General features: G+C 39.6%; 1 protein-coding gene across 1 annotated transcript; it reads right to left on the reverse strand.

Moving 5' to 3' along the window:
* Nucleotides 1–9795: 9795 nt before the first annotated feature.
* LOC139689559 (thyrotropin-releasing hormone receptor-like) lies at nt 9796–59216 on the reverse strand (the record flags this gene model as incomplete). Its single annotated transcript, XM_071586714.1, has 4 exons — nt 58970–59216; nt 47900–48085; nt 42996–43248; nt 9796–10135 (listed from the first exon to the last, which is right to left on the reverse strand). Coding segments are annotated over exons 1-4 (1026 nt in total), but the record flags the coding sequence as incomplete, so codon positions are not given.
* Nucleotides 59217–67434: the final 8218 nt, after the last annotated feature.

The raw sequence follows: 67434 nt of genomic DNA on the forward strand, positions 1-67434 counted from the left end.
TGAGACTACGCCCTTCCTGAAAACAACCGCGAGTCACCCACCCTTCTGATTGCACCAAAAGTTAACGGTTAGCTTTACGTTTTGGTATGGAGCAAACCGCAGGTGGGAAGAGGCGCGTAGAGAGGAAAATAGTCCTCTTACACCCTCACACTAAGGAGTTTTGGTTGGCCTATTGGGTGGTCCTCAAAATGACAATTGCAAGCACCGATGAAGGGCATGAATAAAGAAATCGAAGATAAATCTGAAAATTAGAAGGATAACTTCGCAAATGAAAGATGTTTTATTTGACCAATAATCTCCTGAGGAAAAATTCTACTTTTCTCCAGGGGCCTGGAATCACTTAATACTTGCTACAAAAATAAAAAATTACAAAACGCATTAAGGAGCTTGTACACTAATTCACCCCGCAAAATTGTAGCTAACTCTAATGAATCATTCAAAATATATTCCACACTTAAATTATTGTGCCTCTACCTGTTTTAACTCACAGTTGTCATTTTCAAGAGGTTTTTACACTCTTCTCATTGGGAGATAAAAAACCATAAACACAGTAATCAACCCGTAGGTCGGTTTGGTAGGTGATGGTAGAGCTCACCCAGTACTAAGTCCTATACGGCGTGTGAAAATTCACACATCAGGGTAGGGGGGCCAGTTCCTTTCCCTGTGCCGGTTATAGTTTCCCAGGAAGACCTGGTATCCGAAAAATCACATAGCTTTGGTGGAGCTGCAGGTACCCAGAGACTTGCCCGGTAATCGAATTCGGGATCCTCCGGTCAGTAGGCCAACGCTCTACCCCCTGGACTACTACGACCCCATCGGGAGATAACTTTAGTAAATATGGTTATAAGTAATTCACCTTGATCGGGATTTGAACCCAGATCCCTTGATGTACAGCTGAGTGCTTAAAAATACACCACTTAAAATGATTGTACGTTGAAGGTAATGGAGGTCCAGCAATAAACTTTAAAAGGTATGCATTCTCTTGTAAATACCCCTCATCTTTCGAATCCTATTACAACACTTCTATCATGCCAGGCTATTATGTAAAGGGTTTTCCCACTTTTGTTTTATTAAGTACGAGTAGTTTTTACGGAAGTCGACCGACAGCCAAGGTCATTTGCGCCATTAGGGATGGACAGGAAAGAATGACGGGTGGAGGGAAACCCGGCGTCTGCATTAGCCTACTACTTACGAAAGGCTCCAAGGGGTCTGCAGCTTAACGTCCCATCCAACGGACGGTGTACTCACTCAAGGTGCCCTCCACAAAGTACCTCAAGTAGGGATCAGGATAACACTGAAAAATATCTGTCGTCGCCGGGATTCGAACCCGGGCCCTCCTGGTGGGAAGCCAGTACGTTAGCTACTGCACCATCCCAATCCCCCTTAATTAGAAATATTTTGCTTTCACACCAAATCGCACCAGGGATACGTTCACGGATAGTTGTCTGTGATTTCTCTCTATCGCTACTCAGAATGCGATTTTCCTCTTCGGCACCGCTCACTATTACACATTCCGCTCATGAAGCCAGCTCCAGTACGGAGTGATAGCGGATCACGTTGGCTCCCGTGGCCTGGCATTTTCCTCTTCTTCTCTAAGTTACGTCCGTACTCCTTCGGCTCATCAGGCGGGCGCGATACACAGCCTGAATTATCCGGATGATCCCGTATTGAAATATTCGTCATGCCACGCGTTGACACCAAATACGCGCGTGCAATATGAAGATCGCGTACATGCATAATCGCAAATGGAATGCTGCAGCGCGATCATATCCTGAATGAAATCGTGTGTTTAATCAAATATCATCGTTTGAGAATTTAACTTATTATTACCTATGACAAACTCCTAAAAATTGAAACCTTCTCCTTTAACTTTTATTAAATTTCTGATCGTAATTTAATTTCTTCCTTAGTGAAAATATCCATTCTAAATATTATTATACCGATTTTTATCAAATTTATTCACAAATGCACAGTAAACTTAGTGTTCTAACACCCTATTCCACATATCCTCGTGGCATTTCCCGGGATATGATGTATCCGATGATCCGTTTAATGATCCCTTTAAAAGTCTTAATTATAATATGATATTCAAAAGCAGTATTACTTTTGAAGTACCTCTAATTATCAAGAATTAATTTCTAATCCGTAAATAATGGGGTAACTGCTACATTATTTCAGGCAAATAGTTGAAACTGCGTTCCCTATAAATGTTATACAATATAACTAAAAATGAGCGAGATTCATCATAGAATTTTCTCGCAGAAATGTGCGTGGGTATCGAGCGTAGTTAGGAAATCGAGCGTAGGTAGGCATTACTTTGAATCTCACACTCATCTACTATTCAAACGTTATTCTGAACCATTCTAACCATATCATTAGTATCATGAATTAGGGATATTGTGTTGTTTTGTTCTCAACAGCTTTCATAATAAATAATAGACATATTAAAGAGTCGTATTTAACTCGTCCCGTTATTTAATAACCCAATGTAAAGACAAATTTGGCCGTTCGTGGGTCAATTTTAAAATAATTAAACTTGCGAGAGGGCTCGGAAATTTTACTTCCGAGTGAGCTTTAACTCTCTCTCTCTCAGCCCCTTTCCCTTTACAACGTTTCCAGAAAACGGTCGATGCCAATAGGACGCAATGATATCAATGCATGATTCTAATGACGTAGTTAGGGATGTGCAAAACGAAACTGTTAATTAACTGAATAATTCGTTGCATTCGAAATTCATGTAATAACCTAGGTCATGTCTGAGGGGACTCACCCGACAGTAGAGATCACGCTCTTCACGGGGTTTTACTCTCATTAAAATACCAGTACCACACTCTGAAATATTAAATTTCGGTTATCGACCGGATATTATTTCAGAAAGCCGAGGATAACCTCAGGTGATTTTAGCAATATATCGCGAGTAGCTACTACAACACATAAAATAATTATATTAAGAAGGAAAAAACTAATTACTTATTACCAGATACTCCAGGAGTATTTTTATGAAAAGTTTTGCCCCAACACACATTACGCCAATTAAAAAGACAATAAAACATTTGGCAGTTCAGGTCATTGAAACTACGCACAGGAATTTCTTTACCTCAGTGTTTAAAGTTCGATATGCTAAGGTTACGTGTAGTCAACCATGTTCACATCTCTTTTCGAAATTAAAAAGAGATCCTGAAGAGTTTTTTCAGTTGATCCGTTTTAAACACGCTCGAGCTGCTCCAATCCCTTTCCATTCAATCACGAGACATTGAGAAAAAGTTTTATTTTTTTAAATTTTTATTTTGAGCACTCGGCCTCAAGCATCTCTTCTCCTCAACCCTATCTAATCACTCATCCCTTCCCACCCTCCCGGGAACCTCATCGACTGGGTACGTGTTCTCGTCGCATACTTCTCCTATTGATACGGTGAAGAGGGAGGGATAGAGAGAAAGAGAGGGAGAGCATCTTGCAATATATTAATCTATCATTGAGCCACTGGGGAAATAAAATGAAATCCACGGGAAGCATATAAAAATAGCACTCCCCATTTTGTGGAAAAATAGATAAGTTAAAAGCTTGAAATAATTCCTGCGAAAATGAAACCTTTCCCTAGGAGCAGGAGAGATTAACTGTAGCTTAGGGGATCACCAGCTGCGCGAAGAAGAGCGGGATGGACGGAGGGAGAGTGGAGCAGAGAGGGAGGGAGGGGAGGACCACGCAGGATTTGAAAACTCGGCTACGAAGGACTTCGTGGCCTCCAAAGGAGGTTAAACGATTTTTCACTCACTTGCCAAGGGAAAGAAGTAATTCCCCAGGAGCAGGATCGCTGGTGGAGAATCTCGCGACTCTAAAGAGAATAAACGGGAGCTAAAGAAGAGATTCATGACGAGCTTGAGCTCATCTATGTCCTCAGAGTTCCCTGCAAACCTCACTTCGGGTGTATGGCAGGAGATGATTCCAGGAATACACCCCCTAATTTTCGTTTTAGTGATAAAAGGCCAAAGACTAAAAGATAAACAATTGAAACGACATAAATAAATGAAATAAGACCTTACATTCACTGCAGTACTTAAGCTCTACTCACTGCGCAACGCATATGTATAACGCTAAGAGTTGTTGATAGTGTTTACAATACGATTAGAAATAGAACCATGGACACATAAACCAGTCTACGTATCCTTGAAAATTAAACTTTTTATGGTCTCGCCGTGAAATCAATAATTAATACTTCAATCTTCATATTCTTCTGTAATGCGCATTGTACTGAAAGCAATCACATTCCATTTTACCCACGATGACTGGGTTGCTTGGTTACAGCCGGTGCAATACTTCTTTGTTACGGCTCAGTGTTGTACACCGCGGAGAATTAAAGCTGTGCATGATGTATATATGGAGACAAACGAGTAAAAGTTCGTAATACATCTAATATGACCACATTCAACGATTAAAATCCCCAAAACGATATTAAAAAATCAGCCCAAGGTTAAGATCATAGCTAGGGGTTGTACCTTGCTACATATTCCAGTGTTCCATCTTCAATTTAATCGTTTAATGAAGAAAATTCTTTTGTGCAAACATGGAGGACGCGAGGAAAAGGCTGAAATGGGAATACCTTTAGGGATTTATAAAACATATATTAGCCATTCAAATTCTATGGTACCTTTTTCCAAATCACCATACCCGTCCAATGATCACTCTACCTCCATATTTTAAATTTCCAATCAAAAATACAGATTTTCTGTCCGTTTAAATAAGTAAGCCCGCAAGTTTAATATAATTTGAATGATCATTTGTCTATTTTTTCACTTCGCGAAAAAAATCAAGTGAATTATTCCGGGAGGTAAAAAAATGGGTGAATGATTATTCTTCTCAATTCTCCGGTGGGCGTTATTCCGAAATGCAGCAAAATTTTGATGAGGTTTGTTTGAACAATTGTAGAGATTGCTCGAAAATTGTCTCCAGAGGTTTCGACGTGTCCCCATTTTGCTTCCCAAACCTGAAAAATCACGCATGAGGTAACCTCTCAGCCACCCGTCATCGCCACTCGGTTTAAATGATGCGTGAAATGGAACCCGATTTTTACTATGAGGGGAAGTGGAAAGTTCAAATTCAACGCCAAAAGGGATTTTTTTTATGCATGCTTTTTTTTCTGCTCAATGAGTGAAAATTCCCAAACGTGAATTTTTTTCCTCATTTCTCATCCATCTTTATAGAGTAATTTTATTTTTTTCGAACCTTTGATTCACTTATATGTATCAGCACCATTGGGGATAACTGATATTTTGAATATTAATAACTATTTGATGAAAAAGTGCGATTTTCTAATGCTTGCAAAGCACCCTATGCATTCATCTATTAGCGTAATTAAAATGTACATCCAACCATTCACTTCGTTTAAATAAAAATTGTAATACGCTTTCAATTGCTAGAGTAATTTTTTAGTGAATGTAGTAACCAAAGTATTGACAATAAACGTAGAGGAGATAGAGTAAACCTCCTACACATATGTCAAAGTGGGTATTGCGTCAGTCTGTAGCGCCACATTGATTTCACTGCAGGTAAGGCAACGCAAAATATTTAATCGGCAATTGTACTGTGATGGCAACGGATAATAAAATCCGTTAATTAGTCATCCAATTAAAAATCACCACAATTTCTTTCTTTTGCTGCTTTAATAATAGAGAGTAGCGAACAGTATCGTAAAAAGTACTCTGGAGGTAAACTAGTCTCCACGCTTATATTCGGGCGGAGGCTTATATTTGTCCTCATCATTCAAGTGTGCAAATCGGTAATTTAGGATTTTCACCAGGAATTTCACATCACTTATTTTTAAATGTAACAGAATTGAGTTGCGCGACGGGACGATTTTTTTCCCAACGACCAACTCTTCAAGGAAACCGCTAAATCCAGAGCGGGTAGTTGAATAACACACGGCGCTAGTTTCCCTCCAAAGTTAAACTACTCCATTCAAACAAAATTTCATAACGATAATCAATATCTACTACCGTCAGGTAAAAAGGCCGTTCCGTGGGTGCAGCCCCTCATGTGCTAATCTTTACTTGAGAAGAATTCCCTCGAAGGAATGGGTGCAGAGAGAGACCTATGGAGGAAACTAGCAAGAGGGAAAGATAAAAACGAATTGTAAGCTTACTTAAGACGCGATAGTTTACTAAAGGCCGTCCGTAATGGAAGGAAAAATCGCAGCAAATGATCCCAGAAGACGGCCGAGAGTAAATTACTAAAAGCGGGTGATGGAAAAGGCCAGTGGAAGGATTTATGAGGGAATGAAGAGATTGACAGACCACAGGATGGTATGGGGAAGTACCGAAAACCAATCCTTTGATTGATAACCGGTAGTGATGATGAAAAAAATAGAATATTGGCTCAGGATGGATCAAGTGGAGGATATTTCTCTCCTCAGATTGATTTGAATGGGCCCAGATGGCAGATTGGGATAACGCCCACGAGATATCTGGAGACACTTGATATGGTTCATAGGACGGCGTGTTTTGGTCAGCAATGCCTCTCTAGGGGCCAAAGGAAGAGGTAGGGAGGCATTATATATATTTACATAAAAGAAATCCCCAAGAAGGATAAAGTAGAAGAAAGGGGGGCCCGCCTCCCCACCACCCAAAATGGCTTCTCACGGGGGATAAAGAGAGAAAGGTGGGGTGAGTGACAAACGGCCCCCTTCCTCTCCCCATCTTTCAAAAAGCTTATCGCGGCATTCGGTAAGGGTTGAAAGAGGTCACCCTTGCGCAGAGTAAAATTGCACACCCCGGGATAACGTACATCCGGGCCATGCCTTTCCCGAGCAGTTGAGTTGGCAATGGTCGGCCATTTATCGGCACCAGGTATTTGTCTCGTTATTCACTTCGCTGTTCGTACGTAGGTGTTGGGGAAAAATATGTCCACTGTCTGGACTCCAGGAAGCGCCACCGGAAAGCTCTCCGACTCCCCGCGAAATCCACCTCCCCCTTTCCCACGGCCATCCTTTCCTCCCCTTCCCGCCACCATATCTCCGCCTCCACCCCCGCGACTCAAACTCCCTCCGCCCACCCCCACCAACCGTCCATACATCATCGTGACAGCGTATTGATAAAAACGCCCGTGAAATAAAGTCGTATCGATGTCCCGACGTAAAAATGGTACAAGATATACTACCAAAACGACAGAGGAATGCAATGGGAGCGTTTGAGATGTATATATTTATTTGGTAGTAAATCATGAAGCTGGCGGAGAAACGATTTAGGTGGTAGCGGACACGGGAAAGGAAAATGAAAATGGTATTGGCCACCTTTGCAGCGTGGTCAATTAAAGGCGAAAACATATGTGGAAAATCATTCACACTTCGAGAATCAGGTACCTAAATTCGCTGTTGCCGACTCGGCATTCGTGTTGATTCAGAATTAAGGTACTAGAAGAAAAGTTGGTAGATTACAAGAGCACTGGATGGCAGAATACATCTTCCAATCCAATAACTCACCATTGAGGGAGGAATCTTAAATCTCGAGACCATGAGGAGGTGGACTCCGAATGTCAGGGTGGTAATCCAATCTAAATGCCAATAAGGCGTCCATCTCTCCGTTTCTCTTTAGAACTTTCTTTATTTTAATTTCCCCCCACCCTTTTGATAGATTGGAATAATCATTAAACCAGCTGTTATCTTGATTATATGTAGGTGAAACAAAAATTAATTAAAATCACGATTTAAAAATAAAAAATTCAAAAATTCATCTTAATTAATGACTTTGGAAATGGCAAGTGCAACGTGATAATGATTTAAGAGAGAAATGGAAAATGAGCGATTGCAGTCGAGAATGTCAATTTTCAGAAAATGTTGGCTGTATCAAACAACGTCGAAGGACCCCTCTCATGCGTCAAACTCCTATCAGGCATTAAATGACGTGCGCTGCAATTAACCTCAGAATCTTAGATGGTTACCATATTTCTTTAGACTGGAATTGGTTTTGTAAGCATTTTATTTTGAAGAATTTAACTTTTATACTATTTCCCTACCAGCTGAAAGTGTCACCATATTTTACAGGCTGGTTTCTACAATGAATAGAAGGTGATCAATTTAACATTGGCCGAGTTTACTTTTAAATACACGATATTTGATCATTTGGAAATAAAATATAATTCCATAGTTGCTGTTTACAACTAGAAAATACTATCTTTCAAAGAAACTAAACATACCACGAGTGGAGCTGAAATCAAGTTACACTCACTCTCGAACGCTGTGGTAGGCTCTAATTTATGGAAATTCATTTTAAATAAATTGCTTATGTTTGCATTTTCCCTTTTATGTACGTTAATTACTAATTACAATGTGTAGACATAGGTACACCATCTTCGGATACATACCTTTATTCATGCTTTTACGTTGCGAATCATATCATGACGATTGAATATCCATTGGGTTCTACTGAATCAGTCGTGTCACATAATACCTTCAAGCTAAGAAAATATGTACACATTAAGCTATTATTACATTATTTTATTTTCATCTTTAAGAAGAGTGGTAAAATAGCTGGCATATTCACATTCACTTCATTAATACCTTAAGTGAAATATGAGACAAAATATGTTTTATTATAACATAACATAGTCTCAAAATAGGATACTTCGGTGAGGTTACTTTCGAAATTCACGTGCAGGTGTAATGCATATTTTCTCTGATTCCGCTTTCGCTCTGCCGCGAGCAACACCGCCCTCGTGTTTCTGCGATACACATAACCGCCGCCGGGGCAAAAAGATAGGGATTAAGAAAGAGAATTCCCTGCCACCGTTCGGAGAAATACATAGGTTTCCTGTTGGGATACTCTCCTCTCTACGTCGGAGGTTCTCGTCCCAAACGGCAAATCCCAAAGGTCTGCTCTCGGCAGCCCGAATGAAATACGCTGCATCAAGCTGAATTTTCGCGTACCCCGCCGACGACTCTTTCTCCAGAAACGAATCCACAGGCACCAGCTACCCATTTAGCCCGTTAGGGTAAAATTTCCTTAATCGTTTGAGAAGCGCCCGAGAAAATGCTCCCGTGGAATTTTCTGGAATTAAGGACTGTGACACCATTCATTTTTATAAAACGGGTAGAAAATTCAATGTAAGAGCCAACAAACAACGACCACTTTTCATCCAGTTCCCAAATATGCAAGTCCCATTTCACCGAACGCTTATCATAAAAAGAATATTTTAGAGATTGTGATCCCGTGACACTTAGAACAAAAGGGCATTTTGACGATTGGGAACAATTAAGAGATCATATTCCGTAATTTTAAATTAGACTAAGGCTAACTCTTTCCGAATCATTCCCCTTAGTTTAGCATTCCATGTTCAAAGAAACATCAAACCCCCTCCCCACCTCCCTGCTCCATCTTTATGGCGAAATATATATATATATATATATATATATATATATATATATATATATATATATATATATATATATATATATATTCACGAAAAATTTTCACAAAAGTAAATATACGGTCAGTCCCAAGCGTATCTCTAGTATGTAAAATTCATAAATACAAAATAAAGAAACGCTCGCAGTTTTGGTTTTTGAATATTTCCTAAATAAATAAACCTAAGAAAGAAGAGTTTCTTTCCTTCCGCTGAGAAAAGTGGGGTTGTGCCACCGACACATTTATAAACCGAAAATGCGACTGTCTCTTTAATTAGTGTTCCTAAAGTGCGCTTGGATTAGACCGCCCGATCAAAGCTTTTTTGAAACTGTTACTGGGCGAGTCGAGGGTGGGAGGGTGATTCTCACGGCGGTGTAGGATCACCTTGAAATGCGCCACCTACCTGTGCCCTGGCGTGGTTGGCGTTGGCCGTGGATTCGATGTGCAGCGGGGGAGACTTGAAGTTGGTGGGGACGTGGGTAGAGGCGGCCGGAGATGCCTGGAGGCCGGAGGAGGTGGACGCGCCGTTGGTGGAGGCGACGGCGGCAGCGGCGGCTGCAGCCTCGGAGCGGGTCTGTCGGAAGAGGCGCCGTCTCGCGAACAGGACCCTCGCGATCAGAATGTACAGGACGCAGGAGATGAGGAGCGGGATGACGTAGAAGACCACGAGGTCGGCGAAGAAGTACGCCAAGTATTCCTGGCGGGGTCTCTTGAAGTCGCAGTAGCTCACCTCCGGGTGGCCCCTTCGGAGGATAAAAACGAGAAATGAGACAAATGAAATAGAATTTCACTTCAGGTCTCATCGGTCTACGGCCTTGGAATTATGAAATAGCAATATTTTGCGAAAAAAAACCATGGCCGCTTAGATATGGCTCTTTGAGTGTCATATCCGGCAGAAAGTAGTTGACTATGCTTCTCTTTTAACTCGAGAGATTGGAAAAGCGAAAAGTTTAATGAAACATTCATCAAGGCCCAGGCTGACTATAACAGACACATCTTTAGGGAAATTTTACGCAGTGTTGGGGAAATTATGTCTTATTCACTGAGCTTGAGCCCTTGACCAAGGCGTGAGCGATCTGACCATCAAACTGGGTTTTCGTCCAAAACGTTGTTCTCGAATAGTTCTACATTTCAGATCCATGCTAAAGAATCAAGGCAAGGCTGGATAAGGGGAGGTTGGAGCGAGAAAGAATAATGAATCAAGGGAAGGTCCATGAAAGAGCTTTCTTATTAAAAAATGACGCAACCCGCTTGAATTATGATAATATCATGTAATTAGGAAATCAATATTGTAAGACTTTGAGTCTAAACCACACGGAATATTTTTGCATCTATTTTCACGATGAATTTCGGCTTCTGTACGGGGGGTTTGATAAGCCAAGGGTTGGATTCTCCATGATTTTGGATATCCCCAGCTGCATGCCCATGGCGCGTAATTGTTTTGGTACTAGATGCTCCAGGGAAGCTGAATTAATCGACGAGGAAAGGAACTGGCCACACAAAGCTGATGCAGTGATTATACACCGTTTAAGGCCTGAGTTGCGTCTCATATTCCAAAACAAACTTCGGGCTGATTGCCTCACAATGTCTCCAATCGGCTTAGCTGACCCATGAAAACCGTATGAAAAGTGCAACAATATACACATATGTGTAGCTCTAAGTAATATACGCGGTCTGTGCAATAAATGCGCGAACTGGTGCAATCTGGCGGCCATGACGTGGACTATAGCCCCGTCCACTTGCGGCGCTAGTTGCCTGAGACCCAATGAGCCGTCTGAGCTTGGCGGACCGTCGAGCTGTGCGTATGGTGCCAGTTATGTTAGTTTCTGCTGTCTTTGTTTTTACTGTTTGCCGAAAATGGAAATTGACGAAATCACGGAGCAACGAATCAACATTAAGTTTTTTGCAGGAGCGCGGTTAAAGTTATCAAGAAATTACTGAAATGTTGACAGCTGTTTACGGTGATAATGCTCTGAAGAAATCATCCCTTTTCAAGTGGATTAAGCGTTTTTAAGATTGCCGACAAGACGCCACGGATGATGCAAGGCCGGGACAACCTTCAGCCACCTGTGCTGACGACAACATTGATCGTTTGCGCTCCCTTGTCCTTACTGATCGTCGAAAAACTGTTCGGATGACAGCTGATGAACTGAATTTAGAAAAATCAACAGTGCATACTATTTTAACCAAACAGGATATATGGATCCTTCACCATGACAATGCACCTGCCCATTCAGCATTGATTGTTCGCCAGTTTCTGGCAAAAATTTCAATCACCATTCTTGATAACCTCCTTATTCGCCAGATCTCGCCCCCTGCGACTTTTACCTATTCCCAAAATGCAAAAATGTGATGATGGGACATTACTGGGAAGATGTGGATACCATAAAGCAAGAAACGACGAGAAAACTAAAAAGCCTAACTGCAGAGGAATTCCAATGGTGCTTTAAACAGTGGAAAAGAAGTTGGCATAAGAGCATAGCGACGAATGGAGAGGACTTTGAAGGGGACAAAATCGATGCAGACTAAATTTTGCGAAATACAGTTTGTACGGACTCAGTTCGCGTATTTATTGGACAAAGTAGTATGTCACTTTCTTACGTTAAATATGACAATTATTAAAAGCCATCTCTTTCTATCAGATTAATAAAGGATCTCATTGATTTGCATATGGTGAAGTTTGAGGGCTCATCTACTCTACAACCTGTATTGTATGTGCATAAAGAGAGATTAAAAAATATGGGGTACAAAAATATGCACAAATGATGGTTGTCTTGTGTTTCTTCATCCCGGACTCAATCCATGCGACTTTACTTGGACGCCTTGATTGAGTTCCCAAAACAATAGGTACCTAATCCAACGAAAGATCCCAGATAGGAAGGTATCCGACAGCTAGATAAAATCAGGAAACGTAATTACTTTACTCAACACAGAATTCAATAATACTAGGTGTATTTAGAACTAGGCCAGCAATTTTGAAACATTCTGCTCTGGCGATCCGACCAATTTCCCTCGCGTTACCAAACGGCTGAGTGGCGTGGTGAATTTTAACTTAAAGTATTTAAAATTTCAATCCAACATATTAAGACCAGCCATTGAATTCAGTCTATAAAGATTAACATAAAACAGTCATTTTCTGAATTGAACATCTTTCCAGGAAAAAAATCAACATTTTTGACGCACAAAATCGTTTATTTACTGAAGTTTTTGGTCGTGTGCCGATGTGTGGTATCTCACGGAATGGATTGACCACAGCCTTTGAGAGGCACTGGTAGAGAGTACGGACAACAGAACTACGAGGAAGTAAAACGAAATAGAGTAATAGTGAGAAAATAAAAAGAGTCGGCAATCGGTATTTATCGTAAAATAAATGGCATTCGAAACTATGCCCTCAACGGACTCAAGGATATGCCCTCCGACGGGTGGTAAATATCACTAACGAGTTGATGAATAAAATCCTCGATAAAACAACTATCCTTTCTCCTTCCCTCTGGCACTGCCTTCGTTCCCCTGTCTGTCCACTTTGTTTGTTTTTCTTTCGTCCAGTTTACTTTTTCGACCCTTCTCCTCACCCGCATCTCAAAATCGTCCAATCAACGCTTTGCCATGCGCCCTCCTACCTGCCTACTTTCACAAAAGTTTTCACTCACCTTTCCTTGAAATCCTCATTCAAAGTCCTTGTCATCAACTTTCTTCTCCTTGTTAAAGTTTCTTTGCCTAACGCAATACCTCTTGTATGCCTAATACTTTGACCATTTTGCCTCGAAACGCTTCCGAAATAGGTAAACTGTTCCACTTGCTTTTGTTCTAATATTAATGGTTAACTTAGTTTTCCTATTTTAATGCATCATATCCTTTGTTTTCAAAGTGTTAATCTCATTGCATACCTAACGTAATGATGTCCTTATGTGCTGAGGAATGATTTCAACCCTTTGACTGTCTGGCTGGCTAAATATTTATCATTCGCCAATTTAAATTAGTTTAAGAATTCACCACTTGATTTCACCACTGCCTCCAGCTCTGTCCATGTCTTCCCTACCATTTGCTTTTTCATTTTTAACACGAACGCATGAAAACATCATTCATTCATTTTTTATTTTTCTGACCCAGTTACCACCAAAATGTTTGATAATTTACTGCACGTAGTAAACAACCTTGACACGAGAGAAAGATATGAAGCTAGGAGCTCCGTGAGGTACCTGAAATAGAGGGTTTGTCGGCTTTGTGCCGGGCAAAAGAGGGTAAAAGCGATACAAAGTAAACAGGTATTAATAAATGACCCCGCGATGATAGGGTATGGTATTATTAATTTAGTCTTCGTAACAATCATTATACGTGTAAGGAACTAATAGGGGCAATTAATCATCTTGTTTCCAAAATTGTAGTCATTATTCATTTTTTAGCATTTATTTTGGGTATTCCCCCTCAACTTGGTTATACCACTTCAACTCTAAATTAAAAATGTAAACATTAATTCTTCACACAATTTAACTCGGAGTGGAGCAAATGAAGAAAAAGGTCATTTAAAAAGAAAAAATAATTTATAGGAAAAGACGGGGAAGGCATATTAAACACACTTTGATGGGCATCAAAAACAAATTAGATTTTTCAAAAAAACATCAAAGGAAAAACGCTGAAAAGACCAAGAGAAAAAAATTTCGGTTGAAACAATCGAATACTAAGGCATGGAGAGGCGAAAACAGGCAGGTGGTTGCCTCCAATTTGCGCCAAATCAACTCTCGCATTGGTATAAATAAATGGTTTTTTTGTAAATAACAATCGTGTGCATCTAATGAATCACAAACGAGAACGCGATAATCCTTAGAAATTATTTTAATTTTTTTAACCCGTTTGGTAAATTTTAAATAATTACCCAGTCATGATGTTGATGCATAATAATAAGGTTACTCTGGGAAAGGAATGTATAACATCATGATCATTTTGAAGAGAAATATAAATAAAATGTAACCTGGACACTTAATATCAGTAGCACCCAAAATCATTCCATTGCACAATTTACGGACCCACGCTAAATAAACCATAAACCGAGTATTTTAGCATAGCTTTCAAAATCAGGTCGTGATTCATTTGACGATGTGCTTAGTAAAATTAGGCAATAAAATAATGATTCGTAAAAAAACTAAAAAATTGGTGAACAAATTTCATTTGTTTACATATAGTATGTGATATTTTCCCTCAAATTTGGTCGTACAACAAGAATATCTCCAATATACCATATAATATTGATATGAATTTTATTAAATATGAATTTACTGGTTAACAGGTTCATTACGTGCTTTGCCACTGAGAAAAAATTAGCGCAACCTAAGATTAAAGGGGTCGAGACAGATGTTATTTTTTGAGAATAGGTGAAAAAATAAAAGGAATCCGTTCGGTAATTAATGGAAAATCCAAAGCACGCCAGGCGAAAAAAAGTTTCTAAAACTTAATTGAGTGGAAGCCCTTCGGATATAGACGGAAGAGTTGGAGTTACTTTTTGAATGTATTTTTTTGAGATCGGATTTAGTTTGATGCTACTATGCTATATCGGGTCTTTTATCGGATGGGTTCGTTATCAGTAACCTATCCCTTTCCAGTGGTTTTATATGCCATATGAGAAATGTTCTCGAAATTTTCTCGTATTTCATGGAAAGGACTGAAATTTCAGACCTAACTTTTTCAACACCGATAGCTATTGACGGTGCCTCGAAATTTTATCAAAACATGGCGTCGGAATTTTCGGGTGTGCACACATTTGATCCGTTAAAGATCCCAAAAACTACCAACATTCCAAAAACATCCAAATAAATTCAAAAAAGGTCGCCCAGAGCATCGCAGATCAAACTTATTTTGACTGAGAGTCCATCACATTACTTGTTTGAGGTTCCTAAGACCGCAATTTTTTAAGTGAACATATGGCCTAGGGCATTTATGCCAATAGTGTTTTACGAACGTAGCCATGTTCTGCTATTTTATGCTAATAACACTACGATTTTATGTTAATTGCATCAGTCCAAAAGTTATATTTGGATTGAGGGACAATTTAAAAAAAAGCTCGCAAGATACACTATTTTTTTATTATCTTTCAGCTAAACTTAATGAATTGTTGGCGTGGAATTGCATGCAAACATCAACAAAAATGTTTGAAATAAGAAAAGCACCGTACTTGAAGGCAGAAGGATAAATAAATAGCGATGGGAATTTGGAATGAAGAACAATACGGCGACTAATTTAAAAATATACTCCCCGTACTATTCTCATTTTCTCTGCAACGCTGTATTTCATTCCAATTGGAGCCTTCATTTCTTCACAATACCTTAACTAGTAGCTTTTCAATTCGGAAGCATACTCAATCTTGGCTTTGCGCTATAGTTACTTCATCAAACAGTCGTCTTGTTACTATTGTCAGCTGGCTAGTATGTTGAGGTGTGCCACACTCGGATATACAGGTAATATGTACCAACTTGATAAAAGGACTTTCAATTTTTTACTTAGTATGCCTTGTGCCGTTCTTAAAAGCAATTCGCACTTTCTATTAAAAATTCATGCAATTTTCTGCCGCATCACATTTTACCGCAGCTTGGCCCCTCCTTTTTAATGCCTACCCCAGAATCACACAAAGTAAGGCACTACCTAGTAACTCTGTTTTGAAATGGCGTCTTCACCCTTTCTCGTATTTTTTTCCTATAAACCTGAGGTTAACTGCAGCCCCTAAGACCGGTGATGTGGCAATGAGCATCTATTGACATTTCATCTGGTTACCCGAGGTCCTCATCTCCAGACCTACACCATACGAATTACACATTTTATTGAAAATCATAGAATTAATGGGGCAGCGTATTTTTCGCCTGTCTTATCAAAGATGCACTATTAATATTAATTTATGCATAGAAACCGAGTAATTTATTTCTTTTGTATGCATTTTATGTATTCTAAGCGCCAGAGGATATAAATCTGGTACCTTAAAGGTATGCATACAGGTACATCCTCCACAACTAATATTTCTTGAAAAAAACTGATAGCGCAAATTGTGAGTTTTATATTCTCGTATATATATATCTATATATTATACAGGTGCATATATATATATATATATATATATATATATATATATATATATATATATATATTTATATATTTATACATCAAATATTTGCTAACATTAATTTTTTACATTTTAAGGTGATTAAAATAGGTCGCAAATAGAAAATAAATTTCTAGATATACTATATGAGTAGCGATTACAACTACAGACATATGTATTCTTTGGAGTAATCTCGAAATAGGTATAGGAAACGATAACTAGATAGGGTGCAAAGAGTATGACTATTTGTTTTATGGGAAGTTTCGAAAATAAAACTTAAAATTATCTCGATTAAATAATTAGCTTGTGCTTCCTATTGTACGTCTTAATTTTGTACCATTGACACTAGATCCTTTCTTTTGCAAAAAGCTGTTATATATTTTGCATTTCTTGATTTTTACAATCTGTTACATTCTGACGTTAAGGACTGAACATATCAGCCAGAGTATCACATAGTTCAAATAATCAAGGGATCATTCGATTACATTGACGCATATCTGAACACCAGTCTTCATATAGACTGGTGATCTGGCGAAGTCCAATCTAAGACCAATATCGGGAGAGGGGGAAAGGGAAATTGTGTGTTTGTTTTGTTGATTTGATGAAGGCTGATGGGAAGGGAGGGACGAAAGAAAGATGTGTACGATATCAAAAACTAATGAAAATCATAAAATAAAAAGGTGTGAACTAGAAAGATCAAAGACTGATTGGAAATGTATACGTAAAAGAGGAGGTGAATATCGGAATTGATGAAAAGAGAGCGGGTTGGTTGGATATTGGAATGGAAGTGTGACAGGGGTGTCCCTCCCCCAATTTATTCAACCCCTATTTGGAAGACATGGTCAGAATGTCCTGGAGATGAGATGTAGGAGTATCATTTGGAGGAAGAGGGTTTGCGTGCATCGTGTTTACCGTTAAACATGATCCTTTTTGACGAGGATGAAGAACAATTTAATAGGAAACTTTCAGCATCTTAAGGGCATGAAGGAAGAGTACGTCTGAATGATAAGCAGGAGCAAGACAAAAGTGATTAATGTTGGTGGAGATGAGGAAAGTAACATTAAATGGAAGGAAAAGGCTGAAACAAGTGGAGAGGTACAATTATCTGGATGCGGAGGTAAGAAAAAGCTGTAAGACTGAAAAGGAAATTAAAATAAGGATAGCTATGGCCATGGAAGACTTCAGCAGGAAAAGAAAAGTGCTATGCAGCAGAATGATTATTGAGCCGAGAAAAGGACAAGTTAATGTAATTCTATATAAATGTGAAGCATGGACTACATCAAAAAGGAGCCGGGAAAGGCTAAAGTCGTTAGAGATGTGGGTATGGAGGAGAATATTGAGCATAAAATGGTCATACCGGGAGAGGAATGAAGAAGCGTTGAAGAGAGTTGGAGAAGATAGAAGATTGCTGAAAACAATAGAAAAAATAAATTGTCTGGGACACAAACTAAGAAGGGTCTGCCTCTTGAAGGAAGTCACCTGAAATGTTCGTCTTACTACCCGGTTTTAAAAGCTGATCGCTGAACGACTATACTACCAAACGCCCAATTGCGCTGCAAGCATTTCGACCACACCAATCTAGCCCTTCTAATTACAAAGTTATTACCCTCCCGAAAAAGAGTGTTTCGATAATTTAACCTTATCGCTAAAGCATTTGCAAAGTCTAACATAAAAAAATGCATTAAGTAATTGTAGTAAAAGTTCGCTGGGATTAAAATTCTAAAAGCGCCTCTTTTTCAACAGCACTTTGAGCATATAGAGAATGTAATTGAACGTAACGAAAAATAAGTCCTGCCGGACGGAACTGAGGTGAAACTGTGACCTTTATAGTGTAAGGGAAACTATCCGTTGGTGGAAACGTGAACCTTGATATCAAGAGCAAGCCTTTAATTAAAGTCTTAAATAAATACATTCTCTCCCTTTCCGTTCTACGCGTGACAATACGTAAAACTTCCGGCTCCACAACATGCATCTACGTCAGTGTATACCGTGATGATGCACTTTTCAGTACAGCAGCTCCTTCTCCATCTTCACGTAGTTAAAGTCACCGAAAGACAAAAATGGGGAAGCTGTTTACCAAAACGTCTGAACCGTGGAAATAGCATTCTCATCTGTGAAATAACAACTTCGTACCATAGCGGCGGCAAGAGTTTACCTCGCAAGAGACTTCAAAAAGCCTCTTGACGCTCACTTCCTCCCCCGGTACCATCGCGAGCCATTTGCTTTCTCTCTTTGACGACACCCGACAACCTTCAAAACAAAATGAAACCCACGACAAGGTTTTATGAAACAAAAATGTCAAATCCTAGCGGTTTAAAGCACCTACCTTCGTATCCGTGAACACACTATAGCACCATTATATACGTCGTGTACATTTAAGCTTTTTTTCGCGGTTCAGTTTGCAATGCTCCGGTCAAATTTATTAAGTCGTGAGTGATTTAAAGTTGATAGCTTCCTATAAAGTATCCTTTGTAAATCTGGAAGCATATAATTGTAAATTGCTTGAAAGCAATACTTTCTACGTAGAAAAGCAAAAGGGCCCGTAAAAACTCTGATTACTCGCTCGACGATATTTTTGGCAAGTAATTTATACGCTGATTAATTTATCTCTGAAGCAGAGAGGTAAGCCGTTTGTGCAAATTCAATTACACGAGTATATTAATGAATCGATGAGCTTTCTTAATCATCCCAAAGGTTAACGTATCTCATTTCAAACAAAAGAATCACGAAATATGGGAATAACAACGAATAATAAAATCAATCCTCAGCAATTTCACTGAACCTCTATGAGCAATCGGCTGTGACTAAAAATAAAAATCTCTGTTTACTTGAAAATAGTTCTGATTTGTGCATTACCTTTTAACTTTCTTCACCTTTCTTATTGGAATTCAAAGGGCTAAAAAAATGCCTTAATCCTTGCCTTAATGCCTTGAAAAAATATCTTAAGAGGACGCCTCGATAGCTTAACTGGCTAAAGCAGCCATCCGGTCAATGCTCAAAGCCAAACAATGCCGGTCAAGGCGAATGATTTTTACACTTTGCAATTTTTTCATCTTCTCTCCTACTTCATTCCTCCTTTTATGTCGTTTTCTTCCTGCAAGTACTCTTAGTTTAATTAGTTTAGTCAAACTGGATTTGCGAAATTAATCATGGCGTACCTGAAATTCATAGGAGCAAGAGAAAAATTAAGCGGAGGCGAGACTCTGCATAACGTCCGCTATTCCTGCCCGCACGCATAATCATGTTTAATCTGTTGAAGCCACAAAATATATTTTGTAGACTGGCTCTCTTCCTTTGTACGCGAAATTCAATGATGTTTATGTCAAAAACAGGATAGCAACATGGTTTAACTTTGAAGTATTAAATAACAATTTATAACTTTCATTTATTTGTGTTGACTTTCACGCAATTTCGGCATCAATGGATACCTCTAGGCTATTCTCAATGGTTCTTCATTTTTGCAACACGTTCCAGCGCTACCCAACTTGCCTCCCGATCTATTTTGATGTGCGCTGGGGCTGACACGTATAGGTGGCTCCTGAACTCTGGTATCTCGAAATGATAGGTGTATCGGAAATAATCGTAGGCTTCCCATGCTCTCGTCTCACCGCAACCGTTCCTGAGTCGACATTTTCGTCTTTGACTATTTTTAGTGCCCTGCGAAATAGGAGGACCCGATCGGATTCCAATCAAATCGTCCATCAAAGTTGTTTTTCTTTGTCGTTATTTAGGCTTTTAATTCAAATTCATTGGTTGCGGAACAACTTTAAATGCGAAGTTGTTATGATGCTGAAACTCGTCGATAGCAAACCGCAACATATTCTGACTGGCTGGTGTACTCTGCCCCACAAGTTCATTCATGGACTGAATTGAAATACATTGGACTCGGCAATCGTTAACGGTACTCTTATTATTCATAACAAACTTTCTAGACGTCAATCAAAGAGATGACTAAAGGAGAGATTGAAAAGGCAATTGAACAGCAAGAATTTCGATGATGACCGTTTATACGTGTGGAAAATCGTACATGCAAATTTATGACCGTATATAGGACCAAAGTATTAGACCGTATATACGGTTGTATGACCGACCATAGCAAACAACAATGTTGAATTACTGCTCTTGTTTTCATTATGATAATACAATACTTTCCATTCAACCGATAATTTAGTGTGTATTTCTAAGACATTCTATTTTTTTTAAACAGAGGTAGAACAAATTTGTAGAGAGTAATGCGGCATTAGGTTTGCCATTTTTGTAACTAAATAATAACATAGGGGCTAAATTTCATCCTATTTCTCATAAATATATTGGAACTGAATATTATTGTGGGCACCAAGAGCTCTACCTGGCGAGAAATTTGGAAACGAGGAAATAAAAACAATTATGTAATCAATAAATATACTTTATAAAACGCCTAATCAATCTTGCCTATTTTGATCAAACTTGAGAATAATTTTAATCACAGACATTCCATCCTTCAAATAAAACTGATCTCTCTCATGATGAAGAGGACCTTGATTGAGTTCCATCTCCTGCAGATTTGAGGAACCATATTTAAGCCGGATGCTTAAAGGGGAAGTCTTACCGCGTGCAGATAATTTTGTATCCGTGAAAAATTCAATCTTATATCATACCATTATAATTGCGAATACTGTATGGACCTAAGAGAAATATTATTAGTTGTTTTTGTAAGGTCCCAATCCTATAGTTAATATTGATGTTTTGTGGAACTATACCGATATTTCAAGCAACCTGGTGACCTTGAGCAAAAGTGAGAGTTTGACAGTGGGAAAGACTACAGGAGTGCTGCCCGTTGTCGAGTGTGCGTATTTAAGTGGGAGGAGGTGGGGGAGATAGCGGGGGACCGGTTCTTGGGGTGGGGGGAGGCAACAATAGGATTGGGGAGGAGAGGGGAAGTGATGGAGATGTGGTTTCTATTGTTTTACGTTGCTTGTGTACCTTAAACTAGGGAACCAAGTTAAATAAGGGACAGCTCATGATTCCCGTTTCGTTGTTCATAATTTTGTCTCTGCGCAAGCTCTCGGTGGCGTTGAGTTTGAAATGTTGTGGGTGTCCCTAATTAGGGATAAATCTTTGAGTGCAGTAGGATGAGAAATTTCCGTGTACATGTTTTACGATGGCTGCTTTTCCAAAACGGACGCTTTAATAGTGCGCTAAATGCTCTTTGAACCAGGCACGGGCATTACGTTATTTCTGTGACAAATGCTACGCTTTACCTGGTAAATTTCTGATTTCTATATTGAGGGCATGTTGTCTCATGGATTGCTCAGTAAATTTCATTTGGTTTTTGGGATTCTGAAACTCATATTAGTATCCACTTGTTTGAAGATGCTGTGTGAGTTGGGTTCAAACGGGATGGAAATGAATTTTTCTGGGTGGTATTTTGTGAGTGTAGTGTATTTATTTGCGAGTTTTTCCTTCGACTGGTGATCGATTTATCTATAACTTTAAATTCGTAACCATTTACCTCGGCTGTGTAATTAATGAGTCATAATTATTAGTCGTATCGTGGGTTTGTGAGAGGGGCATTAACGCATATGGTTTATTAAAAAGATTGAAGGCTGCCATATTTTTTTACCCTACTAGTGTACCCATTACACTCAAATATTTATCCCTAATTATGTACACCCAACATTTCAAACTCGACGCCACCGAGAATTTGTGCATACGTACACATGCAATGAGACAATATGATATACAACAAACCGTAAATCATCAACTGTCCCTTATTTAACTTGGTTCGCGAGTTTAAAGCATAAAAGCAACGTAATACAACAGAAAACATCTCCACAACCTATTATCCCCTCCCCACTGCCAGTCTTGCCTCCCGACACCCCAAGAATCGATCCCCTGCTGCTACCCCCCCCTCTACCTACTTGAACCCACACACTCGACCACGGGTACCACTTCGATACTGAAATATCGGTATTGAGTTCTTAAAAATCAAAATTGGCCATACGATTGGCACCTTATTTTACGGGTGGTGACCTAACACCCCCCTCCACACGCCCCTGCAGCGGCTTGCTGGGTATTATGTAGATATAAAAAGTCACAGCCAATAGTTCACACACTCTTTGTTTCATTATTATGGGTCTTGTGAAACAGTTTCAATTACTTTAAATTAAGAAATGATTCAAATTACTATTGAAATAAACGCGAGATAATGTTGAAATTTCTTTCATTTTTGAACGATAAAAATTCTTATTTCTTTATTTTTTAGGAAATAGAACTACATATAGCAATACCTTAGCCATTTAAAGTAGAATATGTGACAACATACGAATAAAGATGTACTCATAAAAAATGAACATATATTAACTGTTAACAACACAAATAACATAATGAGGTCATTATTTTCTTTTCTAATTATCGAGAGTTGGAAAAGAAAAAGGTGAATGAATATGTTGGAGGAAAGCAAAAATATATTAATGGTATGAGGGAGTAAGTTCACCAGAGATGAGGGGTGGAAGAAAAGAGTTCGTTAAATTAGTGATTAGTTGGCGTAAGGAGTAATGAGTGTGTGGTGGTAGTTGGTGGTTTGAAATTGACGAGGGATAGTACGAGGGTCATCCGGAAAGTAGTACCCGTTCGTGCCGCATGAAGTGCTGACGACGCGAGTAGCCGCTGGACGAGGTCAGATAGCTTCAGTGGCTTGTCTGCCTTCTCTGAGCCAAGTTGCGTGACGCTAGCATTGCCTGTGTTGTTTCTGTGATTGTTTACAATGTTTAAAAAAATTGAGAACGCCGCCAGTTGTGAAGTGAGGGCAGTGATTAAATTCCTCAATGCAAGAAACGTTCGCCCATGTGATATTCATCGCCAATTAAAGGAGGTGTATGGAGACAATGTAATGGACGAGTCGTCTGTTCGGCGGTGGTGTCGCAACTTCAACATGGGGAGGGGGAACACACACGACGATGAGCGTTCGGGGAGACCGTCTGTCATTACAGACCAACTGGTGAGCTCAGTTGACGAATTCGTGAGGAACGATCGGCGCGTCACAATTGATGACATCTGTGAGCATTTTCCCAATGTTTCTCGAACAATTGTTCATGAAATTGTTAAACACCATCTGCATTATGCAAAAATTTGTGCAAGATGGGTCCCTCGCGTATCTCAATGAGCTGGCGGCGAAGGACTATGCAGCAGGAATACAGAAACTTGTCACACGTTATGACAAATGCCTTAATTTGCTTGGAGATTATGTTGAGAAGTAGTTTAAAGTATCCTCTTTCAAATAAAATTTTTTATGTTTGTTAATATTTACTTTTGTGTCTTTATTTCACGAACGGGTACTACTTTCCGGATGACCCTCGTAGTTCAGGGCAGTCAGTGAGAGAGTTAATAGTGTTGTAAATTAACTTTAAATCAGATTTTACCATTTGGTTGTGAATTTTAGAGATGGGAAGTGAAGATAAAATTACATCTTTGGAGGCATTACTCGGACGGGGTCGGGGACCAGTTTTTATACTATTTTTGTGGAGAAATTAGTAACGCTGTGGGGTGTAGCCAGATTGCTAGATGTTGACATCGACCAGATGGGGGAGCAATAAGTTTAAGAGTGGGACAGTCGTGGAAAAATGTGAGTGCAATGCTAGTTGATCACATTTCCGTGAAGCGGTAGAGGAGGCCTAATAGAGATATTGCTTTATTTTTGTCTCTTTGAATATGCCTGGAGAAATTAAGTTTAGAATCTGTCAAAACCCAAGATCGTTTACTGATGAAAAGCGATTGAGATGGATGGGGTTAATAGAATATTTGAAGTTATTGAATCATTTGAGGATTTTTTAACTGAATAGTCATAACGCTGGATTTACTCGAATTTAATTCAAGTTTCCACGTAGCACACCATTCAGTAATTTTACTAATGGTGTCCTGTAGAATATTACAGTCTAAAACATTATGAACTTGCTTAAAATACTTAACTGTCGTCGGCACAAAGAAGGGTGTGGGCTTGTGGGGAACAATTGGGGATGCAAGATTTTCAATAAAAAGATGAAAAAGATACGGCCCTAGGACACTATCCTGGAGAACTCCAGATGTCAGAGGTGACGAAGGGGATGTGGCGCCAGAGAGAACAAGATTGAATCTGGTGTATTTCCCGCTAGGATCTATTAGAAAGGAAGCTCGAGATCAGATCAAGAAAAGTGCCATTTTGGGGAAACCGATGGATAACTCTATGGATGAGAAGGTTGTGGTTGAGAGAGTCAAAAGCTTCCGGGTAGTAAAGAAAGATTATATCTAGTCGTGCTTTTTTTTGCATTTGAAGTGACGGAGTATAAGAAGACGCCTCGATAGCTTAACTGGCTAAAATACTCGGCCGGACATCGAGGAATCCGGGTTCGAATCCCGGTCAAGGTGAATGATTTTTAAACTCTGCAATTTTTGCATTGTAACGCATATTAGCGGATGACTCAGTCAAAAAGGTACTGTCGCGGCATCTCCCGCAGTTTATTGTAAGAAGATAAGATAATAATTAACGAGAAAGCATTTCTGGCCTTTCGTCCCCACTCGCCCCCACCAAAGATTTCTTTCCCAAGTTGCACCCTATCGAAAATCATGAGCTTAGGGGAGACAGATCTCAGAGAAAGACGATAAGCCTCTGGAAATACTTTCATAGCTTGATTAAGAATGAACAAATAACAGATATTGAACTCCATTTTCAAATTATGGACAAAATAAACTGATGGTAGGTTCAAGTATAAAACTCAATCACTTGGTCGAAGCTCTAATTTTATAAGCCAATAGGATCATGCATATAAAATCAAGATCAAAATAATCAATCCCTTTCTTTCAGCACAAAATTTATTTGACTGCTTTATTGAGGCGATATTTAGACTTCATAGCCCCCTATTCCACCTAACCCTTATGCATGCATACATGAAAGGCAATAACAAACACCCAAACAATACGCGACATAGACTTTAACGGTCTGTCTTCTAACCCAAATCTTTAACTTTAAACACCTTGCTATTACTGCTTGTAAGGTTTGGCAGTCGTATACACTTACATAGACATACAAAAAAAGAAAATTCGGAGAAGTCTGATGATATTACTCGTGGGAGCAGTTACTCTGCGAGGTTATTTTCATTTTCTATACAAATTTCTACTGCTAAGATGGCTGGATTAGCCTTAAAGGGTCCATCAAATGGCAATACTTGATGTCTTGCTTTCATTCATATTGTTATTGTTATTCGAAAGCAATGTCCATCGAATTTTTAATTGCGTAAAATCAGTGCGGCGCCATTGCGCGTCGTGTGCTGTTAGTACTTCCAGCTTCTTGCATGAAATAATAAGTGTGGGAGTGTAAACGAGTGCACACACACTTCCGGCCCGCCTCGTATTTGTCTCCGGAAGCCCACCGTGGACCAAATTGAATCGGCAGTTGAAAGAAGAAAAGACCACAGAAATTACGTCACGCATGAAAGCGTGTTCAAATTCTTGTTGTTCGCCATAATTTCCCTCTAAATGCATTTTTTTTATTTTGGGAATAATGTTATTTTCCTCTTTTGTTTCCCAACTACCATTCGCGCTCAAATAATATAGCAAACCGACTGACGCAATTGGCAAACACTTGTGTTCGCCTGTCGCTTGGTTGCATTGCAAAGACGTCGGCGGATATAGCTAGCTACACGTCCATTATCCACGTGATTTATTTCAGTCTACCCTCAAGCCCCTTTACATCGCAGGATTGAATCGAATAGGGTCTCACGTCACACTAATGTGAAGAGCGATGTGAAAAAAGTGTAAGTGATCCATTTTTTTAAATGGCAAAAAGTTGCATAAATTTTTATTCCTTTTTAATAAAAAATAAAAACTAACTCTTGTCTTTCTATAATTCAACTTACCATGTACTTCAATATGTTTATCGTTTATTTGAAAATTGGTTACTTTTCATTAGTGTAACGATTTATTGTGTAAAAGTCTAAAAACTGTAGAGATTTAAAAAAATGTTTGCAAACATTTCAACTATATAGAAAAATAAGTACACATGCACTCCCTAAACATGTACCTTCATGAAAACTGAATTAATCAGGGAAAATTCCGCATTTACTCAATTGCAAATTATCAACGCCCAATGGTTACGAGATCAATTCACTGAAATAGATTTTTTTAATTTACAATGCGAACGGATTACAACAAAGGGCTTAATCAAAAAAACAGATGATTGTGGCTTATGCGTGCGTGAATGATGCGAAAACATGGCTCGAGCTATTCGGGTTAACCTAGATGACGGAAATACGCATGATTCACTGGAAGACCCTCACTCACAATGTTTGACTTTTCATGTACCCTTTCTTCACCTCGCGGGGACGTCTAACCCCACCCCCCCTCCCCGGGACCCCCAACCTGGGAATATCTTTCATAACGGCCATTTGCCAGTTTGCCCGCTAACTTTTGTCTTGGGTATGGCGACCCCTTGTCGGTGACCGAGTATTAGTTTCGATATCCGTTTGCAAGGACATGTATATACAATAGAATTTGCTTAGAGATTTAATGTTAATTTTAGCAATAATCTTCAAGTTTAAGGTAAGTTTTCGGTGAACCGCAATACTTCTCAGCCCTGACTAACATGTCACAACATTTCCTTGAACCCATTGTTACATATGACAATAACTTCTCTTTTCATCTATGAATACTTTCCATCTCTTTTTATCTCATTCAAACTTTCCATTCTTTCCCTCCCTCTACCTCGATTACCCAGCATACCCAAATCTATTGCCGTCTTCAGCGTCCCAATGCCTCTCAGAATCACTTGCATTCACTAGTTCTACCCTCAAATTTCTCCCAACATCCGTCTCTCTTCCACTACCATAAATTTCATCGTTGATTCTCCTCTCCGTCCATTTCGTTTTCCACATTCTTCTCCACATCTGTATCCCGAAAGCCTCCAATCTAACATCGTCCTCTTGCTTCAGCGACCAAGTTTCCGAGCCATACATGTCTACGATACAAATTAAATATTTCTCTAGCCTTTTCTTAAAGTCTTTACTTTAGGCATCTGTCATCAACCCTTGGGTAACGCTTCCTTCAATAAAGTAAGGATATAGCACTTTTCCACAAAATAAAACTTAATTGTTCGGCGTGCGTTTCGACTCACAGAGCCATCCTTATTGTACCTGTGGAAGGATGTGTGAGTTGACACGCGGGTCGTGCATTGAAGTTCTATTTGTGGACGAGTGCTATACTCGTACCCTTACTTCATTATGGATTGCTTCCTGTACATCAACTCCCGATCTGTTTAACTTAGGGACTTCCTTTATTTCGACAATTCATTTTGTGTACCATGTGCTCTGCCCACCGTTCTCCAAGAAACTACCTAAGTCGTTGAACTGTTTTGATTTACGTCCCCTAAATTAAATGTAACGTTTATCTTAGCCTTCCTACATATTGAGATTCTCATTACGGTCGTTTTCTATGATTATTTCTCTTCCCGCGCCTAAAACTTCGAGTTTGCAATACTATATATATATGTATATATATATATATATATATATATATATATATATATATATATATATATATACACACACACACACACGAGGGTCATCCGGAAAGTAGTACCCGTTCGTGCCGCATGAAGTGCTGACGACGCGAGTAGCCGCTGGACGAGGTCAGATAGCTTCAGTGGCTTGTCTGCCTTCTCTGAGCCAAGTTGCGTGACGCTAGCATTGCCTGTGTTGTTTCTGTGATTGTTTACAATGTTTAAAAAAATTGAGAACGCCGCCAGTTGTGAAGTGAGGGCAGTGATTAAATTCCTCAATGCAAGAAACGTTCGCCCATGTGATATTCATCGCCAATTAAAGGAGGTGTATGGAGACAATGTAATGGACGAGTCGTCTGTTCGGCGGTGGTGTCGCAACTTCAACATGGGGAGGGGGAACACACACGACGATGAGCGTTCGGAGAGACCGTCTGTCATTACAGACCAACTGGTGAGCTCAGTTGACGAATTCGTGAGGAACGATCGGCGCGTCACAATTGATGACATCTGTGAGCATTTTCCCAATGTTTCTCGAACAATTGTTCATGAAATTGTTAAACACCATCTGCATTATGCAAAAATTTGTGCAAGATGGGTCCCTCGCGTATCTCAATGAGCTGGCGGCGAAGGACTATGCAGCAGGAATACAGAAACTTGTCACACGTTATGACAAATGCCTTAATTTGCTTGGAGATTATGTTGAGAAGTAGTTTAAAGTATCCTCTTTCAAATAAATTTTTTTATGTTTGTTAATATTTACTTTTGTGTCTTTATTTCACGATCGGGTACTACTTTCCGGATGACCCTCGTGTGTGTATATATATATATATAAAGAGAGAGAGAGAGGGAGAGGAAGGCAGCAAACAATCTAGAAACACATAAAGATCACTCACACGTTATTTCTTGATCATTTCGACGGAATTCAGCTGGGTCTTCTTCGGAGAAACAGAAGTAATGACTGCTGGAATAGGAAGGGTGAGGGGTGCGAGAGAAAGGGAAGGGGGCCAGGGGAAGGGGAGAACGGGAGGCGTAGGAGGGGTGAGAGGAATAGTTGGGGGAGAGGAAAGGGAGAGGAGAGACTAGAGAGGGAGCGGAGATAGGGAAGGAGTGAGAGGGAAGAGGTGGAATTGACACATAATCGGAAAAGAAAACTATCTGCTCACCACACCTATTGCAACATCCGCAGCAGCAGCAGGACATAAGACGCAGGAGGAGAAGAAGACCAAAGTAGTTAGAATAGGAAATTGGGTTGTTAGGGCAATGTTGAGGACAGGAAAATTAGAGAATATAAAGCGAGAGATGGAAATGGGAAAAATAGATATTTTAGGCCTATGCGAGGTGAGATGGAAGGATAGCGGGGATTACTGTAGTGATAATTATAGAATAATATACAGCTGCGGGGACGAGAGCCAACGAGGGGTTGCCATAGTATTAAATGAAGAGGTAGGAAGAAGCGTAGTCAACATAGAGCAGGTAACAGATAGAATACTACTAGTAGAGATAAAAGCAGAACCGACGAACTTGGTTATTATTAAGGTATACATCCACCGAGCGACCATAAGGAAGAAGAGGTGGATAGGATATACGATCAGTTAGAGGACATAATCGCGTGTGTTCCCGCAGGAAAACATTTGATAGTGATGGGGGATTGGAATGCGACGGTAGGCGAAGGAAGAGATGGTGAGGAGGTGAGGGACTACGGTTTAGACACGAGGAATTACCGCGGGAAGAAAGCAGTTGAGTTCTGCAGGAGACAGGGGTTAGTTATCACCAACACTTGGTTTAGACACCACAAAAGACGCAGGTATACATGGAGTATGCCAGGTGACTCAGAAAGATATCAGCTAGATTATATCCTCGTCAGACACAGGTTAAGGAACAGTGTGATAAATTCGCACTTCCACGCACACGCTTCCTGGGAGCGGATGCGGACTCTGACCACGATTTAGTTGTTATGAAATGTAGCGTCCGTTTCAAAAATATGAAGCAGGGGCAGGGGGTTAGAAAATGGAATTTAGAGGCCTTAAATTAATTGAAAAGGAAGGAGTACCAACAGGCTGTAGAGGAAATTATGAAGGATGGTAAAGAGCTAAGTACTATCGAAGAAAAATGGGAGAGTATCAAGAAAGGGTTATCGAAAGCCGCAAAAGACACTATTGGAACCGTTAACGCTAAAAGGACTAGGAAACCATAGATCAAGGATGAGATGATTACAAAGATGGATGAGCGGCGAAAATGGAAGAATGTAAATACAGTGTTAGGCAAAATGAAGTACAAAGAATTAAACAATAAATTGAGGCGGGCAACAAATAAAGCAAAAGAAGTATGGTGGAAGACACAGTGCGAGGATATGGAAAGCTTGCAGAGGAAGTGTGAAATTGGTGCGCTCGACAATAAGGTTAAATCTTTATCGGGAAGAAAGAAAGTAAAAGTTATACTAACAGTCGGAGATAACAGTTGACCCAGGAAAGATCCAAGAGAGATGGAGTATATAGAAGAACTGTATAGTAAAGCCTACCTTAACCGGTAGATTACCTAATAATAATATATATACTAATAGGAACTCATATAACAGACGTACACATCCAGTGTACGTCTTTTATATGTGCTCCTATCTCTTTTCATCATACCTATTTCTATGTGAATGAGTATATATATATATATATATATATATATATATATATATATATATATATATATATATATATATATATATATATATATATATATATATATATATATATATATATTGAAAAGATCATGTCTTAATGGAAATCCCTATCTTACTTCTCTGCCTAGCACTGGCCGTTCCGACTCAACATTCGTTATCCTCACCTGTACTGCGTCAGAGACATGTACAGGTTCTAAATAAGTTGTCTAGAGTTACGAAAGACGATAGAAGCATGATTTTGACGGCTCTTGCCAATTTCATATTCCATTCAGCGTTCGATCAACATATTCCTGTTCCAGTAAGGTAATTTCCGAGATATATCGTCGCCGGAATTGAAATGGATGAAACTAATTCATAAATTACTGTGAGGTAATTTACGTATTAGCCTCCCATTAGAGGGTTGTCGAAATGTATTAATGGTCCCACACGTCAATCTGTGATTGCAGGTTTGTCGAAAATGAATGAATAGGGCGAGAGAAATTTCTAAAAATTAAGGACATCTCTCTAGATAGCACACAGCTTAAGCTCAGTTATCGTGTCTTTTCCATAGCGCGAATTGTAAATTACAATTTATACCATACAGAAATTTAAGGTAACCATCAAAAAGTTATTTTTCATCTCCATTGGCTGTGAATTGCATTGGTCACCGCATATATATCTATGTATTACGGCAACCGAAGTGCATGAAACGAATATTATATCCCAAATGGTCCATGAAACGCGATTAGATCTCATCTCCGTAATGTATTGCGAGCCACCGCAAAGGCTCGTAGCAGGGGTGGTGTGAAGGTACTTAAGCCATGAATTCATAATGATAGAAGTCTGTAAAACGGTAATACGTACACGAGACATTACATTATTGCAAATGGTTTTAATTGGAAGCTTCGCCGTTTCTAACAAGTTGAAATCATGCATTGAGTAAGAGGAAAAACATTTCTTTTATTTATCCGTTCAAAAGTCACCATCAGTTTCGTAGTAATTTGCTTATTTAAAGTAAGGTTTGGTCAGTAGCTTAAGATTTTATGTATAATGCATCACGTGAACTTCCTCCTGGTTTTTCCGTCTACCCGTCTTCATGCCGCCCAAAAACCTATTGTCTTCCTTCTTCTATGCCTCTATCAGAGTATCCTCCCTTTTATTACGGCCTTGAACATCCCATAACTTCTAAAAATTCAAGCTGCTTAATTTTCTAGTTACCACTACTTGGCTGGAGATCAAATGGTGATATAGGAAAGGTTATCCGCCCCCCTTTGCTGGATTTATGAACCTCACATGTGTTACTAATATACTACCTTGATCAAAAAGTTCCCGGAATAACCACCGTGTGGCGCTCCCATCGTTCCGATTTGAGTTCTGTTTTTTTTGTTAAATTGGTACATCTGTTGTTGATATTCCCTTTAAATCTTAGTGTCATAACTTGACATTTGCAAAAGTTACGTAGCCAAGAGTACATCTATCTCTGTGTGTGTTGGCGATTTTTTACAATTTCAGAAATGGATTTAAATTTGCAACAACGAACTTGTATTAAATTTTGCGTAAAAAACGGATTTAGTGGCGCACGGACGTTGGAAATGTTGGAAAAGTGTTTCGGCAACGATTCTCTAAAAAAAACGGTCGTTTACCAGTGGCACGAGCGGTTCAGAAGTGGTCGTGAGTCAATCGAAGATGATGAACGCAGTGGCAGACCATCGACATCGAAAGTCGGTGAAAAAATTGATAAAGTAAAAGAAATGTTGGTCAATAACCGCAAATTAACCATCAGAGAAATAGCGGAGGACTTGAACATTGCCTATGGATCCGCCCAAGACATTGTGGTTAATGATTTGGGTTTCCGTCGAGAAGCAGCAAAGTTGGTGCCGAAAGACCTCAATTTCATGCAAAAAAGAGACCGTGTTGACGTCGCAAAAGACATGATTTGCGAGGCTGAATCCGATCCCACATTCATCAAAAGGATCATTACTGGAGACGAGACGTGGGTTTATGAGTACGACACGCAATCCAGACATCAGGCAAGTGAATGGCGTTCACCAAATGAGCCGAGACCAAAAAAACCACGTCGTTTTCAGTCAAAAAAGAAGGCAATGCTGACGGTTTTCATGGATTACAACGGTGTAGTGCATCATGAATTTTTGCCAGAAGGCCAGACAGTAAACAAAGAGTATTATTTGGGCGTTATGAGACGTTTGCGTGAAGCAATTCGCCGAAAGAGACCAGAAATGTGGGCAGAAAACTCGTGGATTTTGCACCATGATAACGCACCGTCGCACAGTGCTATCATTATTCGTAATTTTTTGACGAAAAATGCAACAAATACCATCCAACAGCCACCGAATTCACCTGATTTGGCTCCCTGTGACTTCTTTCTGTTCAATCGAGTTAAAAAACCATTACGGGGAACGCGTTTTAGCAGCCGAGAGGAAGTAATGGAAAAATCGCAGGAAGCACTGATGGACATACCGAAAACCGAATATAAAAAATGTTTCGAGGATTGGATCAAGCGCTGGCATAAGTGTGTTGCAGTCGATGGGGATTACTTTGAAGGGGACAATATAGATTTAGATGAATAAACTTGTATTTTTAATTTTCTGAATAAATTCCGGGAAATTTTTGATCAAGGTAGTATATCTTCTAGCCTATACTGGGGTGACCTCTGCCCTCATTACTTACAATTACACTACTGATTAGTGTGGGAAATACACATATACTACCTAAGTCACTGTTATTCCCGATTATGGACGGTAAGTCCCATGGTACATGGTAGATCTGGTAGATCATGGCTGGTAGATCCCATACAGTGAATTTTGGAAAAAGAAAAAAGGACATGTATAAGAAGACTTCACCGAGGAGACTATAATTTTTTCACGTTGAAATATTTCAATTTTTCTGCCGATAGTTTCAAGTGTTTCAATCCAATAGGTGATATGATTACAATGGCTGGAATACTGGAGTATCAATTGTGACCACAAGTTTGAAAGCTCCCTTTGACACAAAAGTTTAAAATGTTTACACAAATATGGGAACTTAAGGGCCACAGGGCCTTAAGAGCACAATTGCAATACACGTCTTTTATTTCCTCGAAGTTGTGTTTTTATTTCGAGGTAGATTCGATATATTATTCCATTTTAATATTTCATAAGGACTCCACACTGGACATTTTGATGAATAATATTCACACTTGTTGAAATTCGGAATGGAGTTGAACTTCACATTGCCCTGCTGAGGTGACTTTGTTGATCGTTAGGTACATGGAATGATGCTGGGGAGGTTGGCCCTTCGGTTTCAAGTATTATTAAATTCGGTGGGACCATTCCTTCCTTCGAAGTTTCAAATCAATTCCCCTCTCAATAGCATGCGATGCGTTTGGACGCCCACGAAGCATTAAGTCTTCTAAATCGGACGGAGGAAGCGATCCAATTTGTTCCGGCGGAACAAATCAGATTGGTTCGACCTTTGACACACTGACTTCCTGCCGTGAGATTTTGGATATCTTGAACAGATAACTGAAGCACAGGTATTTTTAAGTTCTATTGATGTCGAATATTCATGATTAAGCAGTCAGTTGAAATCGTGACTATCACTCTTCGATTACGTATGAATGTTCACTAATTGACGGCTCGAGCACCATACTCGTAAAAACGAATCCGGTGGCATTCCGAACGATCGGCCAATTAAAGCTCGAACGGAAAGCATTTCAAGTGCAGCACTCTGTCTGTCGTTTGGAGCATGACACGGGTCAACCCTTTGGCGCAACGTGGCAGCAGGAATTAAAACAACCCCACGCACCACGGCACACTCCTCCCTTTCCCCCTCCGTCCTCCCTCCAAACCCTGAAATCATAAAGGGTGCGTTCCGAAAGAGATGCAATTAAATTTCCCGCGCCGCCCCTATTGGTCGGATTGGAATCAAACAACTTGAAGTAGGTGGGAAGACGCTAAGCTTTGTCGAAAAATTGGTCTCGGTGCTCTCAAAGCTATGGAAGCGGCAGGACGTCAGTTATTGTAAACGTCTGCGCGCCGACCGTGTCGCGAAAGACCAACCGAGCGGAAATTTTTCATTGAACTCTTGCAACGCATTGAAGGTGAACCTGATTATTTGGACAGCGCCATCACTGGTGATGGAACCTGGGTTTTTTAATACGGCCCAGAAACAAAACGCCAAAGCTCTGAGAGGCACACCGACCAGTCCCTCAAGCCTAAAAAGGAAAGAAAGAGCCAATCAAAAGTGAAAACAATACTCATTGTCTTATTCGACAGTAAAGGAGTGGTCAATACGGAGTTTGCTCCTCAGGGACCGACAGTTAACGCTGCCTACTACGTGTATGTGCTGGAATGACTCCAAAAAGGGGGACGAGAAAAGAAAAGACATCTCCGCTACCTGGCAACTCCATCACGACAACCCGCTTACCACAACGCGCTACGAGTCCGCGAGTTCCAGGCCAAACACCGGATTCCAACGCTGCCCCTCCTCCCCCCATAGTCCTGACGTCACCCCAGCAGCCATCTTTTTCTTCCCTCGGATTAAGGCAACCCTGAAATGAACCCGTTTTTCGTCCATAGAAGAGATCCAATCAGCCGCGACGAAGACCTTGCGAAAGGTCCCCGAAGAGGCCTTCCAAGGCACGTACTGGTCATGGCAAAGTCGCTGGAAAAACTGTGTAGAGGCCCAAGGACAGTACTTGGAAGAATTATAAGTGTTTCTGCAAATCTTTTCAATAGAATACTTTTTTAAAAATAATTGCATTACTTAGGGAACGCACCCTGCAACCAACACTGATTACATGCCAAGCCTTAATTATCAAATAATTTGGTTTCCCCCCGCCAATACCCGCAATAGCGCGACAATTCAAACACAAGACCACAAGATAATTTTTGCATCCCTCGAATATACCTTCCTCATCAAAATTTTATCGGGTCGTATCGACGGAAACTAAACATCGAGCGTAAGGGTGCACAACCCAAGCAAGCGTGGATACCCTGTTGAATTTAGTGTGCCCGAACTAACAAAATACCAAAATTGTGAGCGTCCGCTATATTGGGTTTTGTTCCAGTAATAGCAGTAGTTCTAGGGGAGGGGACCGACAGCTGATGTCATTAGGGATGGATGGGAATGGAGAAAGGGTGGAGAGAAACCCGGCGTCGGCATAAGCTCACTAGCCCAAAAGGTGCCAAGGTATGCGCAGTTAAACCTCTCAACCGACGGACGACATACTCATTCAAAGTGCCTTCCAAAAATCACATCAGGTTTCGGGATCTGAATACCAATGAAATAAATCTGCTGCCTTCAGGTTTCGAGCCCGAGCCCTATTGGTGAGAAACCATTAAACTAGCCACCGTACCATTTCGATCTCAGTGTTTTGTTCAATCGTCACACCTGTGAGCATATATAACTTTTAATGTTCTCTAGACTCTATAGATAACTTTTAATGCTTCCTTGAATCGTTTAAATCGTCTTCCTACGTCTATGCTAGCACTATTTGTCCTCAATACTAGGTGCTTCTTCTCGTAGAAATCCTGCTTCGTCATTCCTAATCCGATTTAATAAATCCCTCAACTTTCTTCGATCAACCGTCTCCTTTTCATATTTAGTGAAAGTCTTGCACTCGTTCAAGTTGATCTTTCCCTAGTCTTATTTGGAGATTATCTTCCCTTCTGGGATTCCAGACCAATGCACTGGCATTGAACATTGTAACAGAAGATATCTATGTCCACCTCTATGTCCATCAATATCAACATCGACCTCAACATCGCCCTCGACATCAATACCACCTTCACATCCAAGGTGAATTCGACACCAGCATCATCACCACGACATGTCACCGAATCCTTCAGTCGGCGTCGACAGGTCGGCATGAAAGTTAATATTGACACCTATTCGACATTTCAAAGTGTTGCGTAGTCCTACTGCTGGTAAAGTGGTATTCCATCACAGTTATGGTAAAGCAGTTATCGTAAGATTGATCTCGTTGGAAGCAGAAATTTTAGGTATACTATATTAGGTTGAAAAGGGCTTTTGAATCGCCAAACATATTAATAACCCAAAGCCACCTTGCCCTCCACACTCACAACCGAGACACCCCCACTTCTCTCCTTGCAACCCTCTCCATCCTAAACCCCTCTCAACCTCACCCCGTCACTCCATGCAGATCGAATGAGCTGGGAAAATAAGAACCCACTGGGCAAAGTCAAACGCACTACCCACTGCCTATCAATACGAGGTGACCTATACCCTCACCTATCAAACCAACCTCCCGATTGGATACTATGGCGATAGTAGTGGTACGACACATAGCAACAGTACTTATGACAGCGAAAATGTAAATTCTTGAAAGTGAAATTGGAAAGCAACAGATGTTTTCCTATGGTTCACCTTTATAAGCAAATCATTTTAATGCAATTCACTGTCACCATAGGTATTCCGGGAGGGCAGCGCAACCGGTTGTCAAAGACTAAAGACCCGACTCTCGGCCTCGGGCATGGGGTGCTGCGTAAACTGTGTTAATTGGGCTCCAGTGAAACTTGGTGTCTGTCGTGCAACTTTTTGTTTCTCCAGTTGAAAGCGTCGTGGAGCCTTCCAGCAATGAACAAATACGTATAGAGACGGTTTTGTCCACCCGAAGCTACCAAGGCCTCGGATACATTATAATTGCTTTGATGCTGACTTAGTAGTAGCACGTGACGTAACGATTACCCCACAGTTGAACATGAGGGGCGTTGTTTTCCCTAACACGGCGTGGAGTTAATTGGCGGTTTCATTTGTCGGCAGGTTCCCTTTACGAGCCCTGAACAAATAAGAGGCGCCCTCCGTCTGAGGCTTCGTGCGGCGGTCGACGCAACAAGAGCTTGCATAGATCAGCTCATGGCGTCACAAAAGTACCCGTATCTCGTGCCCCTGACATGAAAAAAATCTTTTTGGTAACGAGAGTAAAATTCTGAATCAATCGCATTCAAAATTATTTTTTCTTCGATTCTGACCTCGGAGGTAATTCCTTCAGTTTACATCACCCAACAACACCGATGAAAGGGGAACGCGAAACCATGGACGTACTAAACTTAAGAAGCGATGGAATTACGTTTCGACAGAGTTTTACCGTCGTATTTTAATTCTTTGGTTTTAATTTGCTTTGTCGTTCTTTGTTAAATGCTCGAAATATCCGCAACGAGAAAGAATTGCAATTGAAATGGAAACGACAGAATGCTTCACTCGGTTGTTGGAAGGGGAGCAGTAAGAGTTTTGGAACGGGAGCAGCTGAGAATGTGAAGATTACATCCACGACTGAACATCCTTGATAAATAGAAACGGTGCGTGCTTAATCCTGACGTAGAGATAACAAAATATTATTCTAGCCTCTAGGCTCGACAACAGACAGGGGTTAAGGAAAACTGCCTGCAGGGAACAATCGATACGACGAATCGTTTTTCCATTTCATAACTTTGTTACCACATCAGCATAAAATAACACGTGGAACACTCGAGTTCCCGGAAAATGTAATTTTACCCAACTCGTCTACAAGAAGAAATAATTTCGCTCGTGGCCCAACACCTCCTGCCACTCGCTATTGCGGTTTATGTATTTGACAAAAGAAGGCGGAAACACGGATCCAAGGGTGACGTCGCAATTTATTCTAAAACTCTTTAGAAAATCTAATAGCGTCGGCACCAAATCCTCATCACAAGAGCGAATCTATTGGCCTAGATGCCTACGAGTCAAGACAATTGAACACACAAATCCGCATCATTGCACGTCAACCGAAAGGACTGCAATTTAAAAAATAAACTCGATTGATTATATGTCCGATACACTGGAATCTATACAAATAAGTTCAATAATGATTCACTCGATAACAGCGACAGCTTGACCTCAAAACCAGAGGCGTGTGCAATCAATGAAGTTTAAATTGGCCTAGGTTTCAATGAGGTCACATGCTTCAATAATATCGACAGTCTTCCTTGCCCTTAAGTTCTGCTGCCTTATTTTCACCAATTAAAGTATAGGCTGAATTCCTTTGGGAATCCTATCCGGGAATAAGGCTAATTCTAGGAAAATTGGATTACCTCGATAAATTAAGACATGATCTGAGAATGGTTTGCGTCGGAAACCAGCTCCGAATCATTGGATTTTGTTTTCATCAACAAAAATCTCCAAAAATCAAATTTCAACTCATTCTATTGGAAATTTATAAAAATGGAATTGTTGAACGAAAATACACGGAACTGCTGTGTGCATTTTAATGGCAAGCAGTTTGACAAGCATGTTCTTTAATTTTGAAGAAATAAAGCGTAAAAATTAACAGTATTTATTAATTCTCCAAAACAAATCTCAATGAATCAAGATGGTTAATATCATTGAACAGGGGAAAACTAATGCATAACAACTACTCGATGATGTGAGGAGGTGATGTTCTTCAATGTTTCACAGGACCTCATTTATATGTCAAAACACCGAAGTATTATTTAATACTTCATCTTTAAATGCAGCAATATGTTAACACTACGTACGGACTTACGCGGTATGTTCAAAAAGTATCGCGAATTTTGAATTTCCGCTGGTTACGTATATTTGATTTTCGATTTTTTGTGACGTTATGTTGGTACTTACTTATGCCGAAAAGTTCGGCCATTTAAAATGTTCAGTTAATTGTTGACAGCTGTTTTGCTTGGCCGTGTTTTGGCTTGGCTTCGAATTTTGCCTGTTCCAAATAATTGTTCAAAGAATCTGTATCAAATTTTGTGTGAAAAACGAAATTAAGTCCGCGGACGCATTCCGAATGTTGACTGTGGCATATGGAGGAGCTACCTTGGACCGAAGCAACGTTTATCTGTGGTACGAAAAGTTATCAGAGGGCCGAGAAGATGTGAACGACGAAGAGCGCGCCGGACGCCCGAGCAAATCAACAACAGACGAAAACATTGATGAAGTGAAGAAAATAGCATTGGCCAATCGTCGAATCACCGTTAGAGAAGTTGGTGAGGACCTAAACATATCGATTGGTTCGTGCCATTCGATTTTTACCAATGATTTGGATGTGACACGGGTCGCCGCGAAATTCGTACAAAATTGCTCACAAAAACAGCAACGCATTAGCATTGCTAAACCCAAATTCGCTCCAGAGGGTCTAAACTGGTGACGACACATGGGTTTATGGTTATGGCGTGGAAAATAAAGCTCAATCATCCCAATGGAAGCTGCAGCACGAGCCAAAACCGAAAAAAGCGCGCCAAGTTCGGTGGAATGTGAGAGTTTTGCTTACAGTTTTCTTCGATTGCAGGGGCGTGGTGTATCATGAGTTCTTGCCACAGGGTAGAACGGTAAATAAGGAATATTTAGGAACCTGCAAGTTATGCGTAATTGGCGTGAAGCAATCCACCACAAACGCCCGGATTTGTGGAAGAAAGAAAATTGGCTGTTGCACCATGGCAATGCCCTTGCTCACACATCGTTGCTTATGCGCGAATTTTTTGCCAAAATCAACCCATCAATGATGCCGTAGCTACCGTATTCCCAAGATCTGGCCCCCAGTGACTTTTACTTGTTCCCGAAACTGAAGATTCCCATGAAAGGACGACGCTACGTTATGATTGACGAGATAAAGACCGCATCGAAGAAGGGGCTAAACAAGGTCTAAAAAAATGATATTGTGAAGTGCTTCGAGGATTGGAAAAAGTGTCGGCACAAGTTCATTACATCTAATGGGGTTACTTTGAAAGGGCAAAATAGATATTAATGAATAAAAAAATAATTTTTGAAAAAAACAAAAATGTGATACTTTTGGAACAGACATCGTATACGTATTTCGTTGTTGGCGAGATACAGATCTGGTAGATACGAGAGTAAGGTGAAACGTTGTCGGCCTCACAATGAAAGACTACTATTTCCAGTGATTTCAGTGATTCATTTCCTAAAAGTGATTTTATTTTTCTATATAATCTCCCTCTGACTTCAACATATTTAATCCAGCATTTCTGCAACATCAGTATTCCTTCCCGGAAGTGAGAGTCTGAAAGGCTGTGAAAATATCCATCAAGGACCCTCTCAACTTCTTCATTGGACGCGAAGCGCTTCCCAGAAACTAATTTCTTCAAGTTTGGGAACTGATGGAATTCTGAGAATGCTTAATCAGGAGACGAGGGGGATGGCCGAGCAAATCGTACTTCAAATCCCTTCGTTTCCTTATCGCCAACGCACCATCAGGAGCAGGTGACAGCAGGTTGTCCCGGTGAAAGATGATTTTTTCTTCTTCAAACCAGGGCTTTCTTCGCAAATGTTGTTATCCAGCTGGTCAAGAAGGTTGGAGTAGCATTCGCCTGTATATGCATTCTTGCCTTTTACAAAGTAATCAATTAACAGGAACCCTTTCGCATCCCAAAACACTCTCGCCATGACCTGCCCGACAAATGCGATTGAATTCACTTTCTTTGGCGCTGAACCACCAGTTTCCACCCGCTGCTTCTTCGACAACTGTTTCGTGTCTGGCCTGTAGGGTGGACCCATGTCTCATCCATTGTGACATATTACCGCACAAAATCGGTCGGTTCCCTCTTCACTCGGTCCAAACATTGCTGCAAAAATCGTTTGCGCATTTGTTTTTTAATGGGAATTCAGCCAATGCGGCTCCCAGCCTGCGCAGAGCTTTCGCATCCCTGATTATCTGTGCAAGATGTTTCGCACCCTTTCTTCCGATATCCCCACGGACTTAGCTATGTCACTCACCTTCATTCGAATGTCGTCCATTAAGATATCCTGCACCTTTTCGATGGTTTTCGTTGTGTATGCGGTTTCCGGGCGTCCTTCGCGTGGGTCATCTTCGAGGGTTGTGCGACCACGTTTTAATCCAGCTGCCCACTTTTTAATGAGTGACATTAAAGGAGCAGAGTCCCCACACACCTTTGTCAACTTTAGATAAATTTCCTTGTGGGGTTAATCCATCCGAAACGAAGAAATTTTTGATCGCACAATTTTCAGATTTTTCCATTGTAACAAAAAACACGAAATACGTCTACTGCAACAAATCGTGTAAACAAACTCCTTGAGAGAACAAGTTAAACTTGTTTCACGAACTAATGACATGTACACCCAGGCAGGAATCATACATTTTCACTGATTAGAACGCCAGCTCTGTGTCAGGCTGAGCACGTTTCACCTAACCCTTGTATTTGTAAACTTCAATGAGTAATAACCGGCTACAATGAATGAATAAAATAATAAACCTTATTTAATAATATATGTATTGCAAAATTTTAGGTTGTAGGATGTTTATAAGACTTTTCATTGCTTTGGTGGAGAGCTAATTTCACCATTTTGCCACTTAACCGATGAAACAATCTTGTGTAAACGTATTTTCCGTCGCTTTACTCAGCAGAATGTCCAGTGCATTACAAAGGCTGATTTTTATTTGGTTTTAAGTGGCCGAATGAACCAATAAAAGGATACCCAATTTTGCATAGGGAGTAAATAAATAAGAATAATAATAACTTTTAAGTCCAGTTGGAAGTAATTCTCTTGTCGCACTTTGTATTAAAGTCTAGCAACTTCAAAACATAAACTGCTATGAAATCATTATCTCAACAGTTCTTTTGACATTAAAAAAACTGTAGTTACACTACTTGTGGCTGTTTTCAGAGCATCATTCGTTTTAATTTTTCCCGTAATATTTCCTATGCTTATACTTCTTTCCTATGCCCTATGTTGGTTGATACTGAGAACTGAAAAGAGTGAAAATTATACGGAACATATGTTGTCATATTACTTAAGATACGCTTACTCCCATTTTTGCCCTATCAGAGCGCCTTTGACTTCCTGGAGAAGAATACTTCAGTTAAGTATTCCAAATATCAGTTATTTTCTCAACCGAACTACACCCTAATGAGTCTACCTGAGCTCACAACAAAACATACATAGATTCCCTGCCACGGATGATAAATCTCTCATCAGCCAAACGAGCGCAATGCTGCCGGAAAAACGGGTAATGTGGTAGACTTTGAAGTAGTTTCTCCAAGAAGCCGTTTGAATGGTCCACATTTTGCGTGGTCTTAATATTCCGCATGCCGCTGGTTGAGAGTTATATCACGTTTGATCTTCACCGGGTTACAGATATTTTTATTATTTCCTGGACCTCTTGACTGCGTTCGAAATCCTATCGGAATGCAAGGAGGAAAGTTCAGCGTGAGGAATTTTCCCGAGGGGAAGGCCATGAGATATCTCATTAAAGATCCTTGACGCGACTCTCAACTTAAACGGCAATCGGTCTATAATTAATCCTATTCCATTCGTCGGCATCTTCATTAGATTTGATCCGGCACGATTGGTTGATGGCCACTCGGGTGGGGAAGCGCTCGGCTCACTTACCTGTACTTAAGGGGCTTCGTTTCCGTGAGACCGAGCCAGGGGGAGCAGTAGAGCGTGGCAAAGGCCCACACGCCCAACGTGATCTTCTTCGCCCTGGAGACGGTGCACATGGCCTGGGCGCGCATCGGGTGGCATATGCCCACGTAGCGCTCAACGGTGAGGGCCACCAGCGAGAGGGAGGAGGCGTTGATCCCGAGGTTCTGGCTGAAGATGAAGAGGGCGCAGCCAGGCTCACCCCACACCCACCGGTTACCTAGGAAACGGGAGACGATGACATTAAATGGATGGGCCAACGGCGTCGGAATCCATCCCACGCACCTTTAAGCCGCTCCTCCCAGACTCACTCCACAGCATCCGAAAGGAATACACACACGTATAAGGGGAAATCCAAAAGCGGATGGCACTCTCTGAGTGGTACTCCCTCAAATTAATGCATCAGAAAGTTTCATCAAGATAACTTTTCTGATCCAAACTGCGATCACTACATAATTATGCTACTATTACATAATTTAAGCCCAGAGTTGGCATAAGGTGTACGAATAAAATTTACGATTTATTTTCTTGAATATAGGGCGTCAAAGATCAAATTTAGAATATTTCTCTCTCGGGCAGCTTTACACCTTATTGCTAGGTCATTTAAAATTAATTATCTTCCAAAATTAGTTCCCGATTAATTAAAGGTTTGTCATTTCTTTTTGAATGTATTTCGTAATGAACGGACGAAATACAACATTCCGCGACAGTACATACTGCCAAATGGAGCTTTCTTGTTTGACGAGGCACATTAAGAATCTTTTTTTACGTCAGGTGATTGGGGAGCTTTAAATAATTTCACGGTCAACATTTTTACTGTGGCAGGAAGATTTAACATCATTGCATTCAAATTACCCCAGGGTATTATTCCGTTAATTCATTCGGTGCACACTGAATAAATTATGTATTTCTAATTATAAAAGTCGAGGAGCTACAAACCCAAACGGACTACTGATTTGCTTCTCTATATGTCACAAATAATCTCAGAAAATGGTTATTTCGTTTTTTTTATTCCAATTTTAATATAAATTGTAAATGAGTGTAAGCTTGTTGAACAAAAGGAACACATCAAATTAATATTTTAAATAAGTATAAAATATTTTGTTTTCTTTTCAATTATCTCCAAGAATTTGACGGCTATTAAGGTGAATGGCATCCACATCTCCTATAAGATTTCAAATTTAATATCTCTTAAGTTTCATTTTTTTAATTTTCTCGACGTTTTTTCGCCCGAAAAAAAATTAGAAATATCGATCAGGAGCTAGAAGTTTCTATCAAGTTTCATAAACTTACCGTCTTTCACTCAAGGCTGCCTCAAATTTGGTAGGGTTGGTTCGCTTTAAGATAATTAACCAAATGATATATATATGCTACCTGAGACATTTTTTTTATTCCAGTGACTCTGGATACTTCACTTTAAGGTTTACTTACCACTAAAATGTAGTGATCATATGTTCTCTATTCCCAGTGCAACACTTTTGTGCCGACTCTGCAGGAAAAATGTTAATTAATACTTAAAATAATAATCATGTGCTAGTAAGAAATAATGAGCTCTACGGCCTCTCAATTAAATAAGAATGGGGAATAAAACTCCAATGGCCGTAAATTTTTACGGCCATTCTTCCCCATTCTTATTTACATCATATGCTCACAAATACACATTACTCTAATAAATAAATAAAAAGTTATGACTTATTCGGTTCTAGTGAGGGATCAATTTAACTCCATACCTACATCGTCAAAAATGTCTTTACAAAAATTGTTGCGAAAAATATTGAATATCCTTCAGATAAAATTAGGTTGCATATGTAGACTAAACTTGTCTTATTATATTACACAATTTTTACACAGGGGTAAAATAATATGGGCAGAAGCATGCATCAAATTATGATTCCCGACTGCCTCACAAAATCAATGAATTTTACTTAAAGCAAAGGAACTAGTTTTAATTAATTACAACTATTTGCATGAATGTTGGACCAAGTCTATTGAAAAGAGTTTTCTGAAGGTGTACTGAAAAACGTTGCGCTCCATCGTGGACTTCTGACGCATCGTCGAAGAACTCAACCTTCCCTCCGAACTGTTTTATTTTTAACTTTAAATAATATCTTCCACCACTATGCAGTTAAGAATTACTATTCTTTTGGGCCTTCTTTCCTGTGAAGACACCAGCATCCTTCCTTTAAATCCAGCCTCTCACTCACAGCATATACCTTATCCTTTTTTCCTGCCTTCTTTTAATTTCCCTGGACAGCTTCCTGTTTTCCGCCACCACATTTTATACCTTCTCATTTGTCTTTCTCTTTAGAAAGCTTATACTCAACCTTCACCGTACAAGTATCTCAAAAGCCTCTGATCTAAGCTCATCATCTTTCTTCAAAGGACATGTTTCGGAACCATACAACTCTACGGTCCATATCAAGGACTTTACTAATCTTTTCTTTATGAAGAAAAGATTAGTAAATCTTTCTTCTCTTTTCTTTCTTCTCTTAAATACTTCACCATTATACCGGCTTACATCTAACGTAAAGTTAAATTCATGAGTTGTCTCTCCCTCTCTAGATCATACCATCCTAATTTGTCGTACCCCTAGTTTATACTTATTGAGATGTAGTTTGGGTTTGTGATATATCTTTACCGTATCTTATTGGTCATTGATCTTTTAATTCGCTGAAAAAATGCTACAATCCCCTGACTAAATCGTGTAGTATTTTTTTATCTCCAGATTTAACTTGGTTCCTCCCTTCTGGATCCCTTTCGTTCTTACTCACAGGTCATATCATACTTCTTGAAACAAGAAAAGTAGTGTAATTACCTTGTCTTACTCTCGCTTCCCATTATGATCATCTACCCAGTATCCTTACTTGTTTAGTCTTAATTCAAATATAAGTTTCAGATTGATTGTCTATCCTCCGAATCTACTACTATACTCGGAAATATTTCCGGTACTTGACCCATTCTGTTCCCTAGAACGAATCATCGAAACCCGCGAACCAAATAGGAAGCATTATTTTCTATTTCTGTTGGCTGGTAACTAACGAAATAATATTTAAATGTTGTCTAGTACTAAAATTTGTCCCGAATCGAAAAATTAAATTATGACAAAACATCTAAACTTAAAAATAACTTTTCTGTGATTCACAATCTGCAAACAATCTTATTATTGGTGCATGTTGTTAATTTCGTTAAATGCAGTGTCACCAATTGAGCGTCGTCAGCCGGCTACCGTTCCCACGCAAACGAGCCGTTTTGAATTTCGTGCTATAGTCGCGTGAACGCAGTAGAGTCCGTCGGTTTATTTATTCAAGTGGACAATGTGCAATACTTAAAAGTTATGACGGGTTTATCCCAAAAGTAGTATGATTAATATTTTCCCGGATAGACGGACAGACGGGTGTCCAGCTGGGTTTTACCCAGCTAGACGGTAACTCCAGCTGGGTTCGAGGGAGGGGAATCTCAGGAAAGACTGAAGATCGGTCGGCATTGGCTCCCAGCCTTTGTGGAGAGTGGATTGTTCATTTGAGAAACCTCTATAACGTGACCTCGTTATCCTCCGTCATTAAACAGCTATTGTAACAGCGCTAAGCCATCAAATTTGACGTGAAACTGGGAAAAACTGGGAAAGACACTCATGCTCAAAGCAGCTTATGGTGATAACGCGGGGTGAATAGTAATAGATCGGGTGTTTTTGAGAAGCACAAGTTATTTCGAGAGGGTAGAGAAGATGTTGAAGACGCCGAAAGTTCAGGACGCCCTTCGACCTTAAAAATTGACGAAAATATTGCAAAAGTAAAAGTTTTGTTGGAGAGGGATTGCAGATTAAGTGTTCCTATGGTTTCTGATGACCTTGGTATCCCTGAAAGTGATGTTCATCGACTTGTGACCGAAAACATGGATATGAGAAAGGTATGTGTGAAGTTGGTACCGCGAGTGCTCTCTGAGTTACCGAGTGAGTAAGGGACTACCTGGCCCGGCACAACGTGGCAACCCTGCCTCAGCCACCCTACAGCCTTGACGTTGCCCCACCAGACTTCTTCCTCTTCCCCCACCTCAAATTCTTGCGGAAAGGACGTCACCACCACTCGGGGAAAGCGTTACTATAGGCCGTGACGATGGAGCTTAGAAGCACTTCGGGCGTCTCCTTCCGGAAATTGTACGAGAAGTGGAAAACCCACTGGCAGCGGTGTGAGGACGCACAAGGGTGCTACTTCGAAGACTATTAAGTGACTTTATCAATTCTGGCAACAAATTTTTTTAATCTACTCATTTCGACTACTTTTGGGGCAGATCTTGTACGTAACACGTCATAAGAGTAGTATTTAAAATAATTAGAAGTGTCACCATAATTTTGGCTATGACAGTAACAGAAATGCCTTTAAAACGAACTATTTGCATTATGTGCACATAAGTGTGATTATAATACGTCAATGGACACATGACTTTTACCGAGACTCAAGCGTTTTTTTCCAAGGTTATACATGACGGATCAATAAATTCAGTCTTTATATTTTTGCTGATGTGTAATGGCACCAAAAATGGTCCATTTTTCCTGGATTAAATCACCAAGTACGACAAAAATCTACAAGGCACCCTGCAAGCCAAAATTAAGATGTGTGGTAGGCTTGATGATCCCACACCATTCATTTAACATGAAAATTAAATTTTTCCTGCATGTTAGTACCAATTAAAATGTAAAGGTTTCAAATCATGGAGGTAATGATGGCTAAAGCTACATGCACTACAGCATCGAAACACAAAATGCTTCTCCACGATTGCAAGATGAGCTGCTAGTAACAAGAAAAAGAATAAAAGTTAAATGAAATAATGACACAGCACTCGGCTGCTATGGATTTTGGATGTATGATGCTCACCTATCAGGAAGTAGCTGAGGATCTCGTTTGGCACGGATGCGATGAGGACAATGGAATCTGCAATGGCGAGGCTCACCAGGTAGCAATTGGTCGGGGAGCGCATGCTGCGGCTCCTGGCAACGACGGCCACCACCAGGGCATTGCCCGCCACGCCGACGGCCAGGATGACTCCTTGGAAGAGCGTCCCTGGGGAGTACAGAGAAATGACCCGTCGTTGGACCCCAGCCTTGCTCCTGTCTGATTGCACGATCAGCATTAAGTCGCGCATGTCATTACATTATCAGCACAGTGGTCGCTGGTTGCTCAACGCTACCCTACGCATACAAAAAAACACGCCCTTTGGTGACTCGAATACTCAATGCAATGCTATACTTGTACCTAAGAGTGGTTTCAATCATGCGATTTCACCCGCGACATCGCCGAAATAATTCAAGCCGAGCGTTTAATCAACAGATCCGAAATTAATGATAAATTAAGAGAGATACCACCCGTCACTCGGAAAATCACGTGATTCGTAATAACGCCGTTATGAAAAGAAGAAAGTCCAGGGGTTATGCCGGAGTTTTCTTGTTTCCGCCGACACCAACGAATGATTCGAGTATCCAAAACAAATAAACAGAATGTTGCCATTCAATTACAAAACGTGACGTTGAAGCTGTTACTGATGACTACTTTAGGCAAACCTTTCGCTCCTCGCTCGAGTAAAAGGGCCGATAATGAAAAAGTGAAAAGTGATCGACGTTTTATTCCAACAGCATAAGACAATAAATAAACTTTGGGAATAATTTATGAAAAATCCATCCAGTAAATAAAAATGTAAAATACAGCGGTGCATCTTGAGCTTCTGTTATTTCAATTTCAAACATACTAGCTCATTTTCAAAATTTGACTTTTGATTGGGGTACTCAAATTAGCTTTTGTGAGATGTGAACTACTGCGGAACAAATTGAGCGAAAAATTATTTTTTTTCTCCCGAACTAATCACCACCTGGGTACAAAGTCGAGGACTGTCTAATAATTTAGTGAAATCTTCCTTTAACGAACATTATTTCCACGGTTTATTCTCCTTTCTATGGACTACACCTTTCATAGTATTTGGGACATACGGAGGAGAAATACGAAAAAGGCATTTTTAGGAAAAAAATGAACGATGAGAACACATGAGTAAAAATGTGACTGCAAAATTAACAGAGCCTTTAATATGGAGCGTAGTTCTTTTTGGATGTCAGGTCACCCAGGGGAAGGAACCGACTCCCGTCCCTTGAATACGTAAATTTCGAACGCCTTTGGGCTAATTTTTGGGTGAATCATATCCTCGCGTGTCTAAATAAACCGGCGGGTTGGCGACCGTAGCAGCATTACTAGTAAATTTGCGCTAAACGGTTCTCTGTATCTTCTATGGTACTCATGCTGCTCCACAAATGTCTGAGATATGTTGACGTCTCTATTGTGCATCAACGGTGAACATTTGATGAACTTTAAGCTTATCTTGCCAGCACTTAGAGATTAATAGAATGTTCCATGTTCCTTCGCACGGAGACATTTCACGCTCAAACGCAGAAAAATTATCCGAGATTAGGTACCTGATTTATTTTCCTGATTATTACACTCGCGGCGAATACAATGAGTAGCAAAATGACTCCATGTGAAATTGAGGTTTAAAATTAATTTTTGAAGCTTTCATTAGAATTAGTTATTGTGTATCGATTTTGATGAATTCGAGTGAATCCAATTTGAGGCAACAAGTTATTTTCGGAACTGAACAGAGCAAAATATACATAGGTCAACGCAATTCAAATCATTGCATGAAATAAAATCAGTAGATGCCTCTGCATTTCATATAACGTGAATAAATGTGAAACAACGTTTTACTTCCTTTTTAATGCTTTTCGCCATTCCAAAATACTTCCTTAAAATGCACGAAAACTTTCCAATTGCGTGAAAGAATGGTTATGTAATAAAGCTTCATTCTGTTATTGTGTATTACAGGGCACATTTAGTCTAATCAATTCAAATGGTGCGGATGAATTAATTTTTCATCTTTAAGGTCTCAAAAAAATTTCAAACAATTCGTAGTCTCCAAACTAAAACCAACCAAAATCTAAATTCAAGCAGTTCCCGATGAAAATGTGTCAAAATAGGCAAAAAGGTGAATTTCTCATTGATAAAAAGCGTACTTTTACCCGCACGTATAGTTTGTACGTTGGACCAGCCAAGCAAATAAATTAACCATGCGGATTCATGGACTTGAAAAATATTTTTAAAAATCGTGTAACATGTTTTTGGCACGAAATTTTGATTGCAGAGTGGTTCAAATGAAATATCATCTTTTTTTTAAATTAAAGTATTTCACTCAACTTTAAAGTCTCCTGTCTTTGAGCATAGTTCCTGTTTAATACAATCCTTCGAATGCTATATGAGACTAGCATTACTAAGAACCCTTTGATGGTTTTATCTTCAGGGCATCGCTTCTTGTGAAATATGCACGATGGATGACTGAAGGGGATAAAAAAATATATATATATACACACACACACATATATATATATATATATATTTATTTATTTATTTATATATATATATAAAAGGTTTTACTCTGTTTGGCTTTGGAATGTGAGCTTGTTCGTCCTCTCCATTAAAGCGCGGATAAGGGGTTTATATATATATATATATATATATATATATATATATATATATATATATATATATATATATATATATATAAACCCCTTATCCGGGCTTTAATGGAGAGGACGAACAAGCTCACATTCCAAAGCCAAACAGAGTAAAACATTTTTGGAGCTGCGCTGTGGGAAATGAACCGCGTCGCAGGTATTTCTTTCAAAAATGTTAACATCGAAATGCGAGAAAAAGAAGGGTTGCCTCCATTCCGGAAACACGTGCGCAGAGAGCAGGACATTCGGCTTCACCACTCGAAGGGGACGCGAATTCATGGCCATCCTCGTGATGAGGCTCAGAGCACACCCGAAGAAGATATCCATCCGCCTTTGAAGTCCTCGGAATTCACAAGCAAAGGGCTGTCGGTCCTAAATGAGGATCCAGCAACTCGCTCTCGGGATAAGAGGTACCGCCTTAAATACTTGCGGTGAAAAATTTTAAAAGCTTGATAAATGCGTCGTCCACTCAATAAATGCGATTCGTTTTTTTAACAAAATGAGATGCAGTTAACGAGATCAAGTAAAATATAAGAATTGGAATCAGAACACATGGAGAGGGGATAAGCGTGCTGATATTTACGTACAAGGTGTGATCAAAAAAAGAGAGGGCTGATTTCATAACTTGTTAATTTCGACGGACGCTGGTGCACGCGGCGACGAACATGTTAAGACACGTACCGCTTCTGTAGCGTAACGACTCGACGTAAACAAAGGCAACACCTCTCGTTTTAGTCGTCATATGTGTCGCTAGATGGCGCACTGTGTCTCGTTTCGATCCGTTGAACGGTTTGTGCAGAATAAAATCAGTCTGGTCTTTCTTTGATCACACCTTGTACAACATAGCTATACAGTCTGCTCCAAAAAAAAGTAGAATGATTTTTATCCGCTTACGCGGACGGCTTGAGTGGGGCAATTTGTATCGAGAAATGTAGTGGAAGATCTTGGGAAAGCAACGCGGCCCGCGTCAGTTGTCTGCGGGCTGTTTCAGTGTGCGGGTCGCATTTGGATTGGACCCTTGTCCGAGGGTTGCGTCACGAATCCACGGTGCCACGTTCCATGGGCGTCGGTCAACGACACAGGTCGACGAAAATGTGCGAAAAGTGAGAGAAATACTCAATTCCGATCGAAGTATGAGTTTCATAATCTTAGCAGAAGAGTGTAATATCCCGAACACCACACTGTATTGCATTCTCACCAAAGATTCAGCCATGAGAAAGGTGTGTGCCCAGATTGCCACCAGAGTGCTATCGGAAGATCAAAAGGCTGTGTGACAATCTCGCGTGATCTCTTGGACAGCTACGAAAGTGACCTACAGCCCCGATGTGGCACCTTAGGACTTCTTCATGATCCTAAGCATAGAAAGGAGCTTGGTAGGCGACCGTTTTGGAACGCTGGATAACGTCAAAGAGACCTTGACGAGGTACTTGAACGAGGTTCCCGTCGGCGCCTTCTCGGAAGCGTACCGCGATTGGGAGAGGCACTGGCATCGGTGTGTCGATGGGCAAGGATGATATTTTGAAGAATTTTTGTAATTTATACTTTGATCTACAATTAACTTTTTCCTGGAAGTATCTTTCAACTTATTTTCACTTTCTCATGCTTATTATTGGGACAGACTGTTATTGCATATATGAAAGAAGACCTGTCAAGAATACTAGTCAAAATGAAATGAAAAAGTGCAACCAAATGGTGAATAAGATAAAAACTGAGGTGGTGGTTTGCAGTAGGAGTAGGAGAGATAATTTTTAGGCAAGGCTGGAGAAACATACTCTGGAACAAGTGAAAGAGTTGTGATGTTTAGGAAGCAGGATCATTAGCGATGGATGAAGCAATAGGGATACAGTAAACAGAATAAGAATATTGAAAAAGGCTTTCAATCAGAAGACACAACTACTAGCGCCAAATAGAAAAAGAAATATTTGACAAAAGGAATCAATTCGTTAAAACATCTATGTAGTGCAATTTTCATCGGAGACGAGAAGAAGATGATAGGAAAAGCAGAAAAAGAAGAAAAGCAGAAGAAAGGAGAAAATAAAATGGATTGACAGAGTAACAAGTGGAGAATGACACGAATAGTGAGTGAAGAGAGTAGCCTCAGGAGGGGATACTTACAAGAAGAAGAGAGGAAATAATTGAACATATCCTATGGCTTGATAGTTTACTGATGAAGGTCATGAATGAACTATGAGAAATAATGGAAATGTCAAGGTTCAAGGAGGTATGATGAAATGAAGGGATTGGCAGGACAGTGATGAACCAATCCTCGGATCGATAATCCATGATGATAGTTTTAAAAATCCAAGTAAGTTATTTTGTTAAAAGGAAACATTTTCTAGGTCATGCAAATCTTTATATTTTTCCATTTGCAGGTCTATCAATAATTGCTAACATTCTGCAAATACAGTAGGAAAAAATGCACCCTTGGCAGTGTGCGGTGTTTCACTCACTATCATATCCCCATTCAAGCACAATTTCCCGTGAGCCCCAATGTTCCCTCTTGCTGGCATTTTAAGGAATTCAAAAAAGACAACGATGGAAATTCTCGGCGTGGGTGGCCTTCTCTTTTGCTTTCATGTAATATTTATCCTTCCGGCATCCGCCGGGCTAATTTTGTTCCTGAACCCCGTTCTCTTGACGTCATAAAATTAATGCAGTCAATCAATTTCTTAGAAGAGAGACTTAAAATCAAATTATTTTCATATTTTTTCCCCTCGCATTACTCTTTCCTCCCGAATTTAATGGAGCAGCCGCCAAAGTCCCGTTCTTCTAACATTGAATCTATTAACCTGGACATTTGTTGACATACTAAGCCAGACTTCGAGTGATATAAGAAACGAAAGCAAATACGAGCAAATTCATACTTCCACGGTGGCTTCGAACAATCTGCATTCTTTTTCTGGCAGATAATACCGAGTGGATATTACCATCTCAGTGATGAGGCCCAGACAAGCCTGAGGAAGGAATCCTTTCATCTTTGAAGTCCTCAGAATCCACAGCGATGTGCTCTCCACCCGAAAATACGACCTGGCACTACGCTCTCGGGATGAGAACCACCACCTTTAATACTTACAGTCCGACAGTTTACAAGCTCCATAAATGCACCGCCCGCTCAATGAATACGATTAGCATTTTTTAAACACATTGAGAAATAACGGAAACGTCGGGATTTGGATGCATTCTTACATATATCCGGAAATAAACAACACGCTATCGCCCCAAAGATGTCATTTTTCCAACTCAATTCCGCTGTAAAAGTTCAATACTGAAGTGTCGTAAGAAAGTCTAAGTGAACATGATGATGAGCGGTTGCTAAACAATGCACAAGATTGATTTTTTCACAAAATAATCAGGAATATCCACGCCGAAAAAGATTTGAATTGAAAAGAAGTCTCATTAAAATCATACTTTAACACGGTGTTTTTATTCTGAGGGCAACTTGCCTAGTTATTCATTGCAAATACAACGGGATCAGGATTCAAACATAGATTGATTGCTATTTCGTTCTAGCAGGAAGTCGGGAGACTCGTATTCAGGAACGTCGATACAGCCCCTGGGGTAACAACATCCTCGAAAAGGAACGTGGTTGGAGAGACAGAGACCAGTTAGAGAATTGAAAGAGATTTCAGCTCGAGGGCAAAGGAGCGTCATTTCTCCGAGCCAATGGAACAAAACTGGACCGTCGGTTGTATAGATCGAGTACGCGGAGATCCTATTACACCCCTTGGACTGATAAAATCCAGCCCCGCTCCCACCTATGATTGTGGAAATAAATAATATTCGTTCACTGTCACCAACTTCCCGGTTTGCAAAATCCAAACAAATATCGGAAATCCCCATACAAACATACTTTGGTTCAGTAATTTTGAAGTAAAAACAGAAGTATATTACAACCCTAATATTTCAGCTAAAAAAACTATTAAAAACGAAATGCACATAGATATATGATAGATTTACAAAATACAACATAATGATCGCCTTTCGATCGCGATTCCTCAATTATTACTTTGAATAAAATAAACAGCATCGGTTCAGAAAAAAACCCGCTACCTGAAACGCAGATGAGTCTTTTCGCAGACGTTATTATGAATTCAGGTGAAGCGATTTCGTAGATGAGAGGTTTTTTACTCTGAAAAAGTCTCATCCAAAGTGTACCGAATTTGCATATAAGGTCCAAGTATGCTAAATTAATGTTAAAACAATCTCGATCGATTGCTTTCTCCCAAACCGCAAGCAAAAGTAATGGCCTATGCAAGAGTATTGCTAATAAGAAGGATTGCTAATTTCTTTAACAATATATTCCGTCAGGTACTCAGTACTGCCATTATCACCATTCCTCACGCATTGGTGCGACATATTCACCTATGCCATTCTTCAAGACGATATTTTAATGTGTAATAAATATGTTTGGCAATGGTCAAATCTATACTCGCAGTAATTGTTACGATATATCCACTATGCTCACGAAAGTGGCATTAGTTATCCCAATTAATCACAATGCAGGAACTTCTGCAAAAGGTGCGGTAAAAAAACAAATTTTTGTGAGATTTTTCGCGGACACTGAGGTAGCTACATCCTATTGTGGTTCTCAGGCGACTTATTTCCCTGTGGAATATGTAATGCTCGCATTTTGCGCTTGAAAGGAACGTTATATAGGATGATGTGTATTATTGCAGATATCTGCTCATGTTTGTCGATGAGGCATACGTAAATGGAAAAAAAAATTGTTATCTCGCACAATTCCGCATCATCGCAGATACGCCTGAAATCAAGAAAAATATCAATATCTGAAGTGTTCTAGGGATGGGAGCTTCCAAAATCAAACAAATGTGGAGCAAATTTTGAAATTTCATCTGCGGTCACCCCTACCTCAAACCGCCCAACCTTAATTCTCCACCCTCGAAGACCAACCAACCGTGTAAACATTCGAGCACATGGTCTCGGAATTGATTATTCTTTTCCTTCAAGAGGCGACTTCCAGGATTCATCAAGAGCCGATTCTAACACCAAGAACGCAAGCTAAATTTTCGAAGATCTAATATCCAAAAATAACGCTGGAATTCATTTTGGAATCCAAGACGGTGCTCTTCTTGACGATTAAATAAATCTTGAGAACTTGGTCAATTTTTATTGCCAGAACAACCACCCTCTAACCTGATCCGTTAAAGTCACATTTCTGAATCTTCGTTGTCTGAAACAATATGCCAAGCTACCCCGGATTATTACCAACGTAAAAGAAAGAAATGTCTCATCGCCAAAGCGGAAAAAATGACTCGCTTTTTATGCTGGCCCATCAACTCTTACGGGTAAAGTCAGCTCCCACAGTCAAACATTTTTAATTAAATTTTTTTAATGTCATTTTATTTTCTTCGATTTTATAATGTCCATCCAATTACCAAAAATTGCAGGTAGTTCGTTTACCTGTACCTTTCTGGTATTGTGCACCAACTTTCACTCAACTTTCTCGGGCCCTCCCTCATTATCACTGGGATTATGATTAAATTAAACCCTTATTAAACCGTAATTACTCGGGGAACTTCATTAAAGCGCTGCTAACTGGGGAAAATGTTCAATGCACGATAATCTTGGCGCTTTGATTTCGTAAATTTACGTCTTCCACAATGAACTACGCGGATCTGTGCAATCATTACCCAGCGGTCACCTATAAACCCGGTCTCAATTTGTTTGTCTCATTACCTAAGGTCATTTCTCGAGCACCCCATTGAGATATTTTCTTTCTGGACTGGAATATTTTTTCGTGATCAAAGCAAACCCACGCAGTGTTTCAGCGCTCTAAACTTATGTTTTCAACCTAACTATGCTCTTGACTTCCTAATTTTACGTATTAAAAACTGTGCCAAATAAAATCAAATCTTCAGCTTCTAATCGTAGCATGGCCCTCTGCAAACTTTAATTAATATTTCCTGGCCAGTTACCCTAAGAAAGTGAAAATATATCAGGTTAACTAATTAAGATACAGTTTAACACTATTCATGAGTTCAAATTAATTTTTCCCTGATATAACTGCCGGGTAATATATTTCATGATGACAGTTTCCGCATTAGACGTGCTGGGTACAGTTTTTACCAACATACCTTCATCGATACGAACATTATGCAAATAATATGTCCTTCCCACAACATTTACGATAAAATACACGAAAAAACTTAAACAAATTAATAATTTAAGGAGTAAAGATCTTTTCTGAAATTATTAAACTGGAAAAGTATGCTTGCAACGTCCCCATTGATAATTTCGTCCCACCTTTATTTCATACATACTTAATTAGAAATGCTTTTATATATCACCGCATGGAAGAAGATTCATTATGAGCCCGATATTAAACATTACTACATCGGCCCCCTGGCAGGCCGTTTTATTGGCGTGTGCCTGGGGCAACTGAAGTGAGAAACCATCAAAGTAGAGAGGAAACATATCTAAATTAGAGATGAGTACTAATTTGTTTGGGTGTTTGACTCACTGCTTGTTCTGGTGGCGAATAGTGCAAGAGAAAAGCGAACTCATGAGTCTTGTTCCTCTCTCTCTTTCTCTCTCATTCCCTCACATTTGTTCGACCCGCCGATTTAGTGTGTACCTTGCATCATTTCCTCGTTGCTGCAGAAAAATCGCCCGCTTAATACCTCTGTAATAGGCTTAACCGGAGCTGAGCCTTCAATTCTCCTGGGACTCCCATCCCAGATTATGATGCCTCTGTGTGAATCCTCCGCGTTTTTTTTTCCTGGCAGCTTTTCACGAAACGAACGGCTTTTCTCTGTATTTCGTTCCATTCCCGAACCAACAATTAAAGAATAAACTATGGACTTGGATCGGATACAACTGACCAAGGGAACGCCAGCTAACCCAAAAGTTGGTGCCAAGAGAAAAATATAGCCCCGAGATATAATACTGTATTGCATTTTATTTTCTTAATTTTTGCTACGCCTGCGAAATGATCCGGCGAAAAGCACCACAATATTCCTCGTTATCTCAATCGACTGAACACACATAAAGGCTATCGGCTTATTTTGTTGCCTACACATGCATTCAAACCGCTCAAATCCCTTTAAAATCTTACAACAGAGAAGACAAACTTCAGGGCTGAAACGAATAAATCCCTGCAACTGGAATAAATAGTGACCACATTTTCCTAAAAGATTACAGATAACTACAAAGAATATTTTATCACTCCTATAACAGGGGACGCTCCTGATTACTGAGAGTATGATAAATTAGGTATAATTAGAAAGTCGGTGATCAAAATTTAGCATGGCCACGTATATTAAGTTGTGGCTTTTGGAAAATAGTATATAAAATTGTAATTTTCACTTAGAGACCTAGCTTCAGCGCGGCTTATCCAAGGGGACTGGGTATTCACCTTTATCTGGAGGAGGTTCGTTTTAGAATTTAACCAAATTTAAAATAAATATTATTTAAACGCCCAAAACTAATCGCGCATACCTACTTTAACCTGAGTATAAAGTTACATGCTGAATGGTGCATTAAGGTCTCCAAATTAGAGCGATTACATTCAAATTTACATTGATTTTAAAATGTATTATTTAAGAATAAAGGTCAAACCATAAAAACAATTAACGCAGTATATCCATGAATATTGCGAACCCAATACTAAGTTCAACGACGCGTGCTAGTCACACATATCAGGGTGTGGAGGTCATATCCTTTCCCTGCGTCGCCTGTGTCGCTTCCCAGGAATATCTGGTACCCGAAAAATCGCAGAGTTAGAGATAAGCAGCTCAGGGAATCGAACACGAGCCCTGAAGTAAATAGTCCAGTGCTCTACCCCTGGACTACCATCTCCCACGGAAAAAATATTATAAAAATATTTTTGTCCACACACAAAAGTGCCCACTTCAAAGGTTTTCTAGATGCAATACTGAGCTTCAGTGAGCCCAAAAACTTAGATGCCACAGTTATAAACTCGGTCGAGATGGGAATTCAACAACATTTGTACCGCCAACAATAGGACGAACGCATGCCTCTTCCACATAAACATTAGTCCAAAGCACTTCAATCAAATATAGTTATTTCGAGGATTTACATACCTCACCATAATTTAGTTAGTTCGATGCCACTCGTGCCGATGGCGAGTAATGTATGTTGGAATTGGATAGTTGGGCTAGAGGAAGGAACGTATATGTCAAACATTCGTCGGGAATGCAACGAATTAACTTACACTGAACCAACAAATAGTCGTCACTAATCGGGAAAAAAAACTTGGAAACCTTCCGGAAAACCTGATCTGAACAACCTCTTCCTAATCACAAGCGTGTGATTCAAGCGTTGCATAAAATCGAGGGAATATCGAGGGCACTAAACCGGCGACCGCACAGAACCGTCTGATTAAGTTGGCCGTATCGCTCGTTGTTTTACTCACCTATTAGCCTATAACGGTGTGAATAATACTCCGGATCCCGAGGTAGCTCTTCCACGCTGATACCGGTGTAGTTCCCCGCATCGATGTCCGGTCCGGGAGTGACGAAGTCCATCGCGGCTGCCGCTGGGTCGTGTATCATGAAGAGGCCGTCACTCAGCCTGGGCACCCCGGTGGCCGAGAAGCCGTCCTCGGACACCACCGCCGGAGACCCATAGCCTGCGGACGCGTCGTAAGGCGTGAAGTTCATGACTCACGCATCTCTAACAATCAATCAGATTCATTCCACTGCCCCATTATTCATCGCTAAATTTTAAGCGCTTAATCACTCGTAACATTTAAGCCGCACCACTGCGAAAGACACTTTGTTCTCGGAAGAAAGTCATTGGTAATTCCCGAGTTTTCAGCGTCAACGCCTCCGAAGCACGAAAGTTAGATTTCCACCACCCTGCGATGGGCGATGCGGCGGAGAAATTGGCCGCGGAATATCGGGCGGAACGGGCAAAAACCACCTGATGAATGAACGGTCACCTAGCCGACCCGGAGTACAGTTACAGTTTCCATGTACTCATTGTGAAGGGTCTAGATAACTAAATGCTTTAACTTTTTTGCACCACTATGCTGCCAAAGTTGTGATCTTCAGGTGTTCTTAGCACTCACTAGAAGCATTTGTAACGTGCTATGCTTCACAGGTCGGTCGACATCAGTTATCCACGACATAAACGCATGTACCAGCGGCAAAATTCGCTCCACCGTGTTATTTCACGTTATACACATTACGAGCGGCTGCACATGCGAACAAGTATCAAACGCCATTTTAGATATTTCAGAATGAAACGAGAAGATAATTATTGAACAGGAACGCTTAATGCTTTCGAAAACAATGGGTTTTCTTTTTCTTCTCTCGGTCAAAAAAGTACGCTTGTAGCTCTTTCAGTAAGCAATCATATCCACTTGACTCACTATTTGATCCGTTTGACCTTTCTTTCCCAATAACTTCCCCAATCATTACTTTCTTCTTTACGTTACCCTGTTTACTAGGTATCTTTTCTTCAACAAGCACTCGTCGTCCCTTATAATGGGATAGCTTTCGGGTACCCCCACTAACAGTTCACCAGTAGTCCTATACTAATCTCCATTCGATATCCTGAATCAAGACCCACTGAAGAGTTATTAAGTTGATAATTGAACTCAATAAATATAAATTAAGTGGAAAGCGCGATTTCATTTTGAAATTATCTCTTAAAATTCCAGAAAGAAGAAAATCATTTCACTCACTTTCACTCTCAGATCATATCCTTCCGAAATAGCCACGACCTGCTAGCAATAGTAGTGGAAAGATATGTTCTTTAATTCGATATTTTTTTAGGTAGATATCTAGTCAATAATACATAGCTTGTTGTTCGTTGCTAAAAACTATTTTTTTACAAAAGAGCATCGATGTAATTTCTTTCGAAGTTTCCTCTTTGTTTTAATTAAAATTAAGTTTGAATGACGGAGAGCTATATGACATGACCCAAGTTGATGGCACCAAAAACGCACAGAATATGCTATATTTTTGTTGTAATAGGCTTGCGATGAATAACTGATGCGAGCCTCCGTCAAAAAACTCTCATTTCGGAGACTTCAACTATTCGCGCACCTCCGTCATCGGAGAAGAGATCGAAACTGATCGCGAAAGGCGCTCGCACAGACTGCCTAGGGGAATCAACGAGAAGACGGCGATAGTAGCGCCGTACTCAAGGGCGGTAATCATTGGAACTATATACATTTGTACGGGGGATAGCCGCGTAAAAAATACCTGGTTTGAAATGCCTTCAGCCAACATGCTCAATAAGCATGCTTAAGCATCGCCAGACTCACCTCTTTGAGACACTGAAAGAGGTATGGAAGTTTGCTTGCATTTAAGTAAAATGCAAACTGCGATTTTATTTCTCTTTAACATTCAACATTTCAGGGATTGAGAGAAATTATTAGGGACGTTCAATTATATAACATTTAGTAGCGTAACATAATTGCATCTCCATGAGAACATGAATACTGAGATGATATATACAGGGGATCCTGCATCATGTTACAGAGATACAGAGATTCTGATTTGGTCACAGGATTTCAGTACTAATGATTAGAGATGAGTGATGACACAGTTATCTGTAACATTGATGAGTGGTTTCTTTCTTATGATACAGAGCAGTAGATGAAGGCTGTGTTGTGTATGACTCATGTAGCCATTGAATATGTACCAACCTAGAAGCACCTGTAATCCTATAAAATACAAAAAGTCTGATTTGGATACAAGAGTTAACTTCTGAGGAATATATGTTACAAATTCTGTTTACAAACAGCAATGAGTAAACATATTTTGGATGGCTTTTATTTGATTTGATTAAAATTAATTGAAGAACTAAATAATGATTTATTGAACTAAACTTACAACACCTCATTCAACAGATGATACCATACTGTGGTATAGGTAATCAAACAAAACAGTTTTGTGAGAAAACAAAATTTACACTTAATGCACTTTGCACATAATGACAAACTTCCACTAAATCTCCCCTGAACCTGTTGAATATATTCGGAAAACAATTTTACATGAGCTAATTACCAAAAGAAATCATGAATAAATCAAGGAGATGCCTTACTATTAAGCTGTTTGAAGAATGGAATCTGTTGACCCTGAGCTAATTCTATGCATTTCTATGTAAGCTACAGTTGCTAAAGGAGCGAAAGAGGTTTTAGGTGCTGTAAATTATAGACTTTAAAACAAGAGTCGATGGAAATAAAAATGTAGAAATATAGTATTGTGTGGTAAGATAATGAGAACACAAACTCAACTGCAATGCATAATATGGTGCAGTAACAACCCAGGCCCATTAAAATTAGAAATTTTATTGAATTACCTAAACAATGGAACAAAAGAAATAATTGAATAAAATAATTTTTTGTTGAAATTAAGAACCTATGTGATTTCATAAATATTAATTTTGTGTTTTAATAATAGCTGCAACTGATATGCGTACTTAAAATTTTGGACACTTAAGCATGATTGAGTGTAAGATTTTCATAAAATTGCAGAAATATTCATGGGTAAAAAAGACAACAGTAATAGGGTTGACAGTGATTAAATGAAAGCGCCAAAATGTAATTTTTTATAGCTTATTTTGCCAGTACTCAGATTTCATAAAAAATAATGATTTCATGTGGCTCCGTTGAAACAATGGCTTTTAGAAATAGATTTTAGAAAATATATGGATATTATCAAATATTTGCTTGCTATTTAAAATATTAAGAAACCAAAAGTGTCCTTCATATATGAAATAGTTTTTTCTTAGATTTTCATTAGAACTTTCTTTTCATCTTCATAATGGACTCTAATCATGAAAGGGCATATGGCAGGGGTGTCAAAACTACATCCATTACGGAAAAGTTTTGATTTTATCTTCAAACTGGAAAGCAGTTTGGCAATGGCCTAATTTTTCATTAGCTATGTATGATGCCTACAAACCATTTCAATCCTAGGATCGGTTTACTGCAGCTCTCCATTCTTTTCTATTTAGTGTTAATTCCCTCACCCTCTAAAAGGTTACATGTTTTACTTCCTCCGTAAATTGTCCTATGTACATGCCTCTTGGCCTTCCTCCTGGAATCTTCCCTTCTATTTTTCCTTCTATTATATCCCTAATCAATCCATTGTGCCTCAACATGTGTCCAATCCATCTATTTCTTCTTTGTCGTAGAGCTCTTCATTTGGTCCTATCCTCTTCTGCTCTTCTATATATGTACTTCCTCATTCCTTAATTTGTCTGACTATTTAATCTTCAGCATTTTCCTCCAGCAACATGTTTCAAAGGATTCTATTCTATACTGGTCCACTTTTTCAATGTTCAAAGTCTCCGAACCATAGAGCACCATGCTCCACACAAAAGTCTTGACAAATTGCCTTCTTGTTTGCAGCCTTAGGTTTTTGAAGTTAGTGATTGCCTTCTCCATGAAAGCATTCTTAGCTTGGGCTATTCTTCTCTTGATGTTGGTCAAACTGCTTCCATCCCATATTACGCTGCTGCCCACGTAGATGAAGGATTCCACTTGCTCTAGTTTCACCCCTCAAATTGTGATATCTGCATTCAGCTTCTCTCTTCCACACACACAAGGATTTTAGTTTCATTTTGTTGATGCTCATATTATATTCCCCCAGGACTTGGTCCATAGCACTTAGATTTGCTGGCAGGTCTTCTTGCATTTCCACCACTACTGCAATGTCATCTGCAAACTGGAGCATGTTGATTTCTTCTTCATTTATCTGGCTCCTTTGATACCCAATTGTTATGTTTCTTTTATTGCCTCTTCTAGGTATATGTTGAATATTGCTGGCGATACATTGGTTCCTTGTCTTATTCCTTTGTTTATTTTGGCTTCTATTTTTCTAACATCTTTCGTTTGCATTGTTGTAACCTGATTTTTGTAGAGGTTATGGATAATTCTTCTATCATTGTAGTCCAATCCAAGTGCTTCTAGTATCTTGAACATCTTGTTCCATTCGATGTTATCGAAGGTCTTCCCCACAAAATTCAAATATAATGGCTTATTCACGTGTCTCATTTTTTTAGACAGAACTCTCAAGTTGAGACTTATCTCTCTTGCTCCTCGGTTTTTCCTGAATCCAAATTGGCTTTCTGAGAGGTTTTCTTCTATTCTTCAGCCAATTATCCTGGCAAGGATTTTTGATGCTCGAGTCACCATGCTCAATGCTCTGTGTTCTTCACATTTACCTGTTTTCGGTTTTGCAATCATTATACTTTTCTTTAAGTCTTGGAGTATCTTTCTGCTGTCATAGCTATCTTTGATTTTTCCATAGAGGGCATCTTTTGCCATGACCCCAAGTGCCTTGATTATTTCTCCATTTATTTTGCTAACTCCTGGTGCATTGCTATTTCTCACGTCTGCCATGCCTCTCTCGTATTTGCTTCTTAATATATGTGAACCCCAATCATATTTATCGATCATGCTTACATCTTTAATTAAGCCATCTTCCAGTGGTTTGGGAGCTTGATAGAGTACTTCATTGTATACATATTCTTTCCTTCTATTCCCGATGTGGTCATCATCTATTAGCATTTTTCTATTAGTGGCTTGGATGTTTAGTGATTTGGTTTTTCTTTCCCCAAATACCCTCTTCACTAGTTCATAAGCCATCTCGCTATTTTCCTTTTCATGTTGTCATTAATTTCCTTGCAGCAGCTTTCTATCCATTCTTCCTTTACCTTCTTGCACTCTTGTATGACTTGGTTCCGCAACTGTTTGTAGAGGTTTTCTTCATTCTCATTTCTTGGATTCTTATATTTTCTTCTTTTGTTTATGAGACCTCTTATCAGAGCTGTTATCCATTGATACTTAAATATTTCTATCTTGCTAACAAGGAGTTCATCTGCAGCTGTGGTAATTATCTTCATTTCTTTGCATCGACCATCACTGCTGGTATTTTCATCATTTTCTTCTGCTTCCCTTACCACGGCCATGGTGAACTTTCTTCTTGTGCCCTTTCCTTCCAATATCTTTGCGTTCCATTTGGGTTGTCGTGTCTCTTTCTTCATCTTTTTATATCGCAGTCTGCTGTCCATGATCACAGGTTGACAGCAGTATAAAACAATAAATATGTGGTCAAATTAATCAATGTAATTCAAGGATAACATTGTTTCCTCATTAACCTTGAACTGGTTTAGCTCCTATTCCTAGTTGTTTAAGTCTTCATGTAATATACAGGTTGTGTTCCAAAAGTAATGCTTTTATTTTTTTCCAAGTAATTTATTGAACAGATTTGCACAAACGCTTTAAATTCTTCAAAGTACTGTCCTTGGGCCTCTACACATTTTTCCAGCGACTCTGCCATGGCCACTACACACCCTGGAGAGTGCCTTTGGGGACCTCTTGCAAGGTCTTCGTCACAGCTGATTGGATCTCTTCTATGGACAATAAATGGGTTCCTTCCAAGGTTGCCTTAATCTGAGGGAACAAAAAGAAGTCTACTGGGGCAACATCGGGACTATTGGGGGGTGGGGCAGCGTTGGTACCTGGTGCTTGTCTAGGAACTGGTGGACTCGTAGCGCATCGTGGCTAGGCAGGTTATCGTGATCGAGTTGTCAGGTAGCAGAGATCTCTTCTCATCCTCAGAGTCTTTTCTCGTCCTGACGACCCTTTTTCTAAGTCTTTTCAGCACATCCGTGTAGTAGGCAGTGTTAAATGCCAGTCCTTGAAGAACAAACTCCATATGGACCACTCCTTCACAGTCGAAAAAGACAATGAGCATTGTTTTCACTGTGATTTGCACATTCATGCCTTTTTGGGCTTGGGGGACTGGTCAGTGTGCCACTCAAAGCTTGGGCATTTTGTTTCTGGTCCATATTCAAAAAAACAGGTTTCATCACCAGTGATGACGTTGTCCAAATAATCAGGTTCATTTTCAATACATTGCAAAAGTTCAATGCAAAATTTCATGGCACAGTCAGCATGCAGAGATTAACATTAACTGATGTCCTGCTGCTTCCACAGCTTTGACAGCACTGAGACCAAACTCGTGGCAAAGCTTAGCATTCCCCCCCCCCCCACACCTACTCCAAGTGGTTTGATACCACTCCAACCAATAGGAGCGGTGCAAAAAATTCAATACCATTACTTTCAGAATACACCCTCTATGTGAATCATATTTTTTAATAATTATTTTCTTTTTATTAATTGATACTTAAATGGATCAGGCACATTGTTGACCAGCTCCTTGTTTCAGGAATGAAAAATTGTTACACTCACATTTCAAATGCTCTAGGTGGCCTCAAAATATTGAGTGGAAACAAGCAAATAATTTTATACCTTCTTTAGTTAACATTTTCATTATTTTTAAGTCAGCGAATCCATCACCATTCATGCGATTAAACAAGGATGCTCAACAATCACTAAGGATCAATCAGCTTGTTCGGCTGTCTCCCAAAACACATTTACCTCCAATACTGCAGGAAGTCCTGAAGGCAGGTGTACTCGTAGACTTTAAGAAAATTCAACTTTCAAGCTGCATGGTAGAGTTCTAAATAATTGAAAATTGGTGAAATTCTTCAATATCATAACCCTTGCATTCCAGGAGCATTATAGTTTTTATTTTAACATTAAACATCCACATCTACATCAATACCCTGCTAGCCACCAAAAGGTATGTGACAAGTCAAAAAATAACATTTTAAACCTGTCAGTCTTGCATTCTATCTCTCTACTCTTATATTCGTGACCCCTCTGACCATAATACGTTGGGGTTCGTATTAAGTCCTTGATGTCATCAGAAAAGGACCCCTCTTCAAATGTTTTTAATAAGTTCAATCTATATTGTAAACTCTGCTGTTTAAGGGAATCCCAGCCTATATTTTCCAGCAAAGTAGTTATGCTAATGCATTGGTCATAGCAATGTTTGACAAATCTAGCCCCCTTCCGCTGAACTCAATCTAATTCTGAAACCAAATTTATCTTTCGAGGATCCCATACACTGGCAGCATAATATAGGTGGGGCCTGACTAGGGCAAGAAAACATCATTCCTTCACTTTTTCGTCGCATTTACCAAGCACCTTTTTACAAATCCCAATTTTATATTAGCCCGACAGCATATTTCTCGTATGTGCTTTCCACAGGACAAATCGAAATTGTTACAGCCAAGTATTTAAAAGAATCTACCTTCATATTTTCTGTTTGTTTCAATTTCTTACTAAATGGGAAGGAATTACTCTTTTCCCAAAAATGTAATACTATGCATTTTATTCAAATTTAATTCCAATTGCCATGCATCAAACCTAATCTGAATTTGCATCTAGGTCATTAGCTAACGCGACTTCACTTCACTTCACTGCATCCTACAACCTGGAATGGTGCTCGTCACGTGTGGAGAAAAGTGAGGGTATCATGTCTCCATAGCATTTAACTTTCCATATTTCACATTGATATAAATAATAATAAATTAATCTAATTAGTTTAAATTCACAGAAAACTTTTAATAATTAATTTTATACAAAAAGTTTCTCAATAAAATTTAAAATTATGGCAATTTTGATTACCATACTTTCAGATTCGGGGATATATGAGATGCATCCACTGTACTCATGTGGTAAATATTGGTCTCTATAAAAATGTTGTCCATCAAAAACCTATCAAATAAAAACTTTAAGTAGTCACTTTTACAATTACAATATGCTCAGTAATACCACAATTTTCCTTTATACTAGAGGTAAACGAGTCAAAATGGAAAAAAATGCGGTGTAAACACCTAGCAGCTTGACGTAGTACTGGAAAACTAAGGCACAACTAAGGGGCTCTAATCATCAGAAGTTCTTTCCTTGCTAACACTTTCTTCAGAAGAGCCAGAACAAATATAATCTAGAAACTTTTAGGACACTTCATCTGATGTATTTTAACATTTCTACAACTTCATCTTCAC

This window comes from Hetaerina americana, unplaced genomic scaffold (genome assembly GCF_022747635.1).
Source record: "Hetaerina americana unplaced genomic scaffold, ioHetAmer1.1.p SCAF_247, whole genome shotgun sequence".
Classification (NCBI taxonomy): domain Eukaryota; kingdom Metazoa; phylum Arthropoda; class Insecta; order Odonata; family Calopterygidae; genus Hetaerina; species Hetaerina americana.